Source organism: Ambystoma mexicanum, chromosome 2p (assembly GCF_040938575.1).
Source record: "Ambystoma mexicanum isolate Mex_15411 chromosome 2p, UKY_AmexF1_1, whole genome shotgun sequence".
Lineage (NCBI taxonomy): Eukaryota > Metazoa > Chordata > Amphibia > Caudata > Ambystomatidae > Ambystoma > Ambystoma mexicanum.
In genome coordinates this window covers 1,283,253,301-1,283,325,389 of record NC_090923.1, presented here as the reverse complement: position 1 = coordinate 1,283,325,389, position 72,089 = coordinate 1,283,253,301, and positions in this window count along the sequence as shown.

Sequence of the window (72,089 nt, the reverse complement as noted above, 5' to 3'; positions counted from 1 at the left end):
GTGGCAGGAATTCTGCTGCAGTAATTATGCTGCAAATGGGAAGAAAGTCTGCAGATTTACCTCCAGCTCATAGCTGGAGGTGAATCCACCAACTTGCCACCCAACTCATAGGGCCTCATTACGACTCAGGCGGTAAGGGTTTTACGGCGGCGTAAACAGCGCCGACCCTTACCGCCTGATTCCGAGGTCCCTTAGCGCCATGGAGGTTTTAACACCTGCTTTTAGCAGGTGTTAAAATCCATGGCGCTAAGGGACCTTGATGTTAATTACGCCACCGTAATTTACGGTGGCGTAATTAACGCCTTCCCCACTCCCATTATGCCCTATGGGGCAAAATGGGAATGGGGAAGGGAAAATGGGAAAATGGGGATTTACCGCCCCGCCAAGGTTGGAATGGGGCGGTAAATCCGCCAACCACCATGGCGTAAACGTAGTTTACGCCATGGTGGTAAAGTCACGGCCCAGGCGGTAACTTACCGCCTGGGTCGTAATGAGGCCCATAGTTAGACAGTGCAGTAATGCGGCTATATACAGTAATACCACCGTATTTAACCTATACCACCCAATTTCCTTTAGTGGCCTCATGTGACGGTCCCTTACCCTGAAAAGGACTAAGTATGGGTGACCAGAGCACCCATCAGATATAACCCTGGGCCCATCATACACTTGTTCTTGGAAGCACCTGTCTCCTTTGTCACCCACTAGATGTCCCCAGAGCTAGGCAGGAGATGTCCCCAGAACTAGGCAGGAGACTTTGTCACAGCAACTACAGCTGCCTACCCCACATGGTGCAGTAGATGGACAGAAGAAGAAAAGACAGGAATTAAATTTGGGCTGGTAGTGATGTATTTCACATATATTTTGGGTGCTGCGTAAGCCCTGTGACAGTGTAAATTGCGCATGTATGATGATAACTTGATTGGGCCATTGACCAGTGACTCTATCTGACATGCTAATCTTGTGTGAGATGTTTTGACGAGACATGACACCACTCACCATCTTTCATTCTCTGTCATTTCTTTAAACATATTTTCCCATGAAACTACATCACACCCAGATCCTTGCAAGAAGTACACCAGGTCCCCAGTGGCAACAAGGTGCAGACACCTTTCCCTTTCTACTTATATGAATAATTTTCACTAAATCACCTTCTGAGCACAGCTCAAATGCTTCAATGGTAGGTCAGTACCATCTGAGATACTGGAAGTTACCATATCTTAAACTCAAATGTCAATGTAAATAAAATGGATTCTATCTGCTGGTATGGACCCTAACGATAACAACATTTGTATGATGCCACCTTGCCACTGCCCACTAATGGGCATGTCTTTTGTTGTGGCAGAGAGGATACTCCTCCTGCTGCCACCTTGTCTTGCCACAGGTGACATTGTTGTGGAATCTCTTGTTGGGGGTAGCAGTGCCTGCCCACTTGCCTGATCTGACCCTACATTGGGGGGTACGGATGCAACTGATAGACATCACATGAGAGCCTTGTAGCCCAGCAGGGTTGCAGCTATGCAGGCCACCACAACCAATTGTTTGTGTGTGTTGTCCCATCATGATATGAATCTGCCTTCCATGTGTATGGTGGTGAGAGCTGTCACTTTAAAGGGATATCAGAATTTGAAATATTTGTGGTGTGTGAGAAACCTGAAGGTGTCTCCATGGCTAGTCCCCGGGGATCTGTCATCCAGGTGGCCAGGACACGGTCATCGATATTGGATCCAGTACCTGGGGGTGGATCAGTGAGGGAGGATCACCTGGATGGCCGGTCCTTGGGGAATGGGACACCGACGGGCGAGACATGGTATCCCCCTCTTCTTTCAACACCTTTTCCCCATCCTACCACATAGGACATTCCAAAACACTGCCCCCACCTTTCCCAACACAAACACTATCTCACAAAGGACTAACAGCAGAGCCTTTTACCGGACATGTCCCAATACAGGGTCAGGCAAAGTCAGGCAACTGACTAGAATCACACACACCTGACAGCCCTTTCCCTTTCCCACAGGGATAAAAGGTAGAGCAAGCAAGCACAGTACGGCCAGGGCAGAGAGCACGACGTGACAGCTATCCAGACCAGGCAGTTCAAGAGGAGGAGAAAGGCGCCAAATATCGAGAGGCTGACTAGGAGAGACACGACCTTGCCCTTTTCAACAAAACCCAGCGAAACCTCAGCACAAGGAATCATAAGGCCGAGGACAATAGCCCAAGTGTGCTGCAACAGATGCCGGCGGTACACGGAGCATGTCTACGCTGATAGGCAGGAGCAATGGAGGCTCCCGCTACCATGGTACCGGCATTGCCCCAAGATACGAGGAAAAGCCAAGCGGTTCATCACAGCTGGTGAGTTGAAGGGAGAGCCGATACGAACCGAGCTGTGGTGAATGAAAGTCGCAACGTGGCAAAGTGAGAGAAGTTCAAAGAACTGTAAGATGGTAAAGGGGAGACCAGCTGCAGAAGCGGATCGGCACCACGTGGATGCTGCTCCGAGAAACTCTGGTCGATCCCTGTTTGAGTGAAACTACAGATTCCCGAAGGCCGTAGGAGAGCTGCCAACATAGGTCAAAGTGGTCATACTGGAGGTCAAGCAAAATCCCTGTTCAGTCAAAAGCCTTTGACCTATGAACTGAAGAGGAAGTAAGGGAAGTTAATCCCGCTTCGTGAAAAAGCAAGGGAAGTGAATCCCGTAAACATTGAAAAGAAATGTGAAGTTGGCAAGAGTGAACCCGGAAGAGAGATGCTGATGAAAAGGGGGAAAAGTCTAAAGTCCCAAGAAACAGTGTGTTGACAAGAGTGAACCCAGCCGAGGGATGTCCACTGGAGCTGTTTAAAAAGACATTAAGATTTGTGAAGCAAGAAGTATTGCAAGACAAGGGGAAGGGAAGTGCTCCCTTGTGATTTGGGATCCGGGCCTGGCCGAGGGAGATCCAGGGGTGGAAAGCTATCACACAAAGTATACGTGAAGCCGAACTTTATGTTTGTTTGTTGGATACATCAGGCCTCGAAGGCAAAAGACATTTAATTCAAAAAGACTTCACTATCGAAGCACCCGTTAGCTGGAACAGAACTGTCGGCTCGTGCTGAGAAAGCTTGAGCATGTGCTGTGCTCCAAAGTCCCAACTTGTCCCGTGCTAAAAACGTGGGGAAAGGAGACCTAAAGGCGTTCACATCCTGACTTATTATTTGAACACTGTTTCCTTTATTTTGATACCCTACCCCACACTCTTTCTGTTATTAGTTGTATGGAATTGGCAAACGTTTTTGTTTTAGTATAGGCCCTTTTATTTTGACACAACGTCAATAGGACTGCCTTATTTTTCATTTGATGGTCGACGATTGCTCCTATCTTAGATTTAGGGTTAGCTTAGGTGTAGTTTTTCCACCCTGCATGCATTGTTCAATAAACACCCTTCGACTTTGATCACTTGTGTCTGTCTTTACTGTTGTCACCATGGGTACCTTACAGGTGGCTGAAAAAGGTCTGCAGTTTTCAGAGGGATACTCGTGATTATAAGTTTGATATTGTTCACTCTTGGCAGGAGTTTTATCAAAATAAAAAAAGGCATAAACAATGCACTATGTTTAGTTCATCAGCCTCCGTGAATAGTTTAGATTCTGATACCTCTTTAAAGAAAGATCCTAAGTTCACTCTACAGGCCACATCAGCTTGTCCTCCAAGATTAGTCGATAGCCTAGATTTGAGTTGTGAAGAGATTCCAGACCTTACAGAACATTTCCCAGATACTTCTTCCAATTTTATAGAGAGTGGCAGAAAAGAACAATAACTAGAGGAAGCAAAAAGATGCGACAAGAAACATCAGAGAGACCAGCAAGAAATCTTAGTTAATATGTCTAACAGATCTCTTACTACCTGTGAACAGCATACACTGTAAGTAGGCCTATCATTTGTCTCTACATTTAATTCTACCTTGTTTCAGGAGCAAGTGAATTTGTATAAACTTGTACGTAAGTTAAAGCTGAAAGTATTTTTTGGGATGAATCCTAGTACGGCAGTGGATGAGCCTGAATATGTCCAATTTAAACCCCTAAAGTACTTTAAATATTTCAGTGAGTAATTCAGTGTAGACACAAAGGTAGTTCTGAGGGATTTGTTGAGGCTTAACTATAATTTGAAAACTACACAGAACTTTTCAAAAAATAAAGTGAACTGTATAAAGAGAATATCTGCAGGCCTGAGTGTGGTGTTTAAACCTGCTGACAAGGGAGAGGCATTAGTGGTCATGAATACTCAGGGTTATATGGCAGAATGTAGAAAGCCATTGGCCCTCATTACGACCCTGGCGGAAATCGAAAAACGATGGCGGAAATGCAATACCGCCATCGAATACCGCTCGGTGCGACTATGACCCGTCACCGTAAAGTACGATGCCATTAGCGACACCGTAGTGAACGCCAACGCTAACTGCACCAAGTACGCGCACGCGCGCCATGCAAAACCGTAATTACCACCATGGCGCAACGGTACGCGAATTCTGACCCCAGCGGACATTTACTTAACGCCATCAAGCAAGGCGGAAAGTACCATTCCGCCATGGTGAGAATTACGGCATCATGAACCAACCGTAAATGGCCCTACTGAGTGCCTGTACACCACTCCCTGGCCACATTGCACAACTCCTCGTAGGTGCAATGAAGTCACACAATGCAACCAGTGAAATGCACAAGTCACCCATGCATGCCAACGAACAAATGAATGTAGGGGCTCCAAGTGCCTTCTGAGTGGCCATCCATATTTGGCATGTCACCATTGCCGTACTGATGCAGCAGAGGCATGTGAAGGTTCAAGTACAGCAAAATGAACTGAAAGATGAGACAAAACAACAACAGGCCCCCATCGCCTGACACCAGTGTAAGGCAACATTCAAAGCAGTATCCCGAGGCAGACTGCACCAGCCCTGTACACATGCCAGTAAACAAACCAACCATCAGCATAAGCATGTACCACACAAGTTGGCAGAGTAACTGAGCAGCCAGGCTCATCTCAAGAGGGGCCAATGGGAGCTGCAGGGCACAGATGGCACGAATACAGAAGCTATTCCAATGGACATGACCTCAGTCTCCCTCCAAGAAACGCACGCAAACACAGGCACCTGTGACCAGCCATATTCTGATAATCACGTCATTCCACCAATCCACCTGGCTGACCGGCATCTGTTACACAAAAGCTAATCCCCCGCCCCTAAGCATGACATCATTAAAACAGTCATAATGGCAGCCCCATCCCTGACCTTAGTGGGCTTCGTAGGCAAACGCGGCCAGTACAGTACCACGCAACTATACTCAGAAGCCGGAACCCAATGCAGATCTACTCACAATACATCGCTCCACAAATAGGAATATGCTACATTACTTGCAAAGAATAACGCTACACGGTTAACATCAGAATAAAATTTTAATGCACATCAAATTCACCAAGCCCCTACAGCTATCAGGTCATAAACCCCACAATATCTACATTACTGTGGGCTGCATCCGCAATAAATGACCAGCTACTCCTTGTGTGACGCCCTGTTCCTTCATGGTACACAGGGGCTACATTCGCGTTCAAAAAGGCAACATGGAAGCGCCTAGAACCGCAGGGCCGTCCCATTAGGTAGGCACTAGTCCAGCTGAAAGGTAGATATGTTGCTCCTAGCCACTAGTACTGCGCAAGGGCATGTGGCCCATTGGCGATCGTCCCATAAGATCGTAATGGTGCTCCACTGATTAACTCGAAGCAGCAGGTGTCGGGAGTAAAAGCCATCTGCAGGAGTGGCATACAGATGGCAGCGGCAAAAGGGGAGGAGATACCTGTCACCCAAATGAAATGAAAAAGAATAGTATGGCCATCAGAACTTCATTAGTATTACTCACTTCAATGATCACACTAAATCTACAGCCATATGCATGCTAGCCCACTCAAAAGGATTATTTCCACCCAAATATCACTTGCCAATCATAACCATATAAATCGAGGTGAAAACACTATTACAAACGAGTGTTTGTGTGCATGCGTCTGTTAAAACAGAATCCATGAGATGGGATTAGTAACGTGCATAGACACAAGTGTCGGAAGGCGTGTTGAGACTGGGAGGGTTCAACAAGGGCAGATAGACGATGGTCCCACTATGGCAGCTCTGCATCACATAGGGCAGGGGAAGGGGATAGATTCCAATAAGCCATGTACATGGCAAACTCTCAATTAAATCATCTGTCCATGCATCCATACATCATTCCCTCATCCCGGTATTAAAACGCCTGATTATTTACTCACATAACATTTGAAATCTCCATTGAGTCTGTGCGTAATGCAGCCTGCAAAATCCACTGTGCTCCAGGCCGGAATAACAGTGTTGTGAAGTAACATGTATGTGGGAACGTCCTGCCTATTCGTCCACTACGCTATTGCGCATCCCATACTATTCATATCAATCATTGCATTCTCGCCATGGCCCCTGTCCCAAGGACATTAAACAATAGAACGTTATATTTGCAGTCAGACCTGTGGGCGTCTCCTCGCCGCTAGCTGAAAACCGAAAGCGCTGTCCTTCGAATTCCTCATTTGCAACATCACGTCGAAAAGGCATCTGTGACCGCTTGAAATCACAAATTCATCCATGTAGTGCGGCAGTGTGTGAAAATGGCAACTGGCTTCACTCACAAATGGGACGCCCCGCCCGTCGGTGAACCTCGGTACAGTGCTCGCCCAAAGGGGATTGCAGCTGGCACAGGTGGAATGAATCACCACAGGTGGAGGCTACACAGCCTGAAAATACATAAATTGCACACCCAACCCCCTCCCACAACCACACCCACTCCAAAATGCTACCGGCAGGACTAGCGATGTTGGGCCTGGGGGACCTGATAGCACTGCAAGTACTCCAACTCCAAGAAGAAGACGAACACCAACTACTACAACAACCGGCCGCACAGAGGAGACGCAGGAGGAGGAGGAGGGCAAGGCAGGGCCAGCAAGGCCCACCAGCACAGCCACTACCACCACGCAGGCAGCCCGCAATCCCACGCCTCCGAGCACATCCGTTCAACCTCACTGCTGAGCAGATCCACACCCTCTACCGTTTGGACCGGGACACCATAATCTCCATTGTGGACATGACACACGCTGACCTTGTCAGCCTGATAGATAGCCCAACCGCCATCCCACCCCCACTGAAGGTGGTGTCTGTACTCCACTTCCTGGCCACAGGCACCTACCAGCACACAGTCGGACAGTTGCATGGCATTTCACAGCCACTGTTCTCACGGACACTATTGCAAGTGCTCGATGCCCTCCTTAAGCACGCAGACGACTACATCTCATTACCACGCTCGGAGCTGGAGATTACAAACACAAAAGTGGGATTCCATGCACTTGCCGGCATACCGGGTTGCATTGGTCCCATCGACTGCACCCATGTGGAATTGGTTGTCCCACATGCCATGGAGGTCCAGTACCGCAACCGGAAACAATATCATTCTCTTAATGTACAAATGGTGTGTGACTCCAACAGGATCTTTACACATTGTTGTGCCCGATTTCCTGGATCAACCCATGATTCTATGGTCTTGAGGAACTCTACAATACCACGCTACATGGAGCGACACGCAGGGAACAGATCCTGGCTACTCGGTGAGTCTCAATCCATGCACGATAATGTGGGGTATGTGATGCGGCAATGACCTGGCAGGAAGGGGGGGGGGATGCGTATGTAGCAATGTCATCCCACAAACATCCTTTCTTGTCCACATACAGGTGATGCCGGGTATCCACTGAAGAGATGGCTCCTTACACCACTCCGGAACCCACAGGACCAGCATGAGGAGGACTACAACCATGCCCACTCACGTACCCGTGTAGTCATAGAACAGGCATTCGGCCTACTGAAGGCTCGTTTCCGCTGCCTCCGCAGGTCTGGCGGGGCACTCCTGTACCGCCATGAGAAGGTTGCAAAGATAGTCATGGCATGTGTCATGCTACACAACATGTGCGTACGTAGAAATGTGCCCATGCCCCCTGACGCAGAACTGCTAGCACCTGAAGATGGTCATGATGAGGCTGGGGATGTGGCAGCACCTCAAGGAGTCCGCGAGGCACAGGAGGCCCATGAAATTCGTCAGAATATCATAGATTCATGCTTCTAGCACTCACGCCTGGTGGCTGATGCATGGACACGGGACTTGTGGCACTGTGTGTGTCGGGAACATGCACAATGTGGACTGTACGCCTATAAAGGCCTCGTACACAAGGAACAATGTCCACACATCTCATTGGATGATTATGTAATGTTTATAGCATATGTGAAATTATGTTACACACCCCATCGACCCGCAACCCAAGAAAGCCCAACACCCCCCCTCCACCCTCCTACCTCCCCCCCGAACACCAGTGTCCAAAGATGCTCATTGTCAGTGGGCAGACGCTATTGCAAGCCCCCTCTCCGGGTATCAGGGGCACCCCTGCCTGTGGAGCGCAGGTTCCTCCCAGATCTACGTTGGGGGCTGCCCTGGACGGAACATGCAACGGATGATGTCTCTACCTGCTCACGCCCATGCATGTCCCTAAGGGTTTGTGAGAGCTCAGTGAGCACACGGCGCACAGCGGCAAGTTCACCACATACGTCTTTGGACGTCACATGCAGTTCCCCCCTCAGGCTCTCGGTGCTTCTCTCCATTTGTACCCTTAGTGTCTCTGTACTTCGCTCCATTTGTGCCCTAAGTGTCTCAGTAGATGTTTCTATGGCTGCCTTAGATGCCCCACATTCATCAGCATGCTCCTTGAGGAGCGTGGCCAGTTGCTGCTGTTGCACGATCACCTGGTCGAGGGACTGTTGCCTCTGCTGGGCCAAGGCCATTAGCGGTGGTGTCACAGAGGGGCTGATCAACTCATGTTGCCTTGCCACAGGGCTTGTGGGGGATGGCCAGTCGTCGTCTTGTGGGTGCCCCTGCGTGGTATCCTCATGGTGTACGGGATGAAACAAACAGGGGGATTGTGACAGGTCATGGATGGGTCCTACATCGACAGCACCGTTGTCTGTGTCGGAGCATGCTGGCATTAATGCAGTGTCACCTATGGTGCTGCTGCCATCAGAAGCAGTGCCTTCTGTGGCATCCATTGGGGGGACCTGTGGTGCTGCTGGTGTGGGCATGCTGGCTGCTGGGGTGCCTGTTGAAGTCCCCTCCTGTGTGCTGCCACTTGATTTGTGCTGCTGCCGTTTCTTGATCCGTGCAGCTGAGGTGGAGGGTCTTTGGCCGTTGGTCTTGGCCCTCTTTGCAGGTGTGCTGGTAGGGGTGTCCTGCAGCTCGTCGTTTGACTCGGACCCTGTGGTGGAGTAAAGGAGGGTGAGCGTTATTTATGGGTCTGTGGAAATTGGAATGGCAATGTGTCACATGCATTGGGGTGGTACCTGAGGGTGATTTGGGTCAGGGCCTTGGAGGTGGTTTCATTTCTGTGTGGATTGAGGATGCAGTTGTTTTGCAGCCTGCAGTTAGGGTGTGCATGCTGCACGTGTAGAGGGTGTTTTTACGATTTGCAATTATTTATGTTTTTTATGTGGCTTTTAAAGTGCGCTATCAGGCCTATGTATGTGGACGTTCTCCTGGACATGTGTTTCTGTTGCACTATGTGGACACATGGTACTTCACATGATTGGACATTGTGGATTTAGCATTGTTTTATTTGGCCCACCTACCTGATTCTTCGGATGTCTGCACTCCTTTCTCCATCCCTCCGACTCCCTCTATACTCTCCATTCCAATGGTGGAGGCACAGATTTCTTCCCAGGGGGTCAACTTGATGGGTGATTCCGATCCTCCCCCGGTAGCTGTGGCAATGTTACGGTTGGCTGATAGTATGCTCCGTACGCGTATCCGCAAGTCGTCCCATCGCTTTCTGCATTGCTGTGGGTTGCGGGGTGCGGTCCCCACCGCACTTACCCGCTGTGCCACCAAGGCCCATATGGCCTTCTTGTTCGCAAGTGCCGTCCTGGTCATTTGCGTCGAGAAGACGACGCCAGCATTCTCCTGGAGGGTCTCTGTGAGCACGGTGAGTTCCTCATGGGAGAAGTGGACCTGCCGCTTGCGGTCGCACGCTTTTTTGGCAACTTTTCCCATTTTGATTGTTTTAACTAGGGTGGCTAACGGGTTGGGATGTGTCTCAGGGTCGGATTTTTAATGGTTGTGTTGGGATTCTGATTTTATGGGTGTACGGCGTGCTGTTTCCCGTTCCGGCCCCATGTTTTTACTTCCGTTTCCGTATATTTACGGTCACCGTATTTTGCGATTAGCGCTCATTACGGTGACCGCTATGATGGGTGGCGGAATTGCACCTAGGGCGCCGTACGACGGCGGTGAGGGGCGTTTTGGGGAGATTTCCGCCATCGCGGACTTTGCACTTCCGCCATGGCGTAATGCTCGTGCCCGATGGGTCAGAATTAGCCGCACTTTACTCCATCGTGCAATGGCGGAAACGCTATTTACGCTATAGCGGTCGGGTCAGTTACTTTCCGCCAGGGTCGTAATGAGGGCCATTGTCAGTAACTATTATTTATACTGAGTATGCAGAAGATGCTACTAAGACTAAGTAAGGAAATTGATAACATTTTACTTGAAGCCTTAGAAAAAGAGTGGCTATAAAAAGAAACTAAAGCATGTTTGCCCAAATCACATCCAGTGACTTCTGTCTTTTATATTTCTATCTATTCATAAGCGTTTAGAAAGTTCACCTGGTTGGCTGACAGTGACCAGTACCAACAGCATTTTAGAGCCATTAGGGCAATAATTGGATTATTTTCTACAATCGATTGGGCAACGTACACAAACCTATATCAGTGATATCAAAAAAAATGTGAATGTCCTGAGAGAAGAGTCTCAAACTATTTTACCTACAGATATTTTATTTACCTTCGATGTCCAAAGTTCACGTATGCTGGTTCCAGATAAAGAGGGAATTAAAGCAGTTGAAGAAGCTCTCCTAAGGGAAGAAGTGATAAGGACATCCAAGGTTCTCTTTTTATAATTGTTGTACATTGACCTGTTCAATATTTATTTGTTTCTTTGAGTAAAAATGTCGCCTCCAGACATCAGGTACGTCAATGAGGGCTGGCATGGCTCCAGCATATACCAATTTATTTATGTTCATGTTTGAATCAAGATTTATTTTACACAATGTAAATTGGCTCAACAAACCTAAGATTTGGTGCCGCTATATTGATGATATATTTGACATGTTGGCTGAACCTATGGAAGAACTAGAGACATTTGTGGTGTATCTGAGTTGACTGCATGGAGGTTGAAATGGGAGTAATGATTTTTTTTTCTTCAGAAGAGGTTATTAGGAGATCACGTTGCAAAACGCTATAAGCAAAAGTTGACCTTCTTGACTGAGAAGATCTACTGAGATCCAAGCAATATAAAACTGATCCCCCTTTGGAACATTTACTGCAATTCTCCAACCAGAGTAAGAGAATCAAGAGTATTATTTGTAGAAATTCTGACATTTTACAGTGTGATACAGCATTAAGTAAATTGTTTCCCAAACCACCATTGTTTTCATATACACACAGTAGTAATCTGAGAGACATGTTGGTAAAGGAAGATACTGTAAGCCCCTGAGGATGGACACTGAGAAAATAAAAGGTAATTTTCTTTCTATGCATTGTCATCACTGTAATAATATCATCAGAGGGGAATACATTTGTCATCCATATGCTAGATATTCTTGCAGTGTTTTTCAACATGTGACAGTGTGGTGCATGGGATCAGATGCCCATACGGTATCTACTATGTGTGGAAAACGCCTCAACGAGTGAACATTAGCTGGAACATGAACATAAAAGCAACATTCAGATGAAGAATCTAACACCTTCGCTTGCATGTCCTTTTTGGAGAGTCAATACGACATTTCCCTACTACATTATGTTTTTCTGGAGAATGTATATCAGTCCAAGAGAGGTGGTGATGTGGAAAATAAACGCACGCAGGGAAAAAGATCTTTTGGACAGACTGCTTGTTGGTCATGGCTCCTATAGAAAATAATTCATATTTTGACTTTGTGTGCATTTCATAATGGATTTGTTGGCTACAACATCGACTGCGGTTAAAGGGGGGGGGGACGATAAGTCCCGCTAATAAATGAACAATTAAATTCTGTTTATTCCGGATTAAACAACTTTCTCGAGGAGGGATAAAATGAGGAAAAGAAAGAAAAGAAAATTAGGGGGAAAGGGACATAGAAATCATTGCAGGTCACCAGATTGCAAGGTATCTGTGTTTACACAGTTTATGATGAGTGTAAAGCCTGGGGATTCGGGGGGGTGGCTTTACCTTTATTTCTTTCCAGTCTTTTGTTTATTTTGGAAAATTGTAGAGAGTACTGGCTAAATATTTTTTTTAATCTGTGATATTTTCATAGGCGTGGAAGTATCAGGCCTTTCTTCTGTGTTTTGGGTTTTATGCCTCTATTGAAGTTAGCTGGTGATTTTCTGAGTATTGAGACTATCTTATTGATGGTTGTTAGGAAAGATTTTCTTTTTGCAACTTTCCTACTCCATCATTTTCTATGGAACTCTATTATTTTGCTGTTTTTGATCCTGTCCTGATTTGTTGAAGGGAAGTAAAGCCTTCTGCTTCACTTCCCTTTCCTTTTCTCATTTGTTGTGGGGAAACTCTCCAGTCCTGCAGATTATCAGTCTGGAAACTTTGCTTTCCATTTTAATTCTTGTATTTGCACATTGTACACATCACCTTGCAGTGCAGTGCAATGGGGACATCTTTTTATCACCCTAGCTTTTTATCCATGGTTATTTGGTTACTTGTATAGGTGCATGAAGACAGGTTTGTAGCAGTAGTTACATTTTGACTGTTTGTGCGTTCTTTTTTGGTGTGCACATTTGCGTTTACCACATATGGTTACTAAAGGTGGCGCATGACCAAAAATGGCCGTGCCACAAGATTTTCGCTTGCTCTTTAGCCATATTGTAGTTTAGCCTTCTTCCTGCCTTCTTAGGTCAAGAACCTCCTTATAAGACCATGCACTTGCACAGGAAATTTGCCTTTGTGTATAAGGGGCCCCTGATTGACAAACTACTGGCTGTTTGAATTGTGCAGATCCTTACCATTGGTGGGCTTGGACTTGCTTCCAGCTCAGAGTTTGGATAAGAGCAGGACTCTTGCAGCCATTCTTTAAATTTACATTGTAGCCAAGAATCCTTCCAAGAAGAGATGCACGTTGATGGACCGAGGTCGACTTCTGCAGTGGACCTGCATCCCCTCCAGCGATTGGCAGGGTGAAGCTCTCCCTGCTCCTCTGTCTGATCTCTGAAACCCTCACCAGTGCTTCAGCCCTTGTAGTAGGGGGACCAACTAGTCTCTATGCCTTCTCGAGGATCCAGCCCCACAGACCGTTCCGAAGTGTCTGTGGACTGCCCGATAGACTGACCAGCTCCCTTCAGGGCTACCTTGCCAGAAACATTGTCTTTCCAAGTTTAAATCTCGAACTTTAGTGGTCACCAGCTTGTGACATGAGTCGCCTCCTCCAGAACTTTCAGTTTCCTAACATCGAGGAACCTGTCCTGGAACTGCTTGTTTGACCGTGACTGATGCCTGTCGTCACCTGAAGACGGTGATCGTCACTGTAACTTGCCTTCCTCCATCCCTTGAAGTATCCTGAAGAGGTCTGCATTATTGTAATCTGAATTTCCTCATTGACCAGACTTGCATCTTGCAGTTGCACCGACATGAAGAATCTTCAAACCTGCAACCCTGGGGCTCCTTTCACTGTACAAAGGACAGATAACCGCACTCACAGCGACCCCCAGTAAACCCATCATGATCCCTGAGGACATCGGAGTCAGGGGCTAAGTAAGCATGACTGTGCCTGCCCCCTCCCACAGTTCTGCATAGGTTAACATTGCAAACAAAGCCCTTTGACTCCTATCTCCCCCTTGTTTACCTTTGGTCATCAAACCTGGCCCAAGTACCCTGCCCCTGGGCTGGCTTTGGTTCTGGAATAGAGAGGAGAGCTTGCCTATCTTCTGGTAAACTGTTGATGTACTTTTAATAGTTTGAAACTATTCTAAATCACTATCACAAGTCCATTGCATCCCTTTAGTGAAAACACACCTTTGAGAAACCTTGTGTTGGAGCCTGGCCTTTTGGTCACTAGGCCCCATACATCTTAGGGTTGGACTTCTAAAGTATTGGAAATTTAACTTGTGACTGGTTTTCAACATTTGAATTACTACATCTGCGTTATTTACCTGTGTTACATGGTTAGTTATTTGATGATGAATTGTGAATGAACATAATGATGATGGTATATATTTGTATTATAGAGTATTGTGTGATATTACTACCTGCTAGTTCAATTTTTCATTGTGTTCTTTAGGCCTAAATAAATAACTGCATTTTTATAACTGACGGCCTAAGCTGAATTATTGTGTGTTATTCTGTGCAGACTCATTGAGGGCCCCTGACCCCACTGTCACTCTCCTGAGACTAAGCCTTGACCACTCTCCATTTCTACCTTGACTGGGTTTTGGCTAAAGTCTCAGAGCTCCCTGTTCACCATAACTACAGTGGCCTCCTATAATCTGTCCACCAGGGTTGAATTTAGACATCCTCTTAAAAGTGGCAGTGAGGCTTCTTTCACAGGTTCCTTCATCAAATGTTTCTGTATTGTGGGTACGCCATGATCCTTCATTTGGATGTATTGTCACATTCACTCTAAGAGAATGACATTGAATGATATCTTTCACCTTCCTCAATCTCTCTTACTTTCCCCCACAAGAAACACACAAGCTCCTCCTCCCAAGTGTGAAGCATAAGATGAACACAGATTATTTTTCTCATAGCAAGTGTGTTGCTTACAGTCACTTAAAGCCTGGTATCTACTGGTATGTTCACCAGTTTTCTGTAGGGGTCACTCAAAAACAAAAGCTATATGCATGTGTACCTAACAGTCACGCAAGATGCTCTGACTCTCATGGATTTCCACTCCCTAGACTCACCAGATGGCACTTGTGTTGTTTCATGTCACTAAAAGTGTGACAAAACGTCAACAAAATATACCCTAAATGTAACTCTCAGCATCCCCAGTCACTCATGTCAGGCCAGGCAGGAGGACACGACCTGCATGCAGGGGCACGTGACCCACACAACACAGGCAGTCAGAGAGGTTCCAAACACTCTGCAACCAGGAAGATATGCTCCTGGACCAAGGCAGGACCTAAAGGAAGACTCAATTTACATGTCCCAGGCGATCTTCAATAATTTTGTAGTTCTTCTGGTGCCCACACAAGATTTGGAAATCACACGTGTACACCAAGCTCAGGGGGCATCTTGTAAACTAGGCTTATAAAAGGCCATGACCGAGGGAGGCACTCACTTGACAGAGCAGGATTTCCTGATTGATTGGGATCGATTGGTGATTGTGTGACTCGAAGCGGAGAGGAGCTCCTGGAGTGGAGCACACTGAACCAGGGAGAGGACCCTTGGCTGCGCGGGTGAGGATGTGCCGCTGGACGGCCCCTGTTCTCTTCCGCTTGTCGGTGGAATTTGCAGCAGACCAGAGAGAGGACTTCCTGATCTGTACTTCATGGGCCTTTCATGGGTCTCTGGCTCCCTCTAGTTGCCGCTAGCGGAGCTCAATGAGCCTGCTTCCACCTGCATTGAGCAGATTCATTCTTTATTGCCCTTTTCAAGGTGCACAAAGTCCTTTTAAGGAATATTGGTTGCGGGCAAAGCAGAGCTCCTGGTGCCTGCTTAACACCCACGCAAAGAGCTTTGGCATATCTTGTGCATAATTCCCCAACTGCCCTTTTTACGGCAAACCAGGGCTGTTCTCATCTTTGCAATTACCCTTTTCAGGGTGATCAATAAATATCCAAACTTTCTGACTGCCCTTATCAGGGCACAAAAAGAGCTACTTCTCACATTGAAACTGCCCATATGACGGAAAACACTGTCCTTCTAAGGACAAGCTTCCAACTACCGACACACCAGGCAAGGCCCCCCCAACAACAAGACCAATGGCAGAACAGGCTGAAAATGAAGAGGAGATGGAATAAAAGGCGGCACTCCGGAAGCATGGATGTAAGACCTCCAGGAACTCCTCCCCGACAGACTCCCATCAAAGGTCAAGGTCCCAAAGCACCTGGAACTCAACGGCATCTTCACTGAAAATTGCTTTGCTTCACTTGACGATGCAAAAGGCTGCCCAGGTACCAGCAACCAAGAGGAACAGGCTACACTGGCACCAACAAAACAGGCACGCATCCCACCCGTTATTGTCAAAAATATGAATACCCACAAGGACTTAGCGGATATTCTAGTTGACCTCTGCTCTTCTGGATTCACCATCAGCCCTCGCCTAGACCATGCTAGGATTACCCAAACTCTAGTTGTTGACTACCAAAGCATGACCGATTCTTTCACGATGCAACATTTGTAATACTACACTTTCCCAATGACAAGACTGAGGCCCCAGACATTTGTTATTCGTGGTTTGCCGACTAATGCTTCTGTGGGGGAGATTTGTCAGGACCTCACGGAATATGTATTACCCGTCAAGAGTGTTGTCCAGCTGACATTCCCAGTGCACAAAACCAGGACATAACCGCTGTTTGGTGCCACATTGGTGGCAACCCCAGAAGGGCGGCCAGCAGACCTCACCAGGATTACCAGACTCTACAACTGTGTAGTAACCACCAAAGCACCCAAGGTCAGAAGAGGACCAACCATCTGCTTTAACTGCCAATGCCGTGGACATACCTCAGCCTTCTGCCACCAGAAACTGTGCTGTGTTTGCTGTGGGGGGAGCAACACCTCAGAGAACTGCCCTCATGACAAAAAGAAGGACCTAGCAACCTGTGCAAATTGCACCGGCCTGCACTCAGCAGTCTACCATGGGTGCCCGTAGCTTGCTAAGGCAAGAAAAGAGCAGCAGCAAAATCGGACACCCCAGCCTCTGCAACGGACACAGAGGAGGGCACCGGCTGCCCAACCCCAGCATCCCACTCAGGCGTTGCAGAGGACAACAGCACCACTCCCAACTATGGACCAAGCAAGGAATCCCAAGACAACAATTGCAGGCGGACACACCTTCGCAGATGTCCTGAGGTCACCGATCATGGACACCCTAATTGGCAACCAACCCGGCACCTCTAGGTTAAACCAACAGTCCCATCAACTGGCAGGACATCATTGTGAAGATTGTAAACACAGTTGTAGAGATGGATATTCACCCATAGCCACAGTGATGGCATGGCTCATCCTGACCCTACTCCAAGGAGAAAACACCAATTATCATGGCAGCATCTAAACACAGTTTCTTCATCATGATGTGGAATGCTAATGGTATTCAAAAGAAAACAGATTGACTTCTTCACCTCATGGAATCGAGGAACATTTGTGTGGTACTATTATCTAAGACCTATCTGCAAGTATGCCAAAAGTTGAAACTGGAAAATCACATGGTCTATCGGACTGACTGATGCACAGGAATCAGAGGAGGAGGGACGAGCTGAGGCTGCTAGCCCTTAAGACCATCAAAGCTACTGGGATGCAGGTCAAGACTGTAGCGGGACCGCTCTGATTGATCGCAACGTACAAAGCTAGATTTGGAAGACCTGGACCACTTGCTTGACTCGACTTTGCCAACTATTATTGGAGGGGACATGAATACTAAGCACTGATGCTTAAATTCAAGGAACTCCAGCGGACATAAGCTTCTGGCATACTCCAGGGGCAACGACTTAGTGGTTGAAGGTCCATCCTACACACCCTGCCCACTACCCAGCCACAGCCAGCCACACCACGGACGTGCTGGACATTGCACTGGCGAAGAACTTGCAACAATCGGTAGAACTGGAAACTCTGGTCGAGCTGACCTCTGATCACAACCTGGTATTGATCACGGTGGGAGATAAGATTGAAATCTACCAGCCGACTGTGAGCGGTACGACTATCGTAAGGCAGACTGGAGCTGCTACAAGGAATAGCTAAGCAGCCTCACTATCCCGGGCCCCTTGAGCACCAAGGGAGACATTGACAAGGCTGTGGATGATTCTAGGGCTGTGGTCTAAGACAAAGAGGCAATTGAACGAACACACTGTCCCAAAGCAGGAACTGAAACTCTGCTCCACCTATGACTTACCAGGAGGCATAAGCAATCAATTGCTAAGAAAATTTGGGCTCTGCGGTATTGTCAGAAACACTGCACAGCTGATCTACTACAGAAGTACAACCAGCTCACAAGGTTTGTATGAGAACAAATCAGGGAGTACTGAGGTGAAAAATGGGAAGCAGCAACAGCCAACTTAAAAGAAGCCGACAACTCAGTTTGGAGGATAACTCTTCACTTGACAGGTAAGAAGGAACCAAGCACACCTATCTAGGGCCAGACCCACCTTGCATTCAGCAACAAAGATAAGGCAGAGGTGCCAGCGGATACATATGAGGCTTTGCTTATGCCAAACAAAGCCAGCAGGCTAACGGACCAAGTGGAAAAAGAAGTCAACAAATATCTCTCGGAACGCCCAGCTGAGATGGAAGTAGAGAACATTGAGGAATGCACATGCTCCGAAGTAACAGGCCCAAATGGCAAAGCACCAGGGAGTGATGGAATAACCAACTTGGCCATCAATATGCTACCGCCTGCATCAATTGAATGCCTTGAGGAAATCGTCAGTGGATGCATGCAACTACAACACTTCCCCAATCCTTAGAAAGAAGCCAGAGTCATTGTGTTCCCAAACCCTGGGAAACCACTGAGAGATCCGCCAAACTACCGCCCTATCAGCCTGCTCTCTGGACTGTCTAAGCTTTTGGAAAATGGCACTTTTCATCTGCCTCAGCAACTTTGCCTCTGAAAGGTATCTTCTCCTCACTGAACAATTTGGATTTCGTAAAGAGCATGCGACGAACTATCAGCTACTGGGAGTGGTGGACAAAATTACCAACTGATTCATCCTCCACACATGTACAAGAATTTTCTTCTTGGAAGTAGCCAAAGCCTTTAATTGAGTATGGCACAAAGGACTTCTGCACAAGATGATTCACCAAGAATTTCCAAACTATTTGGTGAACTTGATTGCAAGTTTCTTGGACGACCACTCCTTTCACGTGACCATGCAGGCAGAGCTCTCAACAACACATCCTATCTGAGCAGGCGTGCCACCCACAGGGATCAATCCTTGGACCATTCCTGTTCAACACCTTCACCAATGACATCCATATGGATCTCCACAAAACAAACATGGCACTTTATACAGATGACGTTGCAGTCATCTCACAGTCTTTCAGGGAAAAGGAAGTGGCGACAAAACTTCCGAAATCCTTGAACAGGATGTTGACATGGTACAGTGACTAGTAGATTGTGCTAAACACCAACAAGACCACTGCTATGCTGTTCACCAAAAAGATCATCAGGGAGCACCTGCACATCAGCCTCAATGGAGAGAACATCAAGTGGGAGAGCAGCAGCCACTACCTGGGAGTGACCCTGGACAGCAAGCACACCTGGAGGAGCCACATTGAAAACACACAACAGAAAGCCTCTAGCAAGCTTGCAGCGCTCTACCCATTCTTGAAGTCAAGGTCCATACATATCCAGAGTAAAGTCAACTTCTACAAGGTGATTATTAGACCCACGCTGACTTATGCTTCTCTGGCATGAAGCACCTGTGCAGAAACACGCCGGTGGACTCTTCTAAAGGTGAAAGACAAAGCCCTGAGCATAGGGGCTAGAGCCCCACTTTTTACAAGAACAGCAGACCTGCACAGAGAGTAGGCCATCGAGATGTTGGATGAACATCTACTGAAGCTAAACAGGAATTCCTGCCAAGGACTGGATCAGAACCCAAATCCTCTCACCAAGAAACTTGCTACGATTACTGCAAAACCCTTTGAGTGCTACCTATGGCCCATCACAGCGCTGACCCTGTGAAACCATCTCTACTGTTGCAAGATAACACAGATCGAGAAGCAATTCAAACCATGACTACACTTTTAACCAGAGAAATTGCAGTGATGAGGCTCCGCCTAAGTATGCAACAACCCCACTGACAGACAAAACTGTCAGCAAGATAAAAAATGAGGTATGTGCACGCACTTGAATTGATAGAAGTGACACCTTGGGCCTCATTACAACCCAGGCGTTAAGGGTTTAACGGCGCCATCGGCGCCGTTAACCCTTAACGCCTGATTACCATTTCAACAAGGCGCTAACCCGCCTTGGTGCTAATTACAGCACCGTAATTTACGGTGCCGTAATTAGCACCTTCCCCACTCCCATTATGCCCTATGGGGCAAAAATGGGAATGGGGAAGGGTAAATGGGGAATGGGGATTTACCTCCCTACTCACCTTGGAATGGGGCTGTAAATCCGCCATCCACCATGGTGTAAACAGAGTTTACACCATGGTGGTAAAGTAGGGAATTTACCGCCTGGGTTGTAATGAGGCCCCTTACCTTCGTCTGCTCATAGAGATTTCCTGTGCGCTCCCGCTCCTCCATCCAGCCGCTTGCACTGCACCACTGTTTCATAACTGTATAAATAAGAAGAGACAAGATAACTGACTGAACTTGCATAGAACTTTGGTTTCTTTTCAACATTCATGTGCAATACTGGAAACTTGCAGCAGTGAAGCAATCTAAGGTTGCCAGCAGTATTATACCCTAACCTGCCCAAACTAACCACATGCACTACTTGCCAAAACTAATCATACAGACTGCCTTAGTGCCTGCCTGTAGTGATGGAACTTATTTGCCTGTCTTTTCAGGAACTAGAGAGTGAAGCAACTCCAGAAATCCTCAAGCGATGAAGGAACTCGTTATTCTGTAGAGGTGCCTATGCTTGGAATCCCCTTTAGGCACAACTGTGAGTTATCAGGTAACCAGGATTTGGAAAGCGGGGGTGTTACTACCCAGATCTCGCAAGGGCACTAACTATTCAAAACTGTTGTTGCTGCAGGCTGTGTGAATGGGTCTGGCCAAGAGGAGTATCCAGAATAAATATGGGGAAAGGCACACTCGTACCCCGACTCCTTTGGAGAACTGCTGGGAACACATAAGTAGGGAGTGTGAGTCTGAGCAGTTCAACAGAAGGGCAAGGGTGCAGCATCACTAGTGCCCGACGAAAGGGGATAGCTGCTTCTGCTGGGAGCTATCCGAACATTTGATTAGGCCACCCTTTTGTGCCCGGCTTCTGCAACTATGTACCTATATAGATTGCTGTAATGTGACTGATACCCACTGTAACTGTTGTACTACACAAGTCACTGGAGGTGAAGGATTTGCTCACAATTAGCACTTTATACCATTGAGTTCTTGCTGCTTATACCACCTACAATACTTTGTTTCAAGTTTATAAACAGCTCAAGACCACTAATAAATACTGGTCAAATTTATGTAAATCTGTGTATTCTATTATTTAATAAGATTGTAAATTATGTATATGTTACACTTTAATTGTTCTCTAGTGTACCCCTCATGACAAGGCCATAAGTCTGTTTTACAAATTGAGAGTAAAACAGTTAAATGCCCAGGGAAGGGCACACCCATGTATCTAAGCTATCAGAACATTGGCAGAGTTCTGAGAAGATAAGGCATTACAACTCACTACTTCTCCCCGTCCTTCTACTCAACTACTTTATTTCCACTGAAGTTTATTAAGCCTACACAAAATTGGCACAGCCTACCCTCGTCAACAACCTCACTCTACAAAAGCTGTTTAGAACTTAAAACAAACTTCATGTGCTCCTTTAGGTGAACTCAGACGAACATCTTAACATGTTTGATTGAAGTTTGACCTGGTCAAACATGTACAATTCTGGTGATTCGAGGTTCTACTGAAAAATATTTCCCTGGTCTAATCCTCAGGTGACATTTCTAGCTGGTCTGTGTCCAACATGAGTCTTCTTTCTCTTTCCCAGAAACCAAAGGGTCAGGGCCTCTGCCCTTTCTTTTTCTGCCTTCTGTTTGTGACGTCTCTTTCTCCTTGGCCAGGACCTCGTCCCATTCTTTTTTTGCCCTCTCATTGGGTAGTTCTCGGTCTCCACTATATGGACCTCCTCTCTTTCTCAGTCTGCCCATGTTCATTTTCTTCTTGGTTAGGAAATCTGTTTCTTTCTCTGACCTCTCCTTCTGCGCTTTCTCTTTCTCTCTTGGTCAAGGCCCCTCTTGGTCAAGGTCCGGATAAGGTGCCCCACTCACCTTTGGCATGAGCTCACTAGATTGCTGTGTTCTCCTTCTCTGTCTGTTTATCCTCTCTGGCGTTCCGGATAAGGTGCCCCACTCACCTTTGGCATGAGCTCACTAGATTGCTGTGTTCTCCTTCTCTGTCTGTTTATCCTCTCTGGCGTTCCGGATAAGGTGCCCCACTCACCTTTGGCATGAGCTCACTAGATTGCTGTCTTCTCCTTCTCTGTCTGTTTATCCTCTCTGGCGTTCCGGATAAGGTGCCCCACTCACCTTTGGCATGAGCTCACTAGATTGCTGTGTTCTCCTTCTCTGTCTGTTTATCCTCTCTGGCGTTCCGGATAAGGTGCCCCACTCACCGTCTGCTCTTCTTGATACAGGCTTAGCAGTTTGCCATCTTCTTGTTGCTTGTTTCTCCTCTCTAGGGAAAAGGTTCCCGATCACCTTATTCTTTCCTGCGGCTGGGCTACCCTGCTCGCCCCTCTCTCTGCCTCTTCCACCTCCTCCCCGCTACACACTCCTCGATTATCGTCTCCTTCTCTCCCCTCTGACTTTCCAGCTCTCATCTTGGTTCCTCCCCTGTTCTATGCGATGCGTCTCGTCTCCTTCACTGCAACGCTTTTCTTTGCTGCTTCTGTATCACTTCCACTTTGTACCTCTCCTTCTCTTCTTCCCTCCCCTCCGCTCCCCCAGTATCAGTCCCCCTCTCCTGCAGTCTGCCTCCTCTCTCCTTCACTCTTCCGCATCATCTCTCCTTTCATCCACTCTGCCTCTTCTCTTCTCAATTTTGCTTGTATTTATTTCACCTCCTCCTCCAGCGTGTCTCCAGTTCAGCAAAGCTGCAACTCACCAGCTCGGTTCTCCTGAGCTCCCTCTTACTGCTTGCTCTCCTGGGGTCTAACCCTTTAGTCTCAGGAAAATAGCTCTGGGGCAACGGCTCGCCTTGGAATCAATACGACGTGGAGCAACATAGGTTCGATCCTAGGTTCCCACTTAGAAACCTCTGGCTATTAAGCGTGTTATAAATACCCAATAATAAATATGAGTGGGTCGAGGGGGTCATGTGACCTTTGGAAGCATGCTCATTGGCAGGGATACTTTGTACTTCTAGGTCCTTGAGGGAACACTTTATGTACTTCAGACACCATTTCTGATTATTTTGCATCTGTTTGCCTGCAGCTAGTTAGGATCCAGTTGCTGCTCTGTCGCCCTACCTCTTCCTGGAGACTCCTGACGTTGGATATGACTGTTCTCTGTAGCCAGAAATCTGTGTGCGTGTTGAGCAGTCTTTTTGTGGGATGGGGAGGTTGAAAAACATTTCTTCTGCACTAGACATTAAGTACGGCTCTCTCCTAATGTTTCCAAAGGCGAGTGATTGCAGAGGACACTGTCTCCCAGTCATTGTAGCCCTGAGGGAGACACACGTTTTCCTGTCCGCCTTTTTAGGGCGGGGAGGAAGCAAAGTCCCTTTTGGGAAATTGGTTGGGATGGGAGAGCTGTGCTTGGGGTATGTTCTCCAGAACCATTTCCGGCTTTGGGGTCTGCTTATTTTTTTTTTATTTTTTTATTACGAGTATATAATCACAGAAGTGATTTTTACAAGAAGATGAACACAGCAAAATAAAAACTTCAATTGTTTCTGAAGAGAAAACTTCACAAAAGTATTTTTGTCCAAAGTCAAAGCATACCGTCAATGCAGAAGTCAGAGCTTGAAGAAGGAGAAGTGTGAAGATTGAAAATTGAAAGTAATTAAAAGTGAGGGCGAGGGTAGAGGCGCCAGATGAGATTGTTTCCTACCATCTTGGCAAAGTGGACCGACCCTCCCGCCACCAAGAGGTGTCACCCCTTAAGCTTACCTTCACGTGGGACCACACTGCTGAGTCTCCAAAGCTGACTATACGAAGATTTGATCCAGAATTTTAGTGGCTGCTATAGTCCAAGATGGTCTTAAACCTCCTATTAGACGCTCCCACCAAAGTGCTTCATCCATCAGGTAAGCTTTCTTTAAGTGATGCAGTATATACGGCGTTCTGAATTTGTCTGTTCCTGGGCACATTAATAAAAGGTGCCGTACTGGTTCGCTTTGTTCAATGTCATTGCAAAAGCGGCAGGTAGGCCTCTTATGTGCGGTATTTCGTTCGTCGGTAACAAATTCAGCCTTGCACGTAGAAGAGTGTTCCGGGTTTTTTTACTAGGATGTTTTAACAGAAAAGGTTCAACTTCATTCAATTTTCTGCATGTTGGAGGTAGGTGGCTAGTCAGTTTGTACTCAGATGCTTTTTCCAATGTGTTGATGCAATCCGTTTCCTCCATACGGGTTTTGGTTTTTGTTGGATTAAACAAAAGTTCTTCCATGGAGCTGCCGCAAATTTCAAGTTGCTGTAAACAGATTGATATTCCCATTTGGATAGAAATGTGCTTTCGCTTTTGTTCATTTCCGCCTGTACCATCACGAAAATTGATGGAGAAAAAGGATCTTTGATCTTCCGGTATAGCATGACGGACGCCCTTTTAACTGTGGACTCTAAAGATGAGAGAGAGAGTTTGCGTCTTATCAAGGCTATCGGAGTAGAAGATGGTAAATTCAGAACGGAACGCCAGAAGAGACTCTCAAGTCTGACCCACAGAGAGTTGGGGAGAGATGGCATAGCGTCGGCTCCATATGTAATAGCTGGGATAACTTTGCCTCGATAGAATTTGAGTAGGGGCATCAATGAAAAGCGCCCATATTTTTTGTCCAGTATTTTTGCTTGTGAGACAAAAGATTTCATTTTTTCAAAAAGATGGCATTGCATCACTGAATCTTTCGTTGTTGAGTCAATGAGAACTCCAAGATATAGAAATTCCGCCACTTGTTCGATTTTATTTCCAGATAAGAACCATGAGTTGATCTTCTTTTTGTGATTTTTTGCAAACACCATGATCTTTGTTTTTTGTTTATTTACTTCTAAATTATTAGCAGCTGTGTATGTGGTCAATGCAGACAACTGGCGTTGTAAACCGATTGGGGTCTGGTCGAGTTGGATAAGGTCGTCAGCGTATAAGAGTCTTGGAATCTTCTCTTTGCCCAATTCTGGGGGAAATGCTCATGTTGTGGTTGAGATTTCTTTATAGTCCCCGAAGTAAGAAAGAAAAAGGGCTGGAGCTAGAAGACAGCCTTGTTTGACCCCTCTATCGGTTATTATAGATGATGAGAGCAGACCACTGGTGTTCAATCGCACCTGCACTGATGTGGAAGCATGAAGTGCTTTAATAGGGTTCAAGATCTCCTGAGGACAATCCCACTTGATGTGTTTTTCCCAAAGTTTCCTGCGATTGACTAGGTCAAAGGCCTGGGAAAGGTCTATGAATGCCAGGTATAAGTTCTGATTGGTTTCACGGGCTTTTGCCTTTAGTAGACTGAGAATAAAGATGTTGATACTCGTTCCTACTCCCTTTTTGAACCCAGATTGAAGAGTGTCATTACAGGGTGCACCTTTTGCCCATTGATTGAAGTGGTCTAACAGAAGGGACCCATAGACCTTCCCAATAACGTCAAGGAGAGCTACTGGGCGAAAGTTCCGAGGGTCATCCTTTCTTCCTTTTTTAAATATTGGGATGATGACCGCTGAGGTCCAAGAAGGCGGGATTGTGCTGAAGATTGTGCATTTCTGAAAAATTAGACTCAGGAGATTAGTCCAGTCTTCTGGGGCAGATTTCAAATTTTCGTTAGACAGACCGTCTGGCCCAGGTGCCCTTGATTTCTTTAACTTGGATATTTTGTCCAAGATTTCGTTTTTATCAGAGAGGTCAACCCAAGGTGCTGTCGACTGCAAAAGCGAAGGCCCCACTACCGAATCTGGAGATCTAAACAGTGTTGAGTAAAACCAAATCCACGTTGCTTCCGAGATACTGTTCAGCACCATTGTGGTTGCTTCTTTGGCCCGTGGGTTGACTAGACTCTAAAATTCTCTGGAGTTGGATTTTTGGATTTGTTCTAACATGGCCTTGGAGTCCTGCTGGTGTAATATTAGACGATAGCAGCGTAGCCAGCTTTTATAGGCTCTTGTAGCCTCTTTTACATGGGCTCTGTTGGAGGGCGTGTTGCTTCTTGCAGCCGTCCTTTTCGCTTTACGAACGATTTTACGCTGTGCCACCAACCGGGCATCGAAATTGTGGGCGTGAGATGTTTGCTTTGAGTTTGTCCCCTTCAGGCTTTTCTTCATGGCTCTGTAAGGTTCTAGAAGCGGTCTATAGTCGATTTCTGCAACAGATTGCCTGTTTCCATATGAAGAAGTGATTGCTTGGATGTTTGCTCGTGTGACCCTTACCCGGTTGCCTTTACCTGTCGGTTCGATTCTTCCGAAGTAATGGGTTGATGCTGGTTTTGTAGATGCCCATTTGATGGACAAAAGATTATGGTCGCTTTGACTTGTCTGTTGAACCCTGAATTCTATCTGCCGAGCTAGGAGAAATTCAGAAGCAAAAATGTAGTCTATTGTGGAATGGGCCATGCCTCGCTTCCATGAAGGTAGAATAATGGAATCAGGAAGTACACATGCTGTGTTGTAAAGATGCCTGGCCGTCATCAATTTGTTCCAAGCTGTACCTTGTTTGCAGGGTTTGTTCTGTAAAGGACCTGTGGAGACAGAGCCAGCCATTGGGCATTTGATGTTTAGGTCTCTGCATATAATGACCTCACATGACCCAAACTCCAGATGTATGGAATCTAGTATAGAAGTGACTGTGTCAAACAGAGAGGTCTGTTGAATCGCTTTATGGTTCCAGTAAATGGACAGCACCAGCAAGAGAGTGCACATTTCCTGGTCACCCGCTGACTCCCTTCGCAGCCAAGAGATTAGTACCGCGATAACATAAGGGGACTTCAGGATGATTTCAGTTATTTCTAGGCCCACACCCATTCGGGCTGCAATATTTAATCCTGAAGAGGGCCTTCCTTTGTTTCCGGCTAAAGCTTCTGAGAAGGCGATCTCAAAGCCATCCAGTGTTGGTTTAGATTTTAACCAGACTTCTTGGAGACATAGAATGTCGTATTCCCCTAAATTAATGTCACCAGGTGTTGTTAAATGTAGGAACCCTCTTGTATTCCAGCTCGCGAGAGAGAGTGATTGTTGCTCTTTATCAGTTTCGTTGGTATCTGGTGGCTATTTATGAAGACGTGTGGACAGAACTTTAGGTAACCAAGCCCACGTAGAAGTATTGGAAATCAATCTGGCCTGGGTCACGTTTTGGTTCTCCTCTAGTGAATTGCTCGCCTTTGGGTTAAGAGGCTTGCGAGGGGAGATGTCATACCCAGAAGGTGGCGATTGAGTCGTGACCGCCCGGAATGTTACAGATGATTTCTTTGACAAGTCGGTACTTGAGCTAGTGTACAGTTGATTTTCGTTTCTATTGCTGTCTTCCGTTGAGCTGTCCTTTATCTTCTCATGATCTGGTTTAAGTGGCCTGAGTAGGGTTAACTCAAACCCTTGTTTATATAGTACCTCCGCTGCTGCTGAGAGCAGAGTGATCACACTGCCTGATGCTATGTAGAGCAAACAAGAGGCCTTATGGCTCTCATGGGAGGGTTCCACCGTTTTGAGATCTTCTGATTTTAAGTTCCTTAAGATGGAGATACTGTGGAACAGACTCATTACAGTACGTCTGTTTAAGACCATATATTTTTGGTTGCCAGACCGTTGTTGTATTTTGACCGAAGGGTTCAACTTTTGGCTGCTAGAATCTTGGCGCAACCTATTCTGGTGATGAGGATTATATGGCACTCTCTCTTGATATTTGGGGCCCTGGGCATCTTTTCTCTGCTGCGAGTGTTTAGTGTCCTTAGTTTTGTCCGATAAGTCAGCTTTTGTTTGGGTGTGGACTCTTGAACTATATTTCGCCTGTTGCCGCTGAAGAATTGGGTCCGAATGAAAGTTATATTCAGTGCGCTTTTCAGCTGGTTTGGTAGTATGATCCCAATTATTACTTCGTAAGGACTTGAAACGGTCATCCAGTGAAGTGAAACCTGAAAGGTGCCTAATGACAGTCTGGTGGCTGGGTGACAGCTTAGGAAGATGAGAGTTCACACCTTTATGTTGACTATCATCGTTGAGTTTGAGATGTTGGCTTAAGTTCATCAAGTCTTGGTTTGCGAGAAAATCGTCTACTGATTTTGGTGACTGAGGAAGAGCTTCTAGTAGAGTATCAGTGATTGTGGCAATTACTGGAGCTGGGGTTTTCCCCCCCAAACTTTGAGTATTCTTTGGTAAGGATTCCTTCTGACATAGTTCAGGTTGGTGAGGCACAGGGATCGGTTTAAACAGAGGTGCCGTTTTTAGGCATACTTGGGAGCTGGGAAGATGATGTTTAGTTCTCGTGTCTAGGTTCCCATCGAAAGTCACCCCTAAGCCCGATAGCTTTAGGTTTGGTCCCTGGATTCGTTTTATTCTTGGCTGATCTTTGTGTGGGAGGGTGTCATCCAAACACATCACATCTTTCTCTCCCGGCTTGTTAAGTGTCGGGTCTAATCTGATTGGTAATGAGCTGTGAAGACTTGACAAGTTATTTGTACCAGATTTTGGTCTTGTTCCGCAATCCATGAAAGTAGCCTCACGCCACGTGGAATCCTGTGTTGTTGTTTGAGAGCTTGTGTCCCTCCTTGGCCTGTCTTTGTTATTGTTACTTAAAACTGTTGAAGAAACCGTGGGCTTAGATTGATGGAGGTGGGAAATGCCAGCTGCGTCGTTTTTTTCTCCTCTCCAATGCATTGATATAGCCTTCTAGATAGATGAGCTTTGAGTTCATCATCGCAAAGATAGATGTTTGATCTTTCAAAGCATCGTTGATTGACTCATATAGTTTACAGAAAGGTACAAGTGCAATTGTTACCGCCGACATAATGTACATGAAGTCTGCCTTTTTCGTTGGTGTTTCTTTTGGGATGCTGAAGGATGACTCACTTGATCTTCTATTAGATGAGGAACTCGCTGGTGTTGAAGGCGGGCGTATCGTCGGCCATTCTTTGGCTTGGGGTAATGGGTGGGAAACCTCGGAAGAGGGCTCTCTTGGGGATCGGGCGAAGCCTCCTTATTTCCATTTCTCACGTGTGCCTCTATGTCAAGGAGCACTGGCGGGTCGATAGACTTATTCGCTAAGATCTTGTTCTCAAAAATATGGTGCGATGCCCTTTCGATGTCGGGTGAGTCTAGGCTCTTTTTTTCGATGATGGAGGTAGGGCAATTGGCAGACTATTATTTCCCAATGGCACTGGTGAGGCGGATGGCGGGCCTGTATAGTCTGACTGGGCATTTGATTCCAAGCTTCCCAGTAGGGGTTGGAGTATCTGGTCATGCTCCCGAGAGTTTGAATCTTCTCTGTGAGACTCGTTGTGAGATGGCAAAGATGGTAAGGTTGAACTTTTCTCTGGTCGGTTTTCTTGTGTTTCCACAATAATTGGTAAAGCTGCTGGTCCGGGAATGAAAATGTCATCAGCTTGCTCTTTTTGGTATGGTGTCGGTACTTGAGTTCCGATACCAGAGGTGTGCTTTTGAGAGCCCGATGAAGCTGTGAGTAAGCGTTCGAGGAGTGCTTCAAGCAAGTCTGCGTCTGAAATTTCCCCTAGCCCTGAATGGTGAAGTTTCTTTTTAGCTTGTCTTTGGAAAAGCGTTTTCAATGAGTTTTCCAGTCGTGAACTCGCCGATGGAATAGCCGTACTGCTAGATCTCGAGGGTTTTTTTGCTACTGTACGCTTATTGGACGTAGGAAGATCAAAGTTTTTTTTTGTATGCGACCTGAATGGAATTCCATGTAGGTGTCGATTGGGCACCCCTTGTTTGATGCCTTCTCTCAGGGCTCTAGCCTTGGTCAGCTCACTTTCAGGGCTTTCAATGGGCAAGGGGCCTGAGGAGGAAGAGGATGATGCGGGAGCCATTGTAGTAGGCTCACCAAGACTTCTCGCAATCTTAGGATCCCCCTCAAGAGCGTGTGGTTTGTGTCTTTCAAGATGGGCCATTTCGGCGCTTTCGGCTGGTGACAAAGGCAGAGTGTTATGTATTTGTGCCTTTATTGTATTTGTAGGAGAAGTCGCTGTAATAGCGTCTTTGGCCACCAGGTGGCAGTGTGGGACGACTATGCCAGAAGTCGTCAAGTTAAAGGCAATCTCCGTCCCGGACTCTCTGGTTTGCTCACCAGGATGGTGAGATAGGAGCCGATCCCCACAGCTCTGCTCCACCGTCGGTGAATTAAGTTCCTCCAGGGGTGCAGGCGAGCTCGTGGGGTCCGTCCACAACCCCCCCAGGTGTCCGACCCGGGTGGCCCCCTCTACTTCGAGGGAGGGTTCCTCTGCGTCGTCTACCAGGTAATGGGGCCGCGGCCAACGCCGCGCGGCGCCACCAGAAACCCCCACGCCTTCGTCCTCGTCCTCAGAGTGGGGCCGAGGCGATGCCTGCCTACGGCTCCCCTGGCCCACAGGGCCGCAGTTGGCCTCCGTTGATGACATGGCGCATGCGAGGCCCGTCCCCAGCTCCTCCCGGCTTTCAACACGGGTGGCCTCCCCTCCTTCGAGGGGGGACCCCCCTCCGCATTGTCCGCCGTCAGAGACTGGGGCCGAGGCGCCGCGGCTCCCCTGTTGGTGCAGACAGCCTCCGACTCCGACTCGAGGGCACCAAACTCCTCCATGTGCTTCTTTTTCGTGACTACATCCCCCGTTGAAGTAGGTCCGGACGTGGACTCGAACCACCCCGCTGGTAAGAGATTTTGTTTCTGGGTCAGATGATCACTCTTCGCCGTATGTAGTTTGGCTGTTAGTTTAGCCAATTTTTTCAATGGAATGTTCTTCAATTTACCTCCTGGCCGCTTCAGAGAGCCTGCACAGGCTAGGTTTTTTGTTTGTAAAGATTGTGAAGTTAAGAAAGCGTCATTGGAGATTGAGGAGGGTAACAAGAGGGTAGAGGGGCTGTTGGCACTCCGTAACCGTCGAGGTTCATCATCTCCGCCAGAAGTGTTGAGTCTCAAATCCATGTCCATGGAGACTCCCCGTCCGCCCCGTCCGCCATTAGACTGCCACAGACTGCCCACTCTCACACCACTTTGCTCCGCTTCGTTGCTGCCTTCTGGTTTTGAAGGAAATGGCGCCAAAAGAAAACACTGTAGCCACTGTAGAAAGACTGAGAGGGACTGCCGCAGACTGCCCACTCTCACACTACTCAGCTCCGCAAGTGCAATGGCTGACGCGTTTCGGGATCCAAATCCCTTCTTCTTGAGCCAAACAAGGTGTAAACTGGACATACAAGGAGGTGTGAGGCTGCCCTTCTGCCAAATCAGTGCTTAACAACTCCTTAGATCAGCCCCAGTTTTCCCCTTTGCTAAAGAGGGTAATTATGGGAAACATAGGCCCTGAATGTTGGGCTTTCCATAGGGGCCTGGTGATTTGGCCTGGGGATACAACTTTAAACACCACAGCTATCTTCACTGACAAAGTGATGTCAATCACAGGTCCATGTTACGAAGACAACAGGGTCACTTTGTCACAGAACAATAGTTAATAACTACACTGGGCTGGGACCAGAACATGGCTACCTAAACAGAAAATAAAACGAGACCAATTTCAACATGGTGGTGAAATGAAGAGAAACGGAGAACAATTCTGCCAGCAGAGCACAACTTTAAGAAGACCGTGGTGTGTCCCTCTTGCACGCGCCAGCAAAAGTAGAACCGCTGAGAGGTATTGAAGCACTGTTTAATGATCTGTGTAATAGTATGTGTTTCCTTTATTGTCAGAGTTCCAGCATCACGAGACGTGCGACCGTTCTGTGCGACTCGTGAAGCTGGAATGCGGGTTTGAAAAGTATACGGTTAGCAGAGCCGGGAGGAGGCGCACCCGCTGAATAAAGACTTTTTTTTTCATTGGCGACGAGATAAAAAGAAGCTACAGCGGGCCCGCCGCACACGTACCCTGTCACCGAAGGCTATACGCGAGTGGAGAAGCCGGCCTGACGGTGCTGTCCAGGAACTGCTTTCCCGCCGTTCCAATTCATGCCGCTCCACCCCCCCCCCCAGTGCGTTGCAGCGGCCAAAGAGGGACTAGCAGCATATACTGGGCACAGACAGTTGGTTTCTGTCCAACCAGGCCACTCCGCTCTTCTCCTGAGTGTGATGCAGCCAACGTAGAGCAATGGCGTCCCCTGTCTAGCCCCGCCCAATTGTTTACATTGGGATCTGCAGGCCTGCTACCGTATTACATGTAATAGAGAGGCAAGCAGTGACAGGATTGACATAAAACAGCTCAAAGGCCACAAATTTTATAGCGAGGAGCAGGAAGTTTGGGACAATACATATGCTGTAGCACCTGTTGGCAGAGTGCAGAGGATTTGAATTTGGCATTCCTATATTATAGTGGCAAGCACAGCAATTGGATCGCTTTACAGCTGATTGAAGGGGCAAAGGGCCTCTCCAGGTCTCTAGTGACATATGTTAAGGCTGCAATCTCCAGGCCATTAGTGGTATATATGTCAAGGGTGTCACCAATTTCACTGTAAAGTTTTCTGGTGGTATTACATACACAGACAAAACTAACTGTGTATGTGTGTGTTTTGACCACATTGGCATATCTAATAAAAAGTTTAAAGCCACACCCGTAATTTAAAAGCAAACATGGCAGCTGCAAGTATGGCTCCTCCACCACCTTTCCTGTCAGAACGAGGTACTCCACTCATCAGATGGGACAAATGGAAGAAACTGTTCAACACTTACTTGGTGGCCATTGGGGGAGATAAGTTTGCACCAGCCAGGAAAGAATCTGTACTGTTGCATAATTTAGGGACTGGAGGACACAGCGTCTTTGATGGCCTGGCAGAGCCCGTGGAGATGGGTCAAGGAGAAGAAGATCAGTTCTCTGTAGCAGTCAGGAAACTACAATTACACTTTGAACCAAGGAAGAATGTCACCTTCGAGAGGCATACGTTCTTTTCAAGGAACCAAGAACTTCATGAACCTGTAGAAACCTTTGTTGCTGCACTTCGCACTCTCAGCCATTCATGTAAATTTGGACAATTGGCAGAATCACTTATTCGTGACCAGTTGGTGCGCTGCACCAACAATAGTAGAGTGCAAGAAAAGTTATTGTCAAAAGATCTGCCCCTTGAGCATGGAGTGGATGTGGCAAGGGGTATGGAGGAGACATCGAAGTACATGGCCAGTATGAAGACAGACAAGCAGATCAATGAGGTGGCGGCAGTCAGAAACAACAAGAAGTCCAGCAATGCTAGAAGTTTAAAGTTTTTTAAGTGAGGTAGCAACAGACATGTCTCATCAAACCCATTCTGTCCAGCACGGAGTGCAATTGCCTCAAGTGTAAAAAGAAGGGACATTTTGCCAGAGTCTGCAGGGAAAACTCTTCAGTGGAAAACATAGAAGCCAACACTAATGCTAGGTGCCCAGAACAAGAGTAGAATGCTGGAGAGTATCAACAAGCCAAACATGTTTTGGAAATAGGAGAAGTGACCAATGCTGACAAGGGATCACTTCATGTTTTCATGGTTAATGGCAGAGTGGTCAGAATGAAAGTGGACAGTTGTTCTCCATGGACTATTATAGCCAAGAAAACATTTGAGAATTGTGTATATGGGAACATTGAACAATTAAAGCACCCAGACATTATACCCTACACGTATGGAAATGTCAAAATAGAGTTACTAGGAACGTTTTCAACCACCATCATGTTCAAAGGGAGGAGTTGTGAAGCTGACATATTTGTCATTAAGGGAGGATCCTCATTGTTGGGCTGAAGCGAGCAGAAGAAGCTTGGAATTAGGATTCAAGCAAATGCTGAGAGCCCAGTCACTATCGCAGAAGTGAGAGACCAGTGGGAAAAAGAGTTCCCGAATGTGTTCACGGAGGACCTAGGGAAACTAGAGGGTTATGAACACAGAATTAAGCTAAAGAAGGGAGCTATTCCAAGTATACACAGAGCCAGACCAGTTCCACAGAATCTCAAGCATAAAGTAAAGGAGGAGATTGAAGCATTACTTCAAAGGGGCATTATAGAGAGAGTGGAAGGGTTGGAATGGTTATCGCCAGTTGTTGTAGCTACCAAGGCCAGTGGAGATATAAGACTATGGGCCTCATTACACGGAAGGTGATAAGGGTTAACGGTCACCGGTAAGGGTACTGGTGACCGTTAACCCTTACCGCCTTACTACGAGATCCCTTTGCGGGACCCGACCTTAACGGCTGGTGTAGACCAGCAGTTAAAGTTGGGACCCGCAAAGGGACCTTGGTGCTAATTACGGTACCGCAATTTGCGGTAGCGTAATTAACTCCTTCCCCATTCCCATTATGCCCTATGGGGCAAAAATGGGAATGGGGAAGGGCCATGGAGAAAGGGGGGAATTACCGTCCCGCCAACCTTGGAATGGGGTGGTAATTCCCCTTTCCTCCATGGTGGTACCGGTATGGTACCGGCGGCAACCATGGTGCTAATAGCACCATGGTTTACCGCCTACCGTGTAATGAGGCACTATGTGTTGACCTGAGAGATCTTAATAAGAACATCTTGGTGGATCATCACCCTTTACTTATCATCAGTGAGGAGTTGGCCATGTTGAGTAAAGCGAACACATTTTCTGTAATTGACTTATCACAAGCATATCATCAAATTCCACTCTCAGAAGATTGCCAACATCTAACTACTTTTATTACTACTGAAGGTACATTTAGATATTGTAGAATGCCATTCAGTTTGGCTTCAGCAGCTGCTGTTTTTCAGAGGGTGATGGAGATGGTGCTGGAGGGCGTTCAGAAAGTGATAATTTTCCAGGATGACATACTAGTCTATGCAGAGTATAGTGAAGAGCATGATAAACTGTTGAGAGTTGTGTTGACAAAGTTAGGGGAAGCTGGTTTAACTGTCAAAAGGGGTAAATGGAAACTATCTGTAGATAGTGTGGAATACTTAGGTCACATGGTGTCAACACAGGGCATAAAACCCAAATCAAGCCTTGTAGAGGCCATTGAGAAAGCTCCATGTCCAAGTGAAAAAGACCAAGTCAGGTCCTTCTTAGGATCAGCAGAGTATTACCACAAGTTTGTGAGAGACTTTGCATGTATCTCCACACCATTAAGGGCTTTATTGAAGAAAGGGGCCAAACTTCAGTGGTCCACACAATGTGAGGAAGCTTTTAAATTGATCAAGCAAGGGATTGTTCAGGATCCTTCGATAGGGAAATTTGACACAAATGACAGAACAGTGTTAGTAGTTGATGCGAGCACCTTAGGTTTGGGAGCTACATTGCTGCAGTATGACAATAGTAAGGTTGAAAGGGGTATAGCATTTGCCTCTAGACCGCTCAGAGGGGCTGAAGAAAATTACTAGGTAATAGAGCGTGAGGCGTGGCCATGTTCTGGGCGGTAAATCATTTCAAATATTATCTGTGGGGAAGGAGGTTTATGGTACGGTCGGATCATAAACCCTTAGTACAGTTATTTAACAGTAGCAGATGGGCTGTAGGATCGCCAAGAATAAGTAGATGGGTTCTTGGGCTCCAGTTATACAGCTTTGAAGTTTTTTTACCAGGAAAAAAAAATCTGGTAGTAGATTGTCTATCGAGATTGCCAGTGGATCAAGCTCAAACAGTTCAATTTCAAGAATGTGAAGAGTATGTTGTTGCTGAGTTAGTGAGTGTGGACAGAGAAGAGTGGGAGCAAGCTGAACTTGCAGATCAGGATTTCAGACTTATAAAGCAATGGACGGTTGAAGGGTGGCCCGATAAAGAGCTACTTGAAAAAAAAATTGAAGTTTGGTGGGAAATACGAGACAAGTTGAGTTTACTGGGTGACAGGTTGAGGAGGGGGAGTTGTATAGTGCCTCCTGAAGGAGTGAGGAGTTTATTAGATTTAGCTCACCAAGGTCATATGTGTGAGGAAGCCACCAAGAGGAGGGTAAGACATAGCTACTGGTGACCCAGGATAGACAGAATGGCTGACATTTTAGTGAAACAGTGCAATGCTAGTCAACTGGGTGATAAAAGCAAGGTAGTGAGGGAAGTGCCTATGATACCCAATTCGGTGCCAAGTCAACCATGGCAGAAGCTAGCAGTAGATATCTTGGGACCGATAGCAGCGTTAGGAGATGATTTTAAATACATATTTGTGCTGGTGGACTTCCATTCTAAATGGGTGGAGTGGGATGCAGTCAGAGAAGTGACGGCTGTTGCATTAGTTTCCTTTTTGGAAAAGGTATTTCTCAGGGAAGGTTGTCCGGCTGAGTTAGTTTCAGACAACGGTGCACAAGTTGTCTCTCATTTCATGAAAAAGTTCTTGGGGGACTATGGTATCAAGCATATCAGAACAGCACTTTATCACCCAAGAGCGAATGGTCTTTTCAAGAGAGTAAATAGATATATCAAAGGGCGGATCCAGCTTGCAATGTGTAATGGCCAGCCTTGGAGGGAGGTAATGAATCACATGATGTGGAGTTATCTAACGACTCCTCACTCCACTACCAATATATCTCTGTTTGTGTCGCTCAAAGGAAGGGAACCTGGAACCAAGTTGTGTCCTGGGTGGTTAGGTTTGGCAGGGACTGTTGCGGTGGATAGGTCTGCCATAATGTGAATGATTGAGAAAAGTCAAATGAGGAACAAAGAGTCGTTTGACAGGAGGGAGTGTGTCAAGAATAGAGAGTGGAAGGTTGGAGATTGGGTATGGGTAAAAAATCCGAGGTCTACACAAACGTGTGTGTAAAGTAAGTTCATAGGTCCCAAAAGAATTTCTGCAGTAGGGGGTAGTGTTGTTGTAATGGATGGAGGAGAGGTGTGGTTGCAGGGCAAGTTGGCAAGAGCAAGAAATAATGTTGGAGGAGAGATGGAGAAAGTGTTGGGTGAGACTGAAGAACAATCTACAAGAGAGCAAAGGGAGAGTGATTATCCTGAAAGTAGGTCTGTCAAAGAAAGCAAAAAGGGTAATGACATTAAGAGACTTTCACGCAAACCTGGTTGGATGAAGGACTTTGTCCAGTGAATAATTTTGCTTTTGTACATTTACAGTTTTAATGGTTTTGTCTTTATCTAGGTTATGTCTACCAATTTAGTAAGTGTTTAGTTAGCCCTTTATTACCCTTTTAACTATGTCTGTTATTAAGTTCTTTTTGCAGTGCTGTATATTACTTGGTGTGTTGTACTTTATATTTTTAAGGAGGAAGATATGTAATGATCTGTGTAACAGTATGTGTTTCCTTTGTTTGCAGCGTTCCAGCTTCAGGAGATGTGCAACCCGTTCTGTGCGACTCTTCAAGTTGGAATGCGGGGTTTGAAAAGTATACGGTTAGCAGAGCCGGGAGGAGGTGGGCCCGCTGAATAAAGACTTGCATTTAATTTACAGAGTCCGACCATCTTTTTACACTGCTTGAACTTGGAACCTGGAAAGATAGCCATTTTAATAAAATATGCCCCGACAATAAGGAAGAACAGGCTAGTTTGACTTGTTGTTGTTCATTGTTGTAAATTTGTAGCACAAAGCAGACCGCACTTCAAAAACGTGTTTCTGTTGATGCAATGAGAGAAGCTATTGACAGGGAACAGCTGAAATAATGAGACTTGCTTGACATGATGATTTCCTCATGTGTACTATACTTCATATACATGTGTAAAATACATTGCACCTTTGAGGACTTATTCCAGCAAGGTGGTGCTATGTTTAATCATGTAGTATTCCCAACCTAGTACTTAACATTAATTGTAACACTTATGGCTTTCATTAACCATTACAACAGCACGTAGCACTTCAGATCCTCTTTGCTGGTTTTGTAAATGTATGTTTTGAGGGCGCTTATGTCAAGTTTATATGAAGGAAGCACATTTTAATGGTGTTATAGCAAGATTTACCCAAGAAGGATGGCTGTTTTATCTGCAGTGTTTATTTTTGATTAACTTAATGTTCAAACAAACAACTTTTGTCAAGATTTTCAATTATGCCAGACCCCAGTGCTTCATAGTCCTATGGCTGCTTCAGCGGGTTGCTCCGCATCGCCAGGCATTCAAACTAGATTCCTGGCATGAGCAGAAACGCGCATGGGCAGGCACTGAGTGAGCCAAGCTTTTCTGAGGCATTTGATGTGCTGTCGAGAAGGTACAAAGCTGGGAAAGAGCTGTCGATCAAGTCTTTTCTTGCCTTCTGTTTCCCAAGGTCCGAAAAGGGACCTGTTGAGCCGGGTGTTGAATCAAGGAAGAAGGGGTACAGCGACTGACAATTAATTGGGCTGGTAACAAGCGGGAGTGACCGAGCGTAGGGATGGAGCCCAAACCAACCAGAGAAGATTTGGGGGTGGGAGGGTCTCCCCCTGAGAAAAATAATGAGTTAAAATGGTGCATTTTCTAACACACTTTTTGGAGAAAAAGCCACACAGGTTACAAACGGTTTTGTATGGTAGCACAAGAAGAAATCCAATAGATGTAAGTCACCAACAATGCAGAGGCGATTGTTCCAACACATTTTCATGATGCCTTTGCACCCAATATATATGCCATTGACCATGTCGTGCTCCAGATAAGATTTTGAAGTCGGAGCATTTTACTCTCTATTATTAAAGTGGGGAGTAAAATGATTTTAGCGAGTAAAAAAGTAAGTTCCATTCATAAAGGGAGTGTTTTATAAGTGAATAAAAGTATGTTTTAACTGTCAAAAAGAATTAATTTTGTAATAAATACTTATTTGCACCTATGTATTAATGCACATAAAAAGATACATTTTTACCTCTTCAGATGAGGCAGTAAAAATAGTTGTTTCTTGCTGTGGATCTACTTGTACTACTGAGCTAAATACATCTGTGGATCTGTGTGTGTGAAAGCAGGGGAACAGGCACTTTATGTGTCTGCTTCCTTTTTTGGTCAGAGTATTTTTACTCCCTATTTTTCATTTGTGGGAGTATTTTCCTATTTCTATGAAGTGAAAGTGGCCCATACACACTTTATGTGTACACTTTGTTTCTACTTCTCTCTCTCTTCTGTACTTTGCAATTAAGAAGTGAATGAATCTTTGTTGTTTGTTCCATTTTAAAAATCAAATAAACACATAATTTAAAAAGAAAATGTCATGCTGGCTGTGGCCATACATGTTCATGCAGAATGCACAACTATGTGCCATTAGTACCATGCAAGAACCTACTCCTGTTTGCCTGGCCAGTAAATAATGCCAGGCCACAGTAAGAAAACATGTCCAGACTGGTTGCACTAATGTAGGCCAGTATAACCATGTACCAACACTTAGCATACTTGCTTTACGCTTGCTGCACAGAAAAGAAAGAAAGGCCAGTAAGAATATATGACACAAATGGCACCATCTAATGGATACTAGTTTAGTCCTGTAATTACGTTTGTTTGCTTTAATCTTGTTGTCTAGTAAAAAATGCCATACCACAGTAATAAAGTATACCCAAACTGTCTGCACCAAAGATGGCCAGTTTAGTAATGAAATAACACTCTATATGTTTGCTTTGCACTTCATGCCCAGTGAGAAATGCCATGCCTTGGTAAGAAAATAGATCTAGACTGGTTGCACCAATGAAAGTCAGTCTAGGTATGTAGTAGCACACTATTGCTTTACCCTTCATGCCCATTATAAATACCATGCCAAAGTAACAAAGTATAGATGGCTGCACCAAAGTGTACCATTCTAGCTATGTACTAGCACTCATGATGGCTTTACCCTTGATGCCAAAAAATATCATGCCACAGTAAGAGTTGAGTTAAACTGGCTGCACCAAAGTAGGCCAGTCTAGCGCTGTAATAGTACTTTCTCCTCATGTTTGCATTCCCATTGATGCCTAGTATAAATATAAATACCATGTCACAGTAAGAAAGTATAGCTAGACTGGCTGCACTAAAGTATGCCAGTCTATCTCTGTAATGGATGGTCTCATCATGTCCACTTTACCCTTATTAACTACTATAAATGTAACGCTAGCTGCTAGTAGCCCTCCCCTAAAATTAGAGACCCACTGCCCCTCCATAAACACAGCACTGGCACACACACTGAAAGCACACACAGTCTCTTTCAAAAGCATACACTCTAATATTCATCCACATATTCATACAGCACTCAGACAACTCCTTGCATACATGCATACATACAAATAAACATACACACATTCACACACAAGCACTCATTCGACCCCACTTGCATGCATACAAAGACATTACACAACATACACATAAACATGTTCACTTACCTCCTGAAATGTGCTGCTAAAAGAGATCGTTTAATGGTCTATGTATCCAACTTGTTTAGAAATTTAAAATTGGATTGGGTTCGGGGAGCGTGGCCTACGACCAAGCAAGATGGTCGCCTGATTGCTGAGCATGTCAGACGGAGCATTATACATGGCCATATACATGTCTTTAAGGATGTAAACTCTCATCATTACCTTACTATTTAAGTTTGATGCTCTCTCCAGAGTTTTTTCACATACTTTTGTTTCGGACAATTAAACATCCGTTATCTGTGGCTTTCTTCACGTGAGGTGGTTTCTCCAAATATGCTGTGCAAATGGATGTGCAAACGCTGTGCATTGAATGGCACAGGGCCTGTGCTAGCAAGTGCATCCATTAGTCTAGCGGCGGTGAACAGCCTCACTGCTGCCTCGTCCATCAATATGCATATACGAGTTTGCAACTAGCACGTTGCCATGCCTCTGAGGCAGAGACACAGTGGGGGTAATTCATAGATTTCAGCGCAGAAGCAGCGCACGAGGGCAGCGCAGAGAGGGAGCGTGCTCCAGCATGCACCAGCCATGTGCCCTAAACAGCATTCTGGTGCACCGCGTATTCATGGATTCCCAAAGCCAGTTTGAGCCGTGGCACAGCGAACATCTTGTAGCACCATTTACGCCCCCAAGAACGGCCCTTGGGCAAGAAAAAGCCATCGAAATCCCCAATATGGCGCAAAGGGCTGCGCTAACCCTGAACCAGCTTACAGGGCAGCTACACTGAAATTGTGCGAAAAACTATGCGTACCCCCGCTAGCGGCAGACAAAATGCGTGAAAATGTACTTGCGCACCCCCTTGAATACGTGTACCCTGCTCGCAGCAGCCAAAATGCGTGAAAATGTACTTGCGCACCCCCTTCGATACGCGTACCCCGCTTGTGACAGCCAAAACGTGTGCAAATCAACTCGCGCACCCCCTTGATTATGCGTACTCCGCCTGCGCAGGCAAATTGCGTGGAAAATGTCCCCACTATTGTTTGGGCAGGGTTGATGGGCTGCCTGCGGGGCATGCCCAGGGGTGTAGGGTGTTCCCCTGTGGTGTGGGCTGCCTGTGGGTCATGATCTGTAGTGATGGGCTGCCTGCTGGGCATTCCCAGGGGTGTAGGATGGTCCCCTGTGGTGTGGGCTGCCTGCGGGTCATGGTCAGGGGTGATGGTCTGGCTGCGGGTCATGGTCAGGGGTGATGGGCTGCCTGCAGGGCATGGGGAGGGTGGATGGGCTGCCTGCACGTATTCGAGGGGTGCGTAGGGAGTTTTACATGTGAATCGCCTGGCACGAGTGGGGTACGCGTATTCCGGGGGTGCGCAGGGAGTTTTACACGCGATTCACCTGGTGCGAGCGGGGTACACGTATTCCGAGGGTGCGCGGGGAGTCTTACATGTGATTCACCTGGAGCGAGCGGGGTACACATATTTTGGGGGTGCATGGGGAGTTTTACATGATGATACGCCTGGCGCGAGTGGGTACGCGTATTCCGGGGATGCACGGGGAGTTCTACATGCAATTCGCCGGGAGTGTGGGGGGAGTTTTACACGCGATTCACCGGGCGCGAGTGGGTACGCGTATTCCGGGGCTGCACGGGGAGTTTTATACGCGATTCGCCTGGCGCGAGCGGGGTACACGTATTCCGGGGGTGCGCGGGGAGTTTTACACGTGATTCGCCTGGTGCGAGCGTGGCACGCATATTCCGGGTGTGCGCGGGGTGTTCTACATGCGATCAGCCTGCTGCGAGCGGGGTATGCGTATTCCAGGGATGCATGGGGAGTTTCACACACGATCCGCCTGGCGCGAGTAGGGTGCGCGTATTCCGGGGGTGCGCAGGGAGTTTTACACGCAATTTGCCTGGCGCGAGAAGGGTACACGTATTCTGGGGGTGCGCGGGGAGTTTTACACGTGATTCGCCTGGCACGAGCGGGGTACACATATTCCGGGGGTGGGCGGGGAGTTTTACACACGATTCGCCTGGTGCGAGCGGGGTATGCGTATTCTGGGGTGCACAGGGAGCTTTACACCCAATTTGCCTGGCTCTAGCATGGTACGCGTATTCCGGGGGTCCGTGGGGAGTTTTACATGCGATTTGGCAGTGTGGGCCCTCCCGGATGTGCCCTTCCCCCCCGCCCCATGCCCCACAGGCAGCCCATACCACAGGGGCAACCATCCACTGCACCCACTCCCAAATTACCCATGCCATGAGAGTCTGAAAACAACCAGCATGGCCATGAATAAATGTCCAACAGAGCCATACAGTGGCAACACATGACTGAGCCAATGCTCATAGAGACATGCACAAAACCAATGAGAGTACACAACACCAATAATGAAGATATATGAAATGTATTAAAAAAATGACATAATGAAAATCACACATGCAAATGAAGAAATAATGAATGCAATACCAAAAATAATGTTAAATCCAATGAAAAACAAAATCCACGACATGAAAACTGAAAAGTGGTCCATTGCCAAAGTCCATATAAAGTAAATAAAAAACAAAAGCACAAAAAAACATTTCTTCATGGGATGATGTAATAACGAAAGTATGTACAAGTATGTACAAGTCTGGTACTATTTACAATGAAAGTCAGAAGGGTCCCTGATCCCAAAATAAAAGAAAACCTAAAATCCTATCTAAAATACAACTATATACAAAAAGAGGATCAAAGTCTGTGAACTCCAAATAAAAATATAAACCAAATGAAACCTAAACCTAAATAACTATGTACAAAGGCGGCGGGCTAGTCCGACGGCTCACTTTTTGATGTTCCGGGCCAGGGCATCATCGAACTCCATGTCGATGTTCCGGAGGCGGGCCTCTTCCCTGGCCTCGAGGTCTCGCAGGAATGCAGCCATGGCCTCCTCCAACTCCCTGCGAGTTGCCTCGAGGCACTCAGCCCGCCTCAATGCCCTGTGCATGGAGTGCGGAACATCGACAAGCCGTGAGATGCTCCGGATGTCATGCGAGGCCATGCAGGCAGAACTCTGTGTTAAACGTGCTACCTTGCAAGAGGAAGCACGCGTATCACGTGAGGTGCTGCATGCTGACCTACGTGCCATCGCCACACAGGACTGGGCTTACCAAACCCGCATGCTTGCTGCCGTCGATGGGCAAGCTGCGCATAGGCATGGTCAGGCAACTGTGGCACGTCCACCTTCTGTTTTCCATCCAGAGGGTGAGCAGGATGAAGACTTATCTCCCACACAGTTCGGGCCATGCAGGCGTTAAGCCCATGGAGTTTTTTTTTAATCTCAACATCATCACATGTGGGTGTTGAGGTGCATCCTGTACCTCCCCCCTCCTGGGTGCCTTCCCCCCCCGGGTCATATGTGGCCATTTTTTATTTTATTAGTTTAAAATTGTGCATTCATGTGACGGTGTGGTGCTTTGTGGCTTTTGAAAGCATCCACTGTCTGTTCCGGCTGGGCCCATTCAAGCTTGCCTCATGCATGTGTTTGTGGCTTGGGGTCCTGACACATTTGCCACTCCTGCTTCCCCTTTCCATGGGTTTGCAAGGATGGCTCAGTGTGACAACAATTTACACAAGGGCATTGGACTTTCGTCATATCTGTGGCCTGTCTGCTGCTGTACTACTTGTGTTTACACCCCTGGTGGGGATTGTGGATGTTTTCTCCACGGCATGTCTGCAATTAATTTTGGTAAATACATTTTTGAACTGTCCATTTATTGAAGTTGATTGTGATGTATTTTCATTTCTTGCCTGTATACGTGCTTGATGCACTTCATGCTGTAGACAGTAGCCTGCACCCTTTAGCTGTCAAAGTCACATTGATGGTGGGAGGGGGCCGGGTGGTGACAATGTCAAGTTGGTACATGTTGAGTTCAGCCCCTGGGGATTGTGGCAAAGGAGGATGCATTAGGAATGTCACCCAAGAGGCACAACTAACGGTCCAGTCCTCACCTGAGATGTCCGCCTATACTACTACTCCGCTCTGTTCCATTTGGACAGCACATTGTATCTGTCTTCCCTCTTGGACTTCGCTGCTGCCTGACGGCGCAGTTTTCCTACTGGACTACAGCTCTTTTACTTGTTTTTCACACTCTGGTGCCGTTAGTCCCTTTATTTCTTCCTGCTACTGTCCTTGTTACAGATCTGTCCGCCTGTCTCTCTGGCAGTTATTTACACATACTCCTACACTGCCTCAGTTTGCCTCAGTACACTTCTGTTCCACAGCATCTCTCTCTCGCTCCTGTCTTTGTCAAGACCCATCCGACACGCCCCTTCTGGGCCTCATGGTCCCTGTCTCGTCGGGGCTTGCACTCTGTTGTACTACCAACATGGCCGCAAACACTGAACGCTGCCTGCCACCCTTCACGTTCATTGCAGCACGCTCGATAAAATAGCCACACCCCTGCGCTTCCGTGCGTCTCAACACTACTGTTAGCTGTGGCTAGACGTGTGCTCCGTAGTTTGCTTTCTCAGGACTTTGTTGCTTTCCTGGTTCCCGGACCCTTGCTTCATTCTATCCCTTCTCCTTCTTACCCAACCTTCTCCCGGAATCCGTCCACCCGCCTCCTTGTGCTTTTCCTTATTTTTCCTGGATTTCCTGGAGTTTACTATCGATCCCCGACAAGAAGTTGAACGAACACTGGAAGCCGAAGACGGCCGAGCGGGCTTGTACAAGACCCGAACCATAAGGAAGAAAACATCTACAACGGCATCCATCAAACAGCGAAAACAGGTGAGAAAGGGGGAAACCTGTGACAGTCTTTCATCTATTTTATCCATACCTTTATGTTGACTTTGGCCTTTTACCAATGCTATTCAACTGTTGTGGCTCTTGCTGTCAGCTGTTTCCGGCTATCTCGCATTCACTGTGCCTTTCCAGACTTGTGCTGTCTCTGCCTTTCTTCGGTCACGCTATCAAGGATTGATTGGGTTTCAGCTCAACCATCCAGTTGTGCCAGCCTCCTTGGTTATTTTCTACTCAAGTTCCAGCTCTACCCATCAGTTGTGGCATCCTCATTGATTATTGTGTACTCAAATTGCTACCCATCCTGTTGAACCATTGTTCGACTGTGCTACCTTGGTAGTTATTCTATCATTCAGCTTGGACATGTGCTTGGCCATATTCTGCGACTTCAAGTCATCTACTGGAGACTCTTACAGGGTTTATTGGTGCCTAGAGGCTTTTTCCCTGGTTTGGGGGTTTGGCTCCTTGGAGTTCTCTGCGATTTGGTATTTATACCAGTCAAGGTGGCCTCTGAGGGGGCTGGACCCTATTTACACGAAAGGAAGAACAAAGAAACCAAGGGGAAGGGGAATCCTGAAGCCAGGTAGACTAGAAGCAAGAAGCCGACGGAGCCCAGACACAGTTCTTCTGAAGGTCATGGTGATGAGGAAATGAGGGAGGGGCTTTTGTTGTCGGACAGTACGCTTGAGCTACCGGGATTGGGCACTCTCTGACATTGTCATTGTGGGGTACTATGTACATGATGTGTTGTGCTGGTCAATGGCTGTTCCTGTGTTGGGTTTACTTTTCGGGTGTCAGGGGATTGGTGTGGTTTGACATACTGGGTTGTCCACAGGGGCAATGATCACATGTGATGTGTACAGGACACTGAGGGTCACTTCATTTCACATGCATGTATTGAGTGCATGTCCCTACTGACACACACACTTACACAATGCACCACCACACACACAACCACCCTTCCATGCCCACATGTGCACACAGATTGCCTTCTCTGGCATGCTGTGTCCTTGCAGCGCATGATTCCTTACCATTTGGGGATTGTGTACATGAGTCACTGGGTTATTTTTGTTGCTTGTCCTTTTTATATGATGCTCAACGTGTATCCCCAACACAATGGCTGCTCACTATGCTGTGTGCTGAGCGGTGTGTTGCAGGAGACACACACAGCACACGGTTTTGGGATTTGCCAATTTGGTTTGGCCAATGTGCATGCCAACAGGCATTCTGTCTTTTGTTGATGGTACCGCTGGTGGCATGCATTTGTGTATGACTTTGTGTGTGTGGGAGGTTGTTGGTCAGTCATTCCATCTGATTCCATGTCAGGTGTGATTGTCTCAGGCCTCTTTCCATTTATCATGTGTCACTTTGTATCTAATTGGTCATGTGTTGTCCTTTTGGTTTGCTCTTTTGCTGTTGCATGCCATGTCATGGTGTGACAGACGAGGGTGATGGGGGTTGGGATGGTTTGGGTGACATACCAGTGATTATCATGGCCTGTTTTGCAGGGGGTGGTGGGATATGCACCTTGCATGTCTTCCTTTTGGTCACACAGGATTGGTTATGTTTAAGTAGCTAGGGATACACACAATGTAGCACTTCTGTGGCAACATTCTCGGGGTGGTAAGGTTGTGACAGTTGACTGTCTCTTTGTCATCATCGATTGTCACCTGGTATGTGCCAGGCCTGTGTGTACTCCGCAGGGGTGGGAGTTTAGGTGAAAAATGTGGCCACAAGCTGGGTCTGGGCTACCTCGCCATGTGTCCTTTCCCCTCCCATGAGCAGCGCCTCTGCCTGTGGTTGGGGATGTGTGGGCAACACCATGTCCACCGGTACACCCCGCCGTTTTGCAACATTGTGCAGGACACATGCTGCCACAATGATCCTGCACACTACTGGGGGTGCATATAGTAGCTGCCCGCCAGAGCGGTTAAGGGAGCGGAAGCATGACTTGAGCACTCCGAATGTGCGCTCCACTATGCCCCGGGTTGCAAAATGGGATGCGTTGTATCTGCCTGGGGTGGTGTGGTGGGGTTCCGTATTGGCATCATCATGTGGTTGCTCAGAGGGTAGGCACTGTCCCCTGGGGAGGTGAGAATGGCTGTCATTAGTTGGGTTTGTGTATTTGTCTGTGTGTGACATGCATGCATGTGCACAGACATTTGTACTCACCAATTAGCCATGTGTCGCCATGCTTCCCAGCTTCCAGGTCCCCGCTCAGGGCGGACATTCTGTATATGAAACCATTGTGGGTAGACACAGGGTAGTTTGCATAGACAGGTGATGATTCCATGTGCATCGCATACAACCTGTACGTTGATGGAATGCTAGTGCTTGCAGTTGCGGTAGATGTTCTCAGTGGCCCTAGGTGGACGTAGGGCCACATGGATGCAATCTATGGTACCAAGCACTTTGAGGAAGTGTGCCATCCTGTAAAAGTCCTGGACCACGGCCTGCCTTTCTGCGGGTGTTCTGAGCATGTATATGTGCCTGCGGACTGAGGGGTGTGCAATCATGATTGCCAACACCTGGTGTAGGCAGCGTGACTGCGTGGGCTGTGAGACACCCTCAATTATGGCAGTTGTCCGCTGAAATGACCAAGTGACCAAAAAATGCAGGACATTGAGAACCTTTTTCAAGGGGCTCAGTGCTTGGGAGAACAAGGTGGGTGATGTGAGGTCATCCTCCCACTCAGTGACCAGGTCTAGGATGATACGAGGTGGAAACCTATACCTGCCATAGACCTGGTCATCAGGCATCCTAAAAAGGCTGGTCCTGGGCAAAAAAATGCAGGGCTTGGCTATTCTCCTCCTCCTGCGGTATCCCACGATCAGTGCTGCGAGAAATGAGACATTCATCGTAGCTGTATATACATGTTTGTTGTTTGCACACACTTTTAAACTGCGCTGGGACGCTTCTGCCTGCCTTCGTGTGGCGTAAGTGTTTCCGCCTGTGCGTGTCTTTTGCCGTGCGCGGGTTTCCCCTATTTGATTCCATGAAGACGTGTAGTTCGCGAGCGTGTGGGCGTTCCGTGTATTTCCCAGCAGTACTTCCCCAGTTACGCCCTAATTTTCACACGTTGTTCCCCATTCTGCATGTTCTGCCCCCTTTTTGGTGTGTGCGCTACACGTTGTGCGCTTTCGCTGTGTGCGTTGTGCATGGCGTTCGGGATGTCGCAGTGATGTGTGCGCCCGTTTGCGCCACGCGTGGATTTGGCGCACATCCCGGGAAGAACACGCACAGGGCCTTCCATGAATCGCGCACGTGCGCTTGTGCCACAAATTTCAGCGCACTTTTATTCCATGAATTACCCCCAGTGTGACGCGTTACGAGAGGAAGTGACTTTCCCTGTGCTTAAAGGCCTACTCATTACTGAAATCCAGTGGCGTAAACTGATATTGCCTGCCATATGTAATTTTTAGTTAGTCTATTTCTTACACATTAGCCTCCTTTTTAAATAACGTTCGTATAAGCGTACCCAAACTGGTTATTTTATTCACTATGGCTGAACAACACCCTCTTAATCCTTCGGGGGGTTGTTTTTGATTAACAAGGGAATTGATTTTTTTTAAATTAGAACTCTCCTATCCATTCATCTATTTCTGTGCTGGACTCCAGATCTCTGTTGCTTCAAGATGATTTTAAATCTTTAAAAAGTGAGATTGACAATGAATTCAAGGCTGACAGAAGTAGAAGGAGGTGTGTCAATTTCTGAAGACAGACTGGAAGGTCTTGAACAAATGCAGCACAAACTCCATCATTTGGAATCAGAGGACACCAATTTAGAGGATAGAATTAGGAGGGATAACATTGGAATTTATGGGGTTACAGAAAATGCCGAACAAAATGATCCCATTCAGTTTCTTACTGGATGGCTCCCTAAAATCTTGAACAGTTCATTCTCTCCTCTTGAATTCCAAAAAGCACACAGAATTAGGCCATGCTTTTCCACCAACAGCGCATTGCCAAGGCCTCTTGTAACTTGCCAAGTTCGCCACCAACAAGCTCGGCAGATTTTACTCACTGATAAAAGAAACCTTCTCCTTTGACCTCCCAAGGATACAACATTTTAATTTCTCCTGATTTTTCAAAAGCTACAGAGGATAAAAGAAAGAGATTTTTGGATACAAGACCAGCCTTAAAGAGCCTCGATGTCAAGTATGGTTTGCTAGAACCTGCAAGAATGCTAATTACTCCTCCTAATGACATCACTAAAGAATACTTGGACCCTGATGAACTATATGCACTCATCAAGACCCTTCTTTCTTCAGAGATGGATATCTTGGTTCACGCTACATCCTTGCCTTTACGCAAGTCTACTATTCAACTGCCTCTCCGGGCCTACAATGTATCCATCCACAGTAAGTTCAAGCCTGGAAAAACTCATCACTCCAGAAGCAGAACTGAACTTAATCCTCCTTCAAACCTATTTGAGAGTCCAGACAAGCATAGAGACAAATCCAGATCCCGTAAAAAGCAAATTGATCCGGAAGAAGGGTCCTCCACCTAGTAATTTGATACCCTTACATAAGAACCTTACATACTTGTTCGTTAATGGCTAGTTCTTACCTTTATTACATTAATATGGCCTAATACATTCATATGGTCCAACTCATTGTCTCTACATTTATACTTTGACTCTCCATCTCATTTCATCGATCTACAGTGAACTGTCTTGTTCCTCTCCATGGCAGCTTCTAATGATTATCTAACATTTTCTCTATTCATATTACAATTTACATGTTCATTTATGTATTTTTGCTCATTATTGATTATCTTGACTATTTTCTACTTTTCTCTTTTTTATGTTCCCTACTCTTATGTGTGTTCCTTACCCTCCATTATCCTATTCCATAATCTGATATTGTTCATTTTTTATGGTGTAGATATCCAAGCACTAAGATTGCTGCAGTTTTTTTCCACTTTACAAATCAGTTGTTCTTATGTTTCATTTTGGATATCTTTATTGTTATCATATGTACATTCTCTTGTTGCAATGAGTATCAGAGTCATGTCATGGATTGGATAGCCCTATTAATAGACAAAGATGTCTCAATCATATTGGGAAAAGTAATCCGGATGTTGCTTGTATTCAAGAAACACATTTGGAATCCACCGAATAAAATAATACATTGGTTAGAATGTGGGCTAAACATGCATTTTTTTGCACTTGCAATTGGAAGAAAATCTGGAGTTAGTATTCTTATTCATAAAAGAACCTCTTGTCAATTAATTGATGAACAACATGACCCCTTTGGACATTGGTCTATTATTAATGGCAATATCAACACGCTGGTCATTACAATTCTTAATATTTATGGCCCTAATGCCCCCAAGCTATCTTTTTGGAGTAATCTGAAACAAGTCCTTTTCAATAAAGATTGCAATCGACTTATCATGTGTGGTGATTGTAACCACATTTGTGACTTTACCCTTGATTGGAAATCCGACTCTAAATTCATAAATTCCAAGTCACATAGCAATTTATTAATTTCATAGAAGATCTTACCCTTGTTGATACTTGGTCCTTTGTGTCATCCAGTTGTCAAAGAATTAACTTTATTCTCTCCCCTAACAAATCCTTATCTAGACTAGATCATACATTCATTAATTCTTCACTTGCTTCTAGTATTCTCCACTCTGAAATTGGCCCTATTGTTATTTCTGACCATGCTCCAGTCCTTACAATACTGGAATAGGAACCCCAACCTACTATTGCTTCCCGATGAAGGTTCAACTCCTTCTTGTTAAATGATCCTGATTTCATCATACATATAGATTCTTCATTGAGTTTTTCACCTTTAACAACCCCCAAGGTACTTCTATCCATAACAATTTGCTGCTTTTAAAAAGAAACAAAATGAAAAATATTCACAAGATTTGCTCCAATCAATTAAAGCATTAGAAATGTCTTACTTTAGTCACCCCACTGAGGCCATTTTTAAATCCATATGTCAGGAGTAAGGGGTGGTGTAAGAGGGGAGTGTGCAAAACCCTGTAAAATGGGCTGGAAACACGCAAGACAAGGAAGAAACTACATTTCCAATCAGCCCTTGGGAAATATGTAGTTTCAAGCCGCACGTGCGTGTGCCCAGCTGTTTGCGATTAAGAACAGCTTATTACGGGCCAACGGCGCGTGGCAGGTGTGGCTTATTTTGTTTGCTGCAGGATGCGGGTATGGAGGAGGATCAATGAGCACCGCTGCGAATCATCGTTCAGCCGTTCTGAAACAAGGCAGGATTCTGCGGACATTGGCGGCGGGCGGCGAGAACGTTGTTGGTGGTGTGTGGGCATTCAAGACTTCGTCCGGGTAGGCTCATGGGCGTCCAGGACTTCAGGTAAGTGCAGGAGGGGCTGGAGGGAGTAATCTATGTCTGATTCTAAAAACGCTGCTCTTTTTACGAACTGTGTAACATGTGCAGGGGCAGCATGGTTGCTCCTCACTGCTTATATTGATGATGGACTCGCCATATCTGCTTGGAAATTGGAAGCAGAATGCAAGCACGTTGTTAGTTGAATCAGGATAGTGCTCAAAGCAGAGAGTCCACTACTTCTCTATGAATCAGTGCTGTAACTGGTTGTCTGGGGGTATTGTCTCAAAAACACAAAACCCATGTTTATGTTAATGCTCAGTTATGTTATATGTGGAGTCTTCTGTGCTTATGCTTGCCCTGAGGGCCATGTGTATTGTTTTTTCATAGTGGGCATAGTCCCCAATTGTATGTGTTCATACTGCTTGCTCCATGTATTGTTGTATGTGTTCAGAAACAGTCGGTACACGTATTAAGGTGTGCTTATCTTGTGTATGACAAACAGGTATTGGGTGTGCTCCTCAGGTGTGGAACAAGAGAATATCTGCATGGTGTTTCTGAGCAGGTGGTACTAGGTTAGGTTAGACAGGCTAGGGCTCTACCCTGTTACTTCCCCTGTCCTATCCAATTTAGGTGTTCCCTTACCCTCTATCCGGTGTTCCTAAACTCTCCTTCCCTATCCACAACCTCTCCCTAACTCCTCTTCCCACCATTGGCTGCCACCTGGTGTCCTGTATTATACGTATCAGGTACCTCTGCCAACCACGGTGGGAGGGTCGAATTCATTCGGCTTCTGTATTTCGGGGGAGAGTGTCGAAAACTCTCTCCTCATTATTGTGCCTGTTGACACCATCCTTTTAAAATGCATAGAATTTAACAAATATAATACAAAAAAAGCTTGCTTGTCTTTGCTGATATCTAAAGCAAAGTTCTATGAAGGATCCAATAAATCTGGTAAATTGTTGGCTGCCCATCTTAAAAGAAAAAAAGAAAAAACATTTATTACATCTATTGCTATCCAACAAGGTTACTAATTTGAAACAAATCAACAATATTTCTTTCGAGTTTTACTCTCAACTATACTTAGCTGATCAAACCATTCTTAATGATAATATTCTGAACTTTATACATTCAAACAAGAAAATCACTTACCACCCAGTAGATCTCTCCTTCTTAGATGCCCCTATTTCGTTGCAGGAAATTCAAAAAGCTATTTTAGATCTTAAAGTTGTAAAAGTCCCTGGACCTGCCTGATTTAGCTTGGGCTCATTTGGTGAAGCCCTATCAATTTTGTTGCCCAAGCCAGACAAAGATCCTTCTTAAGTTAAAAAATGATTGTGCTATCTCCCTAATTAATTCCAATAAAAAAATATTGGCAAAAGTAATCGCTAATAGGTTAGATAGTCAGATTGGTTAATATAAATAAAACTGGATTCATTAAGCCAAAATATGCTTCCTCCAATACTCGACTCCTTTTAATGTCCTCTCGCATGCACAAGGTTCTCCTAGCCTCGTTATTTTCTCTCGCACTAGATGCAGAGAAAGCATTTGACAGAGTTTCGTGGCCCCTTTTGTTTGAATCTCTTTTATGGCATGTGTTTAGCCCTACCTTTTCCATACTCATCTCGCTTTTATATTGTACCTCCTCAACTAGAATTGTTATCAATAATGCTTTCTCTAAATTGTTTCCCATATCGCGTGGAACCAGACAAGGTTGTCCATTGTCCCTGCTTCATTTTATTTTAGCTTTGGAACCTCTTCTTCAAAGTATTTCTGTTAATGATAATATGAAAGGTATTGTCATAAAATATTTCTCTATTACATTTTCCGCTTATGCAGATGATCTTGTACTCTATCTTTCTGGCCCATCTTTCTCTATTCCTGCACTAATGTCTACCATTGATCAATTTTCTAAAGTGTTTGGATACAAATTAAACTTTGATAAATCAAAAATCATACCTCTTACTTATTCTTGTGTTTTATCCGATACTTCTCCTCATGGTAAGAAGTGGTGCACCTCATATACAAAATACATAGGTCTTCTTATTGCTAAAGATATCTCTTCTACTTTAAATCTAAATCAGAATGTAATTATTTTTTTTTTATTATTTGATTTAATTGTACAAACAATTTTTTCAAAAGTAAAATAATAAAAAAAAAAGGCCAATGGTTCCATAGATTCCAGAGTGGTCCCTTTCAGCCTTAAGTGATCCAAAAGAAGGCGCGAAAAGAAAGTCCCTTCCTTATCCTCCATTTTGACCCGTAATGTTTATTTCGCTGCCTGACCTGTTGGGTTATTTGCGTAGTTCTAGTTGTTCTCAAGGTCTCCAGCCAATTTCTGTTATCAAGCTTCCTTGCATTATTTATTTATATAATCCTTTAAGTCTCTTCGTGTACTCATACGTTTTCACACTTGAAGTCTTTTACTTCGATGGTATTCTTTTTCTTCCCCTGGAAATTCTTCCTATTACTTTTACTTAGTTGTTAGCCTAAGGTTTTCAAAGAAGGAGGCCACTGCAATCACATTTTTGTTATTTTCTCCTTCGTTAAAGGCCTGCCACCAGTCATCCTCTGTCAGTGTGGAAAACGATTGCATTATTTTTCCTATATAGGCTGCTCTCGATGTGTTGGTACCTTCGCATTTGAGTAGAAGATGTCGGCTAGTTTCTACTATCTCCTCTGATTTGCAGTATCTACATTTATTATCTGGTGACAATTTCCTTATAGATAGGATTTCGTTAGTATGTAGTTGGTTTAATCGAAATCTTAAATATGTTCTGGCCAGCCTTTTATCCGGGAACTTTTTCAGATAACCTCTTGTATCATATAGTTTTTTCGGGGTCGTTGGGAAATCTTTCGTCAGCTTATATGATCGCGCTATGTCCTCTGTCCTAATCCAATCTGCTTCAAATAGTTTTTTTGATATCTTGACTGGGTTTGTTTCAAGTGTCTCATCTGCGACATCTAGATCTTTCAGTAGCTTCGTATTTCTCAACTTCCAATCTTTTAGTGCCCGGATCTTGTTCGTTGTCATCTCCTTATTCACCAACTCCAAAGGTTTTGATTTATTCTTCAGTTGGAGTTTTCGATATAGCATTAGCATGTTTCTCTCCTGAATCGCTTTTAGTGACACGAGACATAGCTCTCTCCTTAACAATGGCATAGGAGTAGATTGTGCCAGATTAAGCACTTTCTTCCAGAAATAGCTCTCTAGTTTAATCCACAGTGTGTCAGGTATTAGGAACATTGCATCCGCTCCATAGAGGATTGCAGGGACCACCTTCGCCTTATAGAAGTTGATGACTGCCAGTAATGAAAATTTCCCATATTTTTTGTCAATCATCCTTGCTTGTGTTGTTAACGTTTTTATCTTTGTCCATAGCAGATTTTGCATTGTTATTTCTGACTCGTTGATTGACATCATGACTCCGAGATATTTGAAGTCTTTTACTTTTTCCAGTTTTAGCCCGTCCGCGAACCAGTTCTGCTTGTTTTGGTTCTTCTTTTTCTTGCCTTCCCAGGCCATTATTTTGGTTTTTTCTGGATTTAGCTTTAGATTATTCTGCTTTAGATATATGATCAGATTCGTCAGCTGTCTTTGCAGACCTATCGGCGTGTTGTCTATCAGAATGATATCGTCTGCATATAACAAGCGCGATATTTTCTCACCCCCAATAACAGGAGGGAAGCATCTTATTGCCTTCTCGTGTTCAGCATAGTCAGCGATGTATGCGTTAAATAGAGCAGGGGCCAAGGGGCAGCCTTGTTTCACCCCCCTGGAAGTTGGAATTTCCCTCGACAACAGACCATCTTGCCCAAGCCTTACTTTGATAGATGTGTCCTAGTACAATGTTTGAATCGGGCCCATAATAGCTGGAGGGCATTTCATAGCGGCCAGCTTTTCCCATAGTTTGTCCCTGTTGACCTGGTCAAAAGCCTGTACCAGGTCCACGAATGCCATGTATACGGGTTGCCCGGTCTGCATTGCCTTGGCCTTGATTGTTGTTAGCATCAGTATATTGATCGATGTTCCTGCATTTTTTACAAATCCTGTCTGGAATGGGTCTCCCTCATTTTTGGCTTTGAGCCACATTTGAAATGCTTCCAAGGCGAGGCTGCCGTATATTTTCCCGATGACATCCAACAAGGATATAGGGCGGTAGTGGCATGGATCTTCTCGATTTCCACGTTTAAATATTGGAACCACTATCGCTTTTCTCCATGAAGCTGGTATATTTTGCTCCTGGTTGCAGGTTTTAAAGATGTTGCTGATCAAGGGAGCCCATATTTCTTGGTGTTGTTTTAGGTCACAATTTGTGATCCCATCCGGCCCCGGGGCCCTTGAGTTGTTAAGTTTTTTAATTTTTGCCAGGATGTCTTCTTCCTTTGTTGTGATCTCCCACGGCAAGTCAGTCCCCTTTTTCCTTTTTCGGAGGCAGGCACTCTCTATATCGGGCAGTGGTGCATATAGGTTGGAGAAGTGGGAGATCCAGCTCCCTTCTCCTACACAGTTTTGTAGGGCAGTAGTAGATGACGTCATAGTTCCCTTTATAAGGGTCCAAAAGTCTCTTGATTTTTTCCCACATAAAGTTTTTAACATTGACTCCGAATCTGCCTGGTAAAGGGAGTGCCTTTTTTGAATTATCCAGGATTTATAATTCCTGTTGGCGCTCTTCCAACTTTCATGTGCCTCTTGTGTGTCAGATCTGATCGCCATCCGCTTTAGTTTTCGTACAGTTCTTCTTCTTATTACTAGTTCCTGGTTATAGACATGAAGATGATTCATTGAGATCTTTTTGATTTTATTTGTCGTCTTCATGTATTTATTTAGCAGAAGTGTATAATCCATCGTCTTCGCTAACTTCTTTTTTATTGAATTAACTTCCCCATCCATTATCCTGGAGTATTTTTCAGAAATCTGCTTTATTGCGTTCTCCGTCAATTTTAACCTGGATTCCTTGATGTTCACATCTAATTCTTGGTTGAAGAGCTGTTGGGGTTTCTGTGGATTCGCCCACCTTATATGCTGTAAATTGTGATCACTATTTTGAGTCCTTACTATCGCGAAACTGACTATATCTCCCAGCAGCTCCTTGGACACGAATGTGTGGTCTAATGTCCCAGATTGTTCCATTCTTTGCCAAGACGGGATCATCAGGTTTTTATCTGATCGTATCCAATGCAGATTGTGCAGGTCTCTTGAACTCAATATTCTTTCGAGTTGTTCACCTCTTTTCAAGATTGGCGCAGATTTTGATAAATGGGGTCGTTGGTTTCCAATGTTCTTGCATATGGCATTGAAATCCCCTGTGATTATAGTGTGATTACACGTTTGGTTTTCCGTATTTTCATCTAGAATATTTGTAAGATTTTCCAGATACAGTTCGTCCTTGCTCAACTCTGGGTTCCAGTACGTGTTAATTAGTAGTATGCGCTCTTCCTTTTCTCTACTACTACTGTCTATATATTTCCAGGATATTATTAGAATTTGGGATTGATCGCAAGTATTTTTTTGTTCTATCACCTCCAATCCAATACCTGATCTTATTGCTGTAAGTAAACCCGCGGTGGGACGGCCTTTTAGGCCCTGTTTTGCAGGTATGGCAAATGTAGAATATCCATCCATTTCTGGTTTCTGTGTTAGCCATGTCTCCTGTAGACATAGTATGTCCCATTGCCCCAGATTCACGTCACTCTTTACAGTTAGGTGACTGAACCCACGTGTGTTCCAAGAGGCCATTTCTATGAAAAAGTTTCTCCATGTCAATAAGGAACATTCTTTTACCAGATGATCAACCTGAGGAATCCCGATCCGGTTTTCTAGTTGCTAATTGTGTTTCTTTTTGTATGTGTCCGACACTTTCCATGACCAGTTTGGCGGTGATCTCCTCACAATATTTTCCGCTCCATGGCTACTCTTATGGGCCGAGTCTTTACTTCCTTTTAATCCATGTTGGTTTTCTTTTTCTTTTTTCTCCTTCACTGGGTGTTTTTGATTTCGTTCAACGTCATCCGTCCTTTCCCTTCCTTTTAGGTTTGCCCATCGAGTATTTCCGATGTTTTTATGAGGAGTGTCTTTTGTCTCGTCCTCTTGTCTTGACGTCTTAATCCATGATTTCCTTAGATCATAACCCAGGATATCAAAGTTTGCTGTTTCGTTCTCAAGCATCGTTTTGATAACTTCTGACTTAATATGTAGATATGAGCAATCTTTTCTCCCAGTTTCGCAAGGTTCTACCATCCATAAATCTCGATTTTCAATGCATCGTAATCTTGGAATCTGTTTGAATAGGTCGATAATTGTATTTCTGTTTAGAATTAGATTGTCTTTGGAGCTTTTTTTCCGTTCCAAACGAAATATACATGAGCTTTGTATTCTGGACGAGTGTGATTTGTCAGTTTGTTCTTTGTTCGGTGTGTTTTGCCTCAGCTCCTTACTCCACCTTGGTTTCTGATTTATCGGAGAGAAATTTCTACCCGTGATGTTCCTGGATTTGTTTCTAGGTGGAGTGACCCTTATTTCCTTCTTCTGGTCGGATTTCTTTCTTGGAGCTTCTTTCCGGCCTGCTGAACATTTTGGGGTCCGTTTGTTTTCTTCTAGGGTTAAATTTCCTTTCCCTATTGTAAACAGCCTCTTGTCTTGATTTTCTTTTTTATTATTTGCAACCTTCTCAGCTGCTCCCGATTTTTCATTCTCTCCTATGATACGAACCTTCTTCTTTGGTTCCATTTCCATGTTAGAGAGGTCTAGTATGACTGCTTTTCTTTTAAATCTTGGAGATGCGTTGTTTTCTGTTTCGTATTCATCCACTGTGTATACACTCCATTCACTTATATCAGTTCCTGAATCTATTGTCTCGTCAAGTGGTTGACTACAGTTAGTAATAATTTTATTTATTGTCTTAGTGGCTTTTTTTTCCGTGCATGTATTCTTTCTTGTTTGTTTAGATTGGCTATTACTGTCCACTGTACTTGTCAATAATTGTGGATTACTCACAATAGATTTTTGATTTGTGAATATTCCAAATGTGAAATTTGTTTTATTTCCTGACTCTTTCTCTTTCCCCTTTTGGGTTATAACCGCTTTTTCTTTCTGTTGTTTTGTCTGCTTGTTCTTTATTTCCAACCCGTCTTGGGTCTCCTTTCCTGCTATTTTGGTGTTTCCGTTTGGTTCTTTTAAGGACACTTTTTTCCCACCTTCTATCACCTTCTTCTTCTCCAGATCTAAGTTCGTCGGTGAAGTTCCTCCATTATCTTTCTCTATCAACCCATCTTCATGTATTTTCCGTGGCCTGTCTTTTGCTGTTACATATCCTTCCAGATATGTTAATTTCGTGTTCATAAGGGCGATCAAAGAAGTCTGGTCCCTTGCTGTATCATTTAAAGCCTCGTATAGCTTTGTAAAGGGTGCTAGCGCTATGGTTAGAGTCGACATTATTGACATTAAGTCTGTTTTTTGTATTGCGTCGCTATTTGAAGATGAGGGTTTTTCACTACCACTTCTGCTAGTGAATGATATTTCGTTTTCTGCCGACGTTTTTGATTGTGGCGATCTTGTGTTTCTGTTTGGGTTTCTAGCTGTTCTGCCCATTTCGTCATTTTTGCTAATATTAAATTCAGTTTGTATCCCAGCTTTCTCTATATTCCCAGAATTTGCGTCTTGCGTTAAAGCTGTTGTCTGTGTTGCAACTGACACTTTTTTTATTGCCATTGGTTCTGTTAAAAATAGAGTGGTCTGAGTGCTGATAGCTGATGTTTCAGAGCTAAGGGTCTCGATCACCTTCATTTGTGATGAAGGCGTAGCGGATAGGATCGCTTTTTCACTGAGTAGACTGTGTTTAACGGCCGGCTTCTTAAAATGCCATCTAACCTGCGCATTATTAACTTCCTTCGCTTCTTGCCCTTGTATATCCTCTCTCTCTTTGACTGGCGTGGTGTCACAGTCTTCCGTCTGTAGCACACTATTTAGTAGATCTGCATCAGATATTTCTTCTTCTATGTCCTTTTCCTTGAGTTCTTTGAGGCCAAAGTAGCTTTTTATACGGTCTTCCTTTGTTAAATTCAGCAAGATCGATTTATAGGCCGACTTTTTTTTTTTGCCTTTGAATTTCGGTGGGTTAGTCAGTAATTTGCAATACTGTTGTTTCTGGGATTTCTTTCCTTGCTTCCTTTTACCACCTTTTCCACTTTCCATTAGTGTGGACTTTGTTTTTATTTGATCTTCCGATTCATATCTTTTGGAATTATCCTTCTTATCTGATCCTGTCTGTATTTCTTGCGTCGTTTCGACTCCTCCACTTACGTTTTTCTCTTCAGACATTTTGTCAGTTATTATATCTGTGTCTAAAGATTCATCCATCTTGCTTTTAAGAAGTTGATGTAGACGGTCATATAAGGCCGCGTTTGGAGTTGCAGCGATATCATCGTTATTAAAAGCGTCGTGTATCGATGTTATTTCTTCTAATGACTCATCCATGATTGCTGTTGTTTTTGTTGGAATTTGTATCTTGCCAATTGAGATTTGTCTAGGAGTTGAGTGCATTTCCACTATGATTTCCATTTTTTGATTTGGTATCTGGGTTTGCTCAGGAGGATTATCGTCAGTTGCAGTCGAGGTCAAGGTGTTATCTTTTTCTAAAGTTTCTTCAACTGCTTTTTGCAAATAAACTGCGTTTTCGGTATATTGAACAGCCACCTTGTTCACTCCCTCCTCCTCCCCCAACTGTATTTTTTGCCTTATATCCTTCAGGCCTTTGCAATTTGTCTCCGAATCCTGTTCCCTCGGCGGCTCTTCAGTCATCTCAGCTCTGGCTTCCGATGTTATTTCCTCTATTGGAGGGCTTGGTTCCGCCTCCTTTGCTAAATTAGTAATTAGAGTGGCTCCTGCCTTTTCAACATCTCTCACCATGGATGGTATTGTTCCTTCATTGACCAGATAATCCACCTCTTTTACCCCTATATGGGTGTCAAAAGAATGGACTCCCCCTTCGCGTACTCCCTCCTTCTCCATGTAATTTGTAGGTCCGATTCCCGTAGTGCCCTTCAGGTCACTTCTGAGTAAGGGCCCCTGATTTCCCACTTTCCCCCTTCTTTTTCCAACTGCCCCAAAATTGATTCAGCTTTCCTCACGACCCACGAGGTCTCATCTCTCTTAGCGGTTGGCCATTTTATTTTGGACTGCGTTGGGTCTCTCATCAGGGCCTTCGAGTGTCTCCTCACCCTTTTCGATTTCCCCTCCGGCATGACTCCTTTTCTCCCACTTGGACTGTGCCCAGTCGCCTGTGGCAAAGACATGTCCGCGGGCAAATGTGTGGAAACCGCCTCATGAGTGTTGGAAGGTGGAGGGTATAGAGGCGGCGTGGAGGCCCTACCTTCCTCCATATTCTCGTTGGGGTTTAGGTCAGAGGGAATCGTAGTCCCTACATCTTCCTTTTCGGGGACCCCTTCTTCGGCCCCTCCCGAACCCTTCTTTTCATTTAATTTCTTACCTTCCAGACAGTTGGACCTGTCCATTTTCGAGTGCACGCCCACCTCGCACTCCACTCCTAATTCACATCTTGGGATGTGTAGTGGATTCACCTTCTCCTTTGGTGAGGCGGGACTCATCCTAGCCTCCTGTTGCCTCCAGCCACGAGCAGTCCCACAGCTCCAAACAGACTCCCAACAGACTTTGCCTCCGCCCTTTTCGCGACTCCGGGCTTATCGCCGCAAGGGTGACGCGGCCGGCCTTTAATCCAGCTGGCCAGGTCACGTGATCAGTCACGTGATTGCCTCTTCACAACAAGAAGCTGAGATGCGGTGGTTTAAAGGGCCAGAGCCCTAGTCCAATCCACTCCACTCCGTGATGTATAGGTGTAGCTCGCCTCACTCCCAGTCTCTCAGCCTGCTCCACGGGCACACGCAGGTTAAGCACAGGAATGGCACAGGGGTCACAGCTCCACAGACTCCCAACAGACTTTGCCTCCGCCCTTTTCGCGACTCCGGGCTTATCGAATGTAATTATTGATAAAGTAAATTCTTCTATTAACCAGTGGTCCCCTCTATTTCTTTTCTGGTGGGGTCGATTGGATTCAATAAAAATGACTCTTGGACCTTTTATCCTTTATTATCTTTCTATGATCCTGGTATTATTACCAAGCACTTTCTTCAAAAGAATAAATAAACGCCTATCCAATTTCCTTTGGAAAAATAAAACCCCCAAAATAGCTTTGAATAAACTAAAAACATGTAAAACCTCTGATGGGGTTAAATTCCCAGATCTTCTTAAGTATCAGAAATCCTTTTTATTACAACAACTCATTCTATTTCTATCTTATGAATCCCAGTTGATTAATAGCACTTCTTGGGTCAAATTGGAGTCAAAGCTCATAGCTCCTCTGTACTTTTCTCACTTTCTCAAAACTTGCTCATGGCCTGGTATTAAAAAACACCCACAGCTATATTCTTTCAACAATGCGTGGAGTTGTTTAATTTCGAGTTCCCCCGCTACTCAAGATTCCACTAGCGCCTTTTTATGATTTAATACATCTTTGCCGTTTAGACCTAAACATGTTTTGAAAAAATGATACTCTGCTGGACTCTTTCTAGTTACACACTTATTCAACAATAATCTATCCCATACCCTTCCCTGAACTTTGTGCTCGATTCAATCTTAATGATTCTGATTTCAAAACCTATTCAGTACTTATAAAGTTGGTTACAAAGGCCATCCCCTATTATTCTCAAAATGCCCCTTCAAAATATATAGAGTTAATTTCAGGCTCCCACTCCATTCTTAGCCAACAAAATAATTCTACTTCTAACTTAGCCTACAGTGGGAATCTGATTGGGATTTGCAAATCTCCCAAGATATTTGGATTAAAATTTGGGAACAGTGTTTTTTGCAGACGCAAGGAAAGGCAGACCTGTGAATGAACTTTGATGTAAAGGACGGCTGCGAAACGAGTGATGCTAAGTAACAGAGTGCTCCGGCGAAAGGAAGTAGACCACTCAAAAGTATCTGTGAAATTGTGAATTGTTTGAAGCAAAAAAGTGAATGAATAGCAAAAGTAAAATAACGAAGAATAACTCCTAGAGAAGGGGAGATTGAAAGTTATACCATGAACTTTGAGTCAAAGTGGCCCTGCGGTGGTCTGTAAAGAAAGCAACGCACATTTGAAGGTTTTCAACATCCCAAAGTGGTCCGAGTCTGACTTAGGGAGACCCGGAGTATAATAAGCTTGGGCATGGGAGCCCCCGTGCATGTTTGTGTTGAACTTTATCGTAAGAGTTCTGATCCCGACAGAGGGGGACCTTTGTGAACCTTTTGGTTGAAACTATTTTTTGGAACTCAGGAAAGAGACTGTAACGTGGAAGGCCAGGTGGACCTCGATTCACGTGGTTTGAACTGTTCATTGTGTTGGAAACCGATCCAGAGTGTGTCATCCTGTCTACATGAACAGCCTTACTCTTTGGGGTCTAACGTGGGGAGGAGAGCTGGTTCAACCACATTTATTCTATTGAACGTTGATTTTTTCTTTTGTATAAATTTCTCCTTTACAACTTTTTCGTACCAGAGATAGGACAGGCATTAGGTTTTGTTAGCATAGGCCATTTTGATTTGACGGACTTCACTAGGACTATTTTGTTTATCATTTGATGATGCAGATTGCTCCCATCTTAGTTATAGGGCAAAGTAGGAGTTTTCTCAGCCCCAACAATTTCAATAAAGTTTTTACAAATTGCATCCATTGTGTCAATGTCATACTTGTGATACCATGCCTCCCTTACACACCTCCTACAAGGACGACGCCTTCCTAGCCTACATCCTGAAGAATTTGACAGGAAAGGCTCTCACTCCTTTCCCCCACAATATATATGCCTCACTTATGCAATGCATCTTCCGCATTTCATTGAAAACTTACCAGATCATACACCGAAGCACACACTTGACCCAGAGAACATCGCAAACTACCTCTCCATCGCCCATCACATTTACCCTTCATTGTCAAGATCATCAAGAAGACCATAAAACTCTCAAACTAAATCAACCTACTTTACGAATACTAGTCTGGCTTCCAAACAAGATGCAGCACATAACCCCCACCAACCAGGTCATCAGTGAGACCCTCCTCGCCATGGACAAGGGCAGCCCATGCCTTCTGGTCCTGCTCAACCTCTCTGATGCATTCAACACGGTTGACCAAAAAGCATTACTCAACATCCTGCCCTCCCACATGGGATTCAATGCCACAGTCCTGCGATGGATTGACTCCCACCTCTTGAATAAACACCAGCTCATCCTGATGGGCACCTGTAGATCCAAGCAATACCCACTGACCTGCAAAGTTCCAAAAGGCTCTTTCCTCTCCGTTGTCATTTTCAACCTCTGCATGGAGCCACTGGGGGCCCTCTTTGCCAAATTCAACATCAAAATGCACCTCTATGCTGATGACAAAGAACAATACCTGAAGGTCAGCTGCCTCAACAACATCACCAATTGAAACATTGCCTATACACTATTTAAGCCCAGATGTCAAATGCCTGCATAGGAAAAAAGAGTTAATTCTCGATCGGGATGTCATCAAATGCACCCAAATTGAAAACTGGCTGATACAGCTGTATCTCGAAAGCTTCTCCACCAACTCCCCCCTGGTGCAAAGTTCATCAGCTTCACCATTGATTGCATCCTCTCCTTCCGAGCACACATCGCCAGGAAGCCACACACAGCATGGTACCAAATCTTACTCCTGCACCAAATTAAACGCTTCATCTCCTCCTCAGACATCAGATCCATCATCCAGGCCCTGGTGCACTCCCTCCTTACAGGTGTCCCAGTCACTACTCTGGCCAATCTAAAAGCTGTCCAGAATGCTGCAGCATGCGTCATTGCAGGACTGAAGAAATTCACCCACATTTCCCCAACTCTCAAGCTGTAATGTCCAAGGAACACTCATACTTAGCTGAAAAGATCACCCGATGAGGAGATCAATGCAACACCAGGAGGCAAGATTTCACCAGACTGGAATCAAAGACGTGCAAGAAGGAGAAGACTATAAAACAAGCTTTCTCCTGCTGGGCGCCCATGCTCTGGAACAATTTTCTTGCTCACATTAGGCTGTCACTCTCCCTCATTTGATCATGAAAGATCAGAAGAACCTGCTCTTCAAGGAACACTTCACAGACAAATGAGAACCATAGAACAACAAGACAACCCCTCCCCACAATGTTCTACTCATCTTATTTGTACAGTACTCTGTTGCATTCTAGCTAGGTTCATACCATAAAAAATACATATATTGGGCCCATTCCAGGTTTTCCTTCAACAAAAAAGATGGACTATGGGTGTTGTCGTTTTTACCTGTATGATCATGCTGGGTGTGGGCTTTGCACATTTTCATATTCTTCCTGTCCTCTGAACCTGAATAGGGTCTCACTAAAGTTTTCCTCCTTATCCGCATATGGCTCTCACAAATCTGGTCCAGTTTTTCTCTCAGAGAACGAGGGGAATTCTGTAAGTTGCAGTTCTTGCATGTTTATTGTCCCCATTGATTCACGGTTCTTGGCTTGGGAATCTAGAATTGTGTGCTCCAGCTTGCTTAGGGACCTAGGATCACCTTCCCAGGTCTATGTGAAGGAGACCACATGGTCATTTTCTCAAAGTCGGTACATCTCAAATGCTGGCCTTTCTGGTGGTATTTTGATTATACAGCCAGTGGACTTCCTTGATTCCCTTGGTGGACTTCTAATGGTGTATTGTAACCTTGAACCAGGTGATCAGTATAAGTTGCAGTATTTGGTAAATACCACCAATATTATTGTTGCCACCCAACTCCTAATGATACCCCTAGTGCTTAAAAAGTAAAACAGAGTTAATTCTTCCTCATCAGGAGTCTGGCGGTAGTACCGCCGGGATACCGCCAGCGCAAATAGTGTTACTGCTTCTCAGTCTGGCGCTTTTAGCGCCCGATCATGAGTAGTGGTACAGCTGTAAATTCCCATTAATAGCACCCCCATCACCATTAGGTCCAAAGCACCCTATGGGGTTGGGGGTGCTATTACCGCCAATGGTAATAATGCCAAAAACGGCCAAAAACAGGCCGTAAGGAGACCTTTTTACCTCCAGCAAAAAGTTGGAGCTAAAACTCCCACTTTCCTCCCAACTCATGATTGGGTCAACCCTTAAATGTGTCAGTAATAGCATTACCGTTGCTTTTAAGGGCTAAGGACCAACTCATGAGGAGGCCCTTTATCTTGTATGGGAGTATAGGAGGCTCGTATAAGGAATGCATTTTTCTTAGCCATTTAAAAGCCTAAACTATCAGGCTATGGGCCTGATTCATAGAAGTGTTTTATAATGGCACAATCCCATTTGAAAACTCTGTGAATCTCTTAATTGCCCTATGTTCACCCCCTGCCTCCCTGAAGAGTATTTCTGTTGCTCCTGTATTTCGCTTATAAGCTACAGAAACCCAATGCCGTGTACGGACAGGAACATAAATATCATCCCATCTAGGACAAATATCCTTCCATCTAGGACAGCAAAGACCCCAGCAGCAGTGGCACCATAAAAAAAAAATCCTGACATCTGTAGTAGGATTTGCCGACGCAGCATCGTTCCAAGTGTCGGTGTGTCAACCTAACCACCTGTGTCCCAGCAAGAATAATCCAGTGAAGTACTTGACCCAGTCACGCAGGCAGAAATCACAATACGGTGTTGACGGTTAGACACCTTTTCATGAAACCAAGGACAGAAAAAAAAGAGAAGTTCAATAGTAACAACAGTACGAAGTTTTCTACATCTCAACGCGGTTAGGTGTCTGGTCGGCCATAAGTTGAGTCACAGACGCAGTATAGAAGATCTGATGAATGGTGAAGGTGACTTACACCAAACACGGGTTACAACCACCAAACACGGGTTAGAGAGCAGCCCTCGGAATTGTGCACTGTAAAAACGGAAGAGACAGAGAAGCAGCACATACACAGCGTGACAGTGTAAAGAAAGAAAAACTAACTGGGTACGCCGAAGCCAGTCTGCCTACAATACGACCCCGTCTTTGCTTTGAAGGCCCACATATTGAATGGGAACAAGATTCCTAGCACAAGAAGCAATTCTAATGACTCCTGCTCCTAATTAAAAGACTGCAGAGAGGCTATTGCTGCACATTAACAGGAAGCAACCTCAGGAGAACTGCCATACCGGTTGCATCAAGTTGCACAGAACAGACACTGAACAATTTTGGTCGTAGACACGTTAATCGAAAGTTAAAAGTGTTCCCCTGATGAATTTCCCTTCAAAAATGTTTACGGGCAATGGGAATTAAATATGTCGGGACAGTGATACTTTGAGCACTAAAAGCTGGTTACTACTAAGTGTTACTAAAGAATCCTGTTACTTATATAAGAGCTTCTACACTAGACATTAGAACTCTACATCTATCATGTAATGTTAGTAATGTAAATGGTCTCGTCCGATTTGTTTAGTGTTAGTTTGAAGGATTCATTGTTCGTTGTTTTCTTTGGTTTGTTGACGGACACGCAGTTCGTCCTTTGTATTTATTGCAATTCCATATATATAGATTTTTTTGTTTAACAAATTTTTTTTCCTATCACTAATATTGTTGGTTTTTGCAATATATGTGTAGGCGTAAAATTGTACATTACATATTCTATTGGAGTCCTACTCCAGCATCATTGTTTCATTTTTTCTTTTTTCCTGATTTCCCTTTTGTGAAAATATTGCATACCAATGCTATATATATATATGCATTTTAGAGTTTTAGAGAACTTGTAAAAAAATAAATAGATATAGTTTTTCAAAATACAGGTTTCGTTGTGATTTGCATGCAAACCAGGGTGGATAGTTCTCAAGGTACTTACAAAGGGGTTCCGGCAATTCTAAGGGTAGGAGTTGAGAGGTGTTAGGACCTCTCTGTAGCTTATAGTTGTTGCAAGGGGCAGGGTCCTATCCTATGTTTTTTTTAAAAAAGCCAGTCCTTAAAAAGTTTAGTCCTGTATTTCACTTAGCCACCATTTCAATTTTAATACTTTCCAGATCTGATCCAAGGCAGTTAGGTTGCTTTGTATGACTAACACACTTGTAAAGAAAAATTATAATCCACGGCAGGTCAGTCTTGAAACACAGGTTTAGTCACGCATTTGTCAATGATTAAGTAGGTCTGGCAGCGAAACAATACTTCATGCTCAAACCCTTCTTAGCTTAAAATAAACAGCATGTTTGGCCTCAAGTCGTTTCCTACACTCCTGTTCAGTGGCCAAAATACGTGTTTTATCTGCTCGTCTTAATGTTTTTGTATGTGCAGATTGTTTTGTGTAGGAATATTACCAGGACGTGTAGGCCCTTTGCTTGAGGGCAATGGAGCTTGGGAGAATGCAGCAGTGCGAGGGGCACGTTACATCATTCTGCCTACATATACATATATCACAGGTCTCGTTTATAAGCCTTGCGAAAACAAAAAGCATTCTTTACCATATGTGTATCACTTTTGGCTTGTTCATCCTGGTTTTCAGTTCTCTGCCAAAAGAACACCCGTCAGGGAAAATGCAAATGTAAGTATAATGTAAATTCCTGTCACCGGAGCATAAGGGCCATCCGTCACCCACAAAGCAAAGAAAATCCCATCAGAGGGCCTTCCATTACAGTTTCTTTAATAATAGACCACCACATTAAGTTAGAACTTAGACGATCCAGAGTAGGTTTTTTTCAGATTATTTTCTTGCATTGAATACAAACAGAACACAAACATATTTCAGTTACAAGAAATCCATAATGCAAATGACACATTCTCACATTTACCCCAATGCTTAATTGTTTTTAATTAGGTAAGTTAGAATGAAACACATAACAGTTCTATGTTCCTGGTCTTTATCGAAGGGTTGACCTATTTTGCCCTAGAAAATCAAAGATCATACTGCTGCTTCTCCGCCAGCACCCACTTGCTGCCAGTCTGACAGGAATCTTCATCTCAATCTTAGGAATTTAAAACAAGAATCTCAAGTATGCACGCAGCGTATTTGCATACTCACTGCAACCCTACCAGAATGGCCCAGAATGCTCTCCTCGCCTGGCTCTATCCAAGAACCTTCTTTAAAGGCAATGTATGCCCTCAATATCTGCCCTACACCCACAACTCCATCTTCACCATTAATGTTAGGACAAGTGTTGATGGCTCACCTCAGCACTAGATCAGTGAAGAAGAACGCTCCATTACTCCAGGATCTCGTCACAGGTCATGCGCGAGGCATCTGAGCAGAAACGTGGATTGACGACACCTCGAGCTTCACGCTAGACATCATCAGAAGAATTGTCTTCAAAATGATTTCATGCAAGAGGCCAACAAGAAAGGGGGAGGCTTGGCAGTCAACTACCTTACTTCTCTTACCCCATCCATAATTTTCTACTCCGCAAAAATCTTTCGACGCCCTTACTCAGCTTCCCGAATTGCAACCCCAACCCCATGCTTTCATGTTGATGTACTGTCCCACATGCTAAAGATGCACATTTCTCGCAAGAATTGACAGAACTTATAGCATTCCTTCAACAGAAATGTAAATTCCTTCTTGTCACCGTCCACTAACATCTGGATTGATGGCTCAGTAAACACAGTTGCCAATTCTTTCTGTAACACACCCTCAAATTCCTTATATCCTCCATCCAATCTCTTGCCCCTCCATACAACACCCCCAAAGGTTGGTGTGATAAACCTCTCATCTCTTTGCTCTCCATTTAACCATAAACAAACCCTGAGTGCATTGCAATGGAAGATACTTACTGTGGAAGTGCACCAGTAATGGGATTTGGGGCGGGATAGGTTCTAAGCACCAGTCACTCACTCCCAACAATGTTTCCATGATGTTGGCACCAATATACACCATCGAAAAAGATGAACGGGCACCGCTCTGTGAGAACGAACACGGCCTAATGATCTGTTCTATGGGAAGGTGCTCACTCGAGAGTCTGCAGCCACATTTTAGCTCACTCTACCTTTCATAAAGGAGGAATATCCATTTCCATATCAATCTTTGTCCCGCCCACTTGAGCAGTCCAGCACCGAAATGCTAGGCAATCCTATTTTGAACAAGAGTACCAACAGCAACCCAATACATGTGTTTCGGTCTAGTGGGGTCTCATCAGTGAGGTGGAGCTATGCCTCTCTGAGCAGTGAGCAAGGGGTCCACGTCTGGATAATCCTAGGCAACTTAGGGTGATCAACCCTAAGTGCCTTATGCATAGAAAAAGAGGTATGGGCGCCCCTCTGCAAGAACAAACACAGCGTGATGACCTGTTCTATAGGAAGGTGCCCACTCGAGAGTGTGCAGCCACATTTTAGCTCACTGTACCTTTCACAAAGGCAGAAGATCCATTTGTATATCAGTCTTTGTCCCGCCCACTTGAGCAGTCAAGCACCGAAATGCTAGGCAACCCTTTGAACTAGAGAACCAAAAGCAACCCCAGACACGTGTTTCAGCCTAGTCGGGCCTCATCAGTGAGGTGAAGCTGTACCTCTCTGAGCACAGTGAGCAAGGGGTTCAGGTCTGGATATGCAACGTAGGGTGACAAACGTGCATTGGACAGAGCTGGTGACAGCTGTTATTCTTCAAATATTTGTAACCCTTTCTTTTGGTTCATATCACGTTTAGCGTGTTTGGACCCGGACAGTGGCTTGGCCCCAAAATGGCCATTCCACAAGGTCCTTTGTTCTGTCCTTTGGCCATCTTGTCCCTTTGCCTTCCCCAATTCGAGCAGACCTGGTAAAACATTTATTTGGTCATGCATTCTCCTGTGAAATGCCAAGCTTTCGCAGGCTTCTGCATGCCATGTGAGTGTGCCTCCAGGATGTGGGCTGGACTGTCTACTTCCAATACACATCCTGGGTGCCAGAGAGTCTGGTGTGCTGGGAATGACTGGGACCACAATAGTCCGTGATTGGTCCACGTCTGGCATGGCTGTATGTTAGCAGGTCTCTCATTGGGTCCTCTTTGTTTTGGCACAAAGGAGATTCTTGATACGAGAACGAGAAGGGACCAAACACCCATGCCACGTCAATGAGTTCTCACTGAACCTGGGATAGGATCCAAGCATCCTGAAACTAAGAAGCCGAGTCGAGGAACCGCTGGTGACCCGCTGGAAAGTTTGTAACACTGAGCCCGCTGTTGTACCTCAGGACTCCTCTGCATCTGCTTGAATTCAGAAGGACTGCAAAGGCGATTCGACCCCATTGAATAGCGGGAACAACTATTCACGGCACCTCTGCCTTAATCTTACAAGTGTTTCTTTTCTGAAGTGTTCCTGGGCAAACCAGTGAACTGCCCAGCTTGCGCAGGACCTTTGCTCTGAAACCGCTGCTGTCTCGAGTTCACTCTTGAGACTTTGGAGATCGTAAGCACTGGGTCCAAGGCACTATCCAGCAGAGTTTTATACACCTAGGTGCCCTAGGTCTGCAATTAGGAGAGTACGCCTAAACCCAAGTGCACACGGTCACTGTGTCACCCAGCCGTGGTGACGAACTTCGTGGGTGCACTGCTGCTGTGCGTCCCTTTGCCGTGAGACAAAAAGCAGTGAAATCGAGTTGATCCTTTCACCAGGAGAGGAGAAATCGCCACTGTCCCATCACAGAATCATCCCTGGAACTCAGCCGCTGAAAGCTGCAGAGCCGCACAACTGCAGCATTTGAAACTGCAACCGAAGTGGACTCGACTGCTGAAGTTTCGTCCTGAGTGCGCCTTGGGTCGGTGAGTACTTGCAACCCTTACCGGTGGTTCCCTGGGACATCCATCCATTTTTATGCACAAGTGTCCCCTGAGGGCCACTCACTTTATTGAGGTAGCCTGTGCTACCGAGCTATTCCCAACTCTTGGAGCCTGTGAGACCCTCCTCAAATAGTGGGAACCTATTCTTCACTACCTCACCGGTCTTCCTTAGCTGCTACAGCCCCTGGAAGACACCCCGTTTTTGCCCAACCGCACAATCGCGTGCACCTGCATCCAAAGGTACCTTGGAGCATAAGGCTCCACTCTTCTTAGGGATGGGACTGCCTCTCAGATAGGGTTGATAAAGTGAAGGACTGCCTGAAGTATATTTGCACTGTTTGCTCCTTTTCCTTATAGGTTGTGGACCCTTACTGTGTGCCATTCCTTTGGGCCATTGGTATCTGTATATATGTTTTATAGTAGTGCTGTGTTGGTTTAAGTATTACTGCTGATCTTGGCTTGTGTATTTTTGATATACACCTGACTGAGAGTAATTTGTAGTGTCCTTCACTCTGTGTGCTCATTGTGGGCTTTCAATCACGCTCACCCCTCCTGACACCTAGGGCCTCATTACGACATTGGAGGTAGCCATGCCGCTATTTCCGGCATGGCTACCTGTCATGATCACTGCTTCCAAGGAGCCAGGACCAGCCCAACGTCCTTGGAAGCAGGCCCCTAACCCTAATCCTAGGCACCAGCCGGTCCCCACGGGGACCTTTTGGACCTTGTCCTGGCACCGGTGGCACCAGGCTCATCAGAATCATCGGTCCCGGCACTGGAAGCGCCGGGCTCATAATATGTGTGCAGATGTTTGGGTGGACTTACCTGCAGCAGACCATGCTGCTTACTTACCAGCCACTTAGAAGTCCTCTGTAAACAGGAAC